Here is a 72,089-nt window from a genome sequence, read left to right as displayed (position 1 = left end):
TGGGCCTGCAAAGAATCATCCCCAAGAATCTCACCATGGACATGAGACCACTGTCCAAACACTTCTTGAACGCTGTCAGGTTTGGTGCTGTGAGCACTTCCCTGAGGAATCTGTTCCAGTGCCAAACTACCCGGTTGGTCAAAAACTTTTTCCTGATATCCAACATAAACCTCTCCTGACTTAACTTCAATGCCATTTACTAGAGTCCTGTCACTGGGCACCACAGAGAAGAGATCAGTGTCTGCCCTTCCTCTTCCCTCACAAGGCAGTTGTAGACTGCAATGAGGTCTCCCCTCAGTCTCCTCTTCTCCAGGCTGAACAGGGCAAGTGACCCCAGCCAGTGCTCATATATCTTCCCCTCGAGGCCCTTCACCATCTCCATAGGCAACCAAGGATGATGCTCTGTAATAACCTTAGTTCATACTTACATTGTGCTCCTGTAACAAATGAGTTAATTGTAGGATATCTCTTTGTATATCTACAATGAATCCTAACCAACATATACTTCTGCATCACTACAAACTTCAAATTCTTTGCTCGTTTCATCAGTAGTTTTTTTTTTTTAGATAGCATATGTTGTTTTTGCTGCTGTTATGGATAGTGTAATTTATTCCCTTTTGTACTGCATTGCTCAACATTTTTCTTTGAGAACTGAGCCATTTATTGCAGAGACACCTTGTTTTAGTTAGTGATTTACCCTTCTGTAGGTTATAATACCTACATTGAGTTATCTGCAGTTTCTTTCTTCTTTTGCTTCCTAATAAGAGCATTTGTGAAGCACAGTTTTCACTAGCCTTGGAGGTATTTGTCAAAATTTGCAAAGCAAGCCTCTTTCCTCACACTAACTTTGTATGTTGCCTTTTGTGTCATGCTAAATATGGTCACTGAATAAATTCTGCCTGGGATATTCAAATATGTATGACAGTTATATTGCAGGTTTTTAGAAAGATGTGTCTGCAGTTTCACAGGCCACCTTGCAATTCCCCCTCAAAACAACCTCTTATGCACAGATCAAAGAATTCTTTAAATTTTTAGTAACTTAATCTAGCAATTTTCCCCATTCCTGGTGAATACTTCATAGGTTCCTGAATTTTTAAACATGTAGGATTTCACACATGCAATTTCTTTACATTGCAATTTGCTTTAAATAGGAAAAAAACCCCAAACTTTTCAGAGAGTCAGACTGACAGATATAGGAGGGAATGTGGAAGTTTTATTTCACTTTTACTAAGTGTTTGTTTTATTTCTCAAACCATGTAATGGAAATATGGCACAGAGAAAAAAATAATTTAATTTTCTGGGCCTGGTCAAATGTTTCACACCATAAAGGGTCTCTGTTGCTGGAAACTGCTGAATTACACATCTGCTCCTACAGATCTCCTTAGTCACATGGTCCAGAAACCTGGTGAGAAAAGCATCCAAAAGATTGCGTTGTTTTGGCACTGAAGGAGATCACCAAGAATCAGAGAAGGTTAAAAGATCAAGGGAGCTAATTTTTCTTTCCCACCTTTCATTTCTTTCTAGAGGAATGAAGGAAAAGCCCAGGTATTCACTTTGGCTTTTGCTGAGAGACCTTCCCTTCTGTTTCAACCTCATTTGAACAGCTGAGAAGACCAAACTGCAAAAGTAGGTATTGTTTCAATCAGGACCTCTGGTTTTGAAGTGTTTAACTTCTCAGATAGAGAGACTCTAAGAAAGGATATCATTAACACAAAGACAAGTTACAGGGAGACTAGCAGAGTTCTTTCACTCACGCCTGAAAAAGGGCAGAGCAGCTATGGACTGACTACCCACAGAATAGCCTTCCCACAGGACACTTTCAAATGTGGTGGCTGGAAGGAAAGGACAGGCAAATGCTGCAGCAGAATTAAAATGCTGTAGTTATGAGGGGCTGACTGAAATGGTAGCTTCAGTTAATATTCACTTGAGACCTGAGACAGACACTGATGTTCTGCTTTACTTAATATGGAAAGGGAACATAATTGGTTTTCAACTGAAAAGCAAAAATTACTAAAATAACAAAGGAGTTAGTCTTGCAGTCTTAATTGATTTAAATAAATCCTCGAAAGCAATTATAGTAGTATGAATACAGAGCTGCCAACTAAAACAGAGAGATAGCTAAAACTTGCTAAAACTCAGTAAGCCAAGAATAAACTTGGAGATAAGAATTAACAGTACTTTGATGCAACAACTCTGAGTTCAAATTGGCTCAAAAAATAAAATTCTGGTCTTGAAATGTAAATATCAGTATCAAAGAGATTACGAGATACAGGCTGTGACAGCCAGGAAGCCAGGGTATTACATGATGCATGGAAACAAAGGTGCCAGCCATGTGTCAGAGTTTGCATGGGTTGGTCAGTACTACTGAGCATACACAGGGTGGGTTGAGAAAAGGGCCTGCAGAGCATGCTGAAATGTAGTGTTTCCAGTTCTACTTTCATCTCTGTGGTGGAATATAAGAATAACCTTTGCTTAAATACAGGACTCTGCTGTTAAGAAATATTATTCAGCATGGTTATAAAGTTTCATCTTATGAAAATGCTACTTTCACTTGATTGGTAAAGGATAAAATTAGTTTCGCCAATGTTTGGGTATATCTTCCAGCCTTTAGGAAGCAATTACAAAGCCAAATCTAAAGATGAAACTGAGCAAATGACACACAATTCAGTTAGTTTAAAAATGTCCTATGCTAGAGGAGACAGAGCAAAACCAATATGTAATGCCGTGGCTAATTGACTAGATATGGGTAGTCAAGATAAAAGAAAAAAACATGTTCACAAACCCAAAGAACTGGTAGCCTGCCAGAAAAGGCATTATCTATTGAGCATAAAAAGCAAGGAGCTTTTGTATGGTGTAGGATCTTACACTGGAGAAGGAGGTCTGTGAATACAAAACAAAGTTTCATCTGAAGAGGGTCCATGTCATCAAATTGCTTTCTGGGTTGCCCTGTGGAAAGAATTTCACAGGGGAAGAGCATAGAATGGCATGTAATAAGAGTTAAGCTAGCAAAGAACAAGGATTTTTTTGGTATCAAGCCTGAGCTCATTCATTAGCAAATTGCTTGCCTCCCCAGACTGAAAATGTACTAAGTTTCCTCCAAATAAGTAAGTTTTTCTTGCAAAAACATCAGCCTGCATTCTAAAACCTAACAATGCTGCTTTGCAGGATGCACAGCTCACATCTTGACAATCTGAGATGCTGACAGAAATGCTAGGAATAATGGATGTGAGACATGTCCAGGATTAATTTGTCCAGCTCAAGATTCAAGGAAAGATCTTGCTAAATCCCATTTGCAGTGGTGTGATTCAAGGCTAAAAGTATCACAGGTGCTTTTGAAATCTGAATGTCAATGCACCTGTAACTGCTAAGGGATACTCCTATACTATAAAATCTGAAAGCCATTGATTTGGAGGAAGCAAGTGTCACCTGGAACTCATCATAAATATTACACTGCTGTGAAAAAAAAGGCTTCCTAAGCTCTTATTCTGAGAGCATAGAATGTTGTTGTGCTCTGTGCCAGAGCCTGAGCTGGTAAGAGTTACCTCACTAAAAAGCAATTTCCAGTCACTGCCAGAGAGGATTGTCATTGTACACTACACTTCTGTCTGTTCCTCTGCTTTGCTTTTTTTATTTTGAGGAAAGGACATGGAAATGAGAACAGACCTAGATGTGGCACACCTGTGTTTTGCATTGTGGAAATTCTCCACTGAAAGCAAACAACAAGACTACAGCACTTTGCAACAGCTGACAAAAATATTTCTAAGTACCCATTTCTGGAAACAAACCTAGATTCATCATATCTTTCTTTAGCCTAAGACCAATACACATTTTCTCACTTTCCAATCAGAAAAAATAGGTATGTGAAAATATGGAAAATATCCCAAAATTCTGCCAAACTACATGGTGATTTCCTGTTCAAGCAGTTCAGATTCAGATTTTTCTCTTCCTCTGTAATTCTGTAATTAGAGAATATTTACATCTTGTGACTTACAGCACTTCACAAGTGTTTGTTTACATATATACTCTTTCTTCCTTTCACATATTACTTTCTTTCATTTAGGGATAAACTAAGGATTTCAAAATCAAATATTTCTTTTGCTCTAATGTTAAAAGTTCACAGTCTGTGATATTTACTTTCCATAGTATTCCTCTGAACTATAAAAATAACAGTGTACTTAGTTTCTATTAAAAATAGCTATTTTGGGGTTTTGTAACATAATTTTCTTTAAAGAGCACTAAAAAATAAAGTTGTCTAAGTCAAACTAAAAAGTCTTCTGCCTTTTGTTTAATGCAAATCATATTTATAGAAGTCAAAAAAGTAGGTCTGAAATTGATACAATGCTTATACTTCCTCAGAAGAAATAGTCTCAGCATTAAAAAGCTTCTAAAGGACTTCTATAGCTGTGTCTGGTTAAGAATTTGTATGCTTTTCCTGAGTCATCAAAATTACTGCCGCAGAAAAAAAAAACTGCCCTCAATACTCTCTTTGAGGAGACTACAAGTAATAGGATTAGATTATTACTTCAATTTTTTTTGTGATAAAGTTGCATTATTTATGATTTTTAAAACATTTTAGTCCAAGAGATTTAATGAAAAATACTAAGGAACACTAAGAAATATCTTTCTTGATATGTCATTTTAAAATTCAGTGGCTGCCCATCTTGACTATATAACTAGAAGTTAGGTGAGCTGAAGGGATAACCTTACACTGCTGAAGTCAATCAAAATTTAACACCAACATCAGCAGATCAGCAACACAATCTCAGATCTCCATCACATGTCTTCCAATTGACCTGGGTGACATATGGGAAATGTAATTTCCTTGTGGATTTATCATGCCTGGGTTGGTGCCAGTGTCTTCCCTGCGGACTGAAAATTTCTGGTGCAGGCTTTCCTGTGGGAATTTAAATACCTAGGACCCTAGTCATCTGTGAGTGGAACACCAAATCCTAGTTTGCAAAGAAACACAACATAGAGGGGGGAAAAAAATGGACATCATTGCATTTAAGAGCAATGAAAGCTGAAGAGGATACTACTTACTCTTGGAGTAGATGAAGTGGGGTTTTTTTTTTTTTTTGTGCCAGGTCATGTTGTAAACCAGTTTGCCTCACTTATACTGTAAAACTGTTATTGAAAGCAGTCATTAAAGACAAATTTCATCATAACAATGCAGGCTGAGAATTAGCTTCACAATTTACCACAGCAGAGGGTGTACTATAAACCTACAGCATCTCTTAATTATGCAGTAAAAATTCACACACATCCTTTTGTCTGCAGCAAATACAAGATTATGTAAAGGTAATTTAGCTGCCAATCAAAAGGGCTTGCTTGTTCACCTGCCCACAAAGGTCTATAAACTGTAAGGTCTATAAACTGCCGATGAAGACAGAGAAAAATCCCTTTTTTGACAGGCTTTGTATGCCAGGTCAGTGCAGAACAGATCAAATTAATGTTAGGTCTGACCTGTCCCAATGACCAGAAATTCAGTTTTGGATATGGAGAAGATGTTGAAGTACATTTTTCCATTTAGGAAAAATAAAGGAAAAAAGTCTCAACAAAATATAAAACTCAGTAAATGCCTTAAAGTATTACTTAAAGTGTCACTTAAAGTGTCAAAGAAATATGTAAGAAAACATAGTTGAAGGCATGGGAAACTCTTTTATATGACTTCATCCAGCACAAAGTAATAACAGCCAAGCAATTTTCTATTCTAGCTATATAATTTAACCAGCATTTAATTAAGCAAAATTTTAAATAGTAGTAATAAAAATGGGAAATAGTTCCCAAAGACTGGCTAGCTGTTGCTGTGGCTGGAATTCAGGAAAAAAAGTGTTCTTTCCCCATCTTCAAATCTATAGCCTAGGTGGGTATGTGGCTGTAAACTTTTATTAAAATGATGGTTCTCACTGGGAGGCCATTCAGTGTTTTTAAAATATATATAATAGAACCTCACAAATCCGCCATTTAGCTTCTCAGAAAATCTCTTCCCCATTCTCTGTCATGGAGAACTCATAAAGTAATCTCTCATAATTTCACAAAAATGTTCTTAGGAAATATTTTTTCACTTCATGCACTAATGTGTTACACAGAGATATAAATAAATGAAACTAAAGCATAGCCTTCTAAATGAAGGAAAAAGTCAGCTTTGCTTTTACAACCATGATTACTCACTCTGAAAAAGAAATCAACATGCAAACTCTACATTAATAGATGTAAAGTGAGTGTTATTTTATGACTTTATGAGATAATTCCTTAAACTTCATTTTTGCAGTAACAGCTGAAGAGAAGGCTGCTAGCAGGTATGTTGACAATATTTCTTAACTACAACTAATCACACTGTTGTGCAGTATTGATTGCACTGTGCTAGAGATGACTGCTGGGGATATTTCTCCTCAGAGACACCTTTAGCTCACAGGCAGTTGCAGCCAGGCACTCGGAATGGGCCCATGCGAAGTAGAAACTCAGTTTACCTCTAGTGGAAAAAGTTCAGGTGATGGTGAAGAGAAAGAGAGCGGGTTCTGCAGGAGGGTTAAATCCAGAGTTTATTCCAGGGTGATACAGTTCTGAATCTCAGTACAGCTCCGACAGACCCCGACCGCATGGTTCCAGCGCCTTTTAAACTCACAGGGAGGTGGGAGGGAGAGGATAGGTGAGCCACCAACCAGGTGGGATGGGGAGGGTTTCAGGGGACAATGACACCTGGACAGGCCAATGACTCCAGGTCTGAAAAGTATCCTTTGAACTTCTGCCAATCACACAATGTCCTTGCTGGAATGTACAACTTGACAGACAGAAATTAGGAAGAGGGCAGGGGGAAAGCAAGGACGAAGTAGAGCTTCACACCACAACAGTGCAGGGGTTTGAGATTGTGTGGAAACCTAAGTTCACCTTGCTGTGATTCTGGGCCTTTCAGCCCTAGAAGCTTGCCTAAATATTACAAGAAAAAAATCAACCTGGACATTTTGTGCCATGTTAAAAAGAGTTTGCAAAAGCAGAGATGACCTACCCACGTCTGATCTTACTTCTTAGCTCAGGTGGGCCATTGGAAACACCACAGGACCAATAGAGGGTGTTGTGCTTAAATCCCAGCCAGCAGCCCAGCCGCTCACTCACTGCCCCACTTAGAACTGGGGAAGAAAATCGGAAGGGTAAAAACCAGAGATCTCAGGAGCTGAGATGAAGATAGTTTAAAAAGGAAAGCGAAAGCCATGTACACAAGCAAACTAAGCAAGGAATTAATTCACTGCTTCCCGTGGACAGGTAGATGTTCAGCCATATCCTGGAGAACAGGGCTCCATAATGTGTAAGGGTAACTTGGGAAGATAAACGTCAAACACCAGCACTCCAAACACCCCCTCACATCACCTTTTCCCCTTCTTCATCCACTTTGTATACTGAGCATGATGTCACATTTACGTTTGGTAAATTATGGCCACATCTCCTCCCATCTTACCATGAATCTCTTACTTCCTTGTCAGTGTGTCAGTATGGAAAAGAGAAAAGGCCTCTAGTATGCAATAAAAAAAAACATTTTTATACTATCAACCCTGTATTCAGCACAAATGCAAAACACATTACCTTATCAGATACCATGAAAAAATTGTAACAGTCAAAACCAGTACACAGGGCAAACAGTACCTTCCTGTTTGTTTAATGGAATGAGGGACTCTGCAGGATTCACTGATCTCAGACCACCTAAAACCAGGATAGACTCAATGCAGCTGAGTTAAACCTCATCCAAATTATAACCCTTAATCCTCAACCTTAACCTGTAACCCCTAGGCCCTAACACCTAACACTACCCCCCTAACCATAACCCTAATTCTAGGCACTTTAAGCGCAAACCTAACCCTGACCTCTCACTCCAAACCTAAACCCTAACCTTAACATCTAAGAGGAAAAACTTTGGACAAGATTTCACTGCAGGCATGACCAAGGACAAACACAGTAGGATTAACCCAATGACAACATATAGCTGTGATTTTTCTTTTTCTCTCCTTCAGCAATATGTCCAGTTCAACTAATAGCATAAGGAGGGATACAGAGTCCTTTGAAACTCTCATGAATACCCCCTAACTCAAAAGGAATGCCTCAGCAGGGCTGGACAGTAGTGCAGGTTTTCTTAATTCCTTAAGTCTTACTTGGAAATACTTTAAATCATTTTTGCTAGTTTCAAAATTTGAAGGAAAAGCTACCCTGTTGCCCTAATGAAAAGACGATTGGAGGTTTGATGTAATCAGAAAGCAAATTGCTTTCTGGAGGTGTAAATGTTTATCTGTTGCCCGAACTGAGTAGAAAGACACAAAACAACAAAGTTGTTTTATGCGGTGCTTTATTGAGGGCCCTGGGGACCTGAGGACTATCGTCCAGAGTCAGAGCCCCGCCCTTGTAAGCAAATCACAGGGTTTAAATACCTTTTTGAAGTCTGATTAGCTCATCACAAATTTTACTTCACTAAGTCTCCATGCCTGCTCCCAACGCTTTCTTTGATTAATTAGTTTATTGTACCGTCAAAGACTACATTTTCTAAGGTGATTTATTTCTTCCACTCTACTGCTTTTAAACTATAGATCTAGTATACACACGAACACACTTCATAAATGACAGTTTGTTCTTAACTGCCCATTCTTTAGACAAACTAAGAATTTACCTCCTCAGCAAGCTTCACTGATTTCTTCTAACTTCTTGGTAACAGTTTCTGCAACACAGGTTACAATATTGACTACTGGGCCTACCAAAGCCTTAGCATAACTACCACTAATACAACTTAATATCTGAAATTCTGATTTTATGGCAACATATCCAGTTACATTCTTGATGTGTTTGCAATTTACAAGTTAAATGGCAAGCATGGAAATATGGACAGAGATTTACTTCACTTTCTTTCATTTGACCTAAAAGAAACACCTAAGTAAAAAGCAGTTTCCTGGCTAAGTCATATTTTACCTTCTAGAAAGAGAAATTCTTCATTCAGATTCCAAAACAGAATTGTATCTGATCAAATAAGTGAATTTAGGGCTTGACCAAAGGTGCAGGCACATTTAGGTAAGGGAGACAAGGGACATGTTCTTGCAAGAAGGACAGATCAAGACAAAAAACAGACACAGCCATATGCATTTCTTGCCTTGTTTACTCAGTAGGCCTGAATTAGTCATACTTCTTCATTTGCACTAATTTGAAGGAAAACCAGTGGGAGATTCCAAGTCAGAACTACAGTTTCATAGGAAAATTTAAATAAAGACAACAGTACGGAAACACTAGCTTAACCTGACAGAGTCAGAATACACCCTGTTGGTCAAGGTGGTGGGAGCAGTCTAATTATATAGTGGTTGTAGTCCTGTTGGAGTGATGGATGTGGTTTTGTCAAAGCAGTGATCCTGTAGTAAGGGCTAGTCTTTCTCTGGAGTTCCAGTGGTGGATGCTTTTTTCCTGTGGGAATCCAGTGGTGCTGCTCTGGTGTTCTAAATCTCAGATTATATACAGGTAGGACTGTTTGGTTCCTCCTCCTGGGCAGAGCATCTCACAATTGGATGGTGTAATTTTATGAGTCGTTCTGTGAGACCTTGATGGCCCATTAGCAGAGATTGCCCTCTGGAGGGAGTTAATTAGGGCTGTCTCATGGTGGAGATAAGAACACTGCCCCACTTGTTTTAACATCTTATGAAGACAGTAATAGAATACAAACTTTTGGTTACGTCTTACACTGTAACCTAAGACACCATTTAAGTAGGTTCTTGTACACTTTCTGGACTCTGAACTTTTCCTTTAATTTCTTTAACTGGATCAGATATAGCTGTTGCCCTCTCTCCCAGTTGCAAACCCCTTAATCCTTTCATCTTCACCTTTCTTCTATATCAACTTCTTCTATCTTTCTCTTCTGTTAGTTTCCCAGTGTTCTCTAACCCTTATCTCTGCTCCCTAATTTTTCTTTTCCTCCCAATTACAAAAAAAAAAAAAACAGGCTGTCTTGAGCCTTGCTCAAATACAATATGGGAAGTACTGCAGTTCATTATTATTAAATTTCACATATACAGTCCCTATGCATGTGATAGACATTTTGACTTAAAGTAGTGAGGTTTTAGCCTTCTTGAAAGGCATACTAGCTGAGAGCCATCTTGAATTAGCATAGAATTAGCATTTTTATAACTGATGTTTGTGGGACTTCTGCAATATCTTATGTCACAAAAGTAAGGAGGAGATCATGACAACTGACAATAGGAGGAGATCATGACAACTGACAATATCTTCTTTCTGAGTGGTCCCTATCTGCATGATCATTCTGCTTGGAATATGGACATGGTTTGTATTTTCCTACTATAAAAAAGCATGGACTGATCAGGGAAGTATGCAATGCAATAAACATAACAGCGCACGCCCCTAAATTAAACATCCTTCCTTGCTCTTGCACTGCAACTTTATCTGGGGACCTCTGCACTGGCTAAATACACAACTGCAGAAAAGAATGTAAAACAGAGAGTACAGCTTCATTGGGATTTAATTCTAACACTTCCTAAGGAATTACTGCAGAGTTTCTTCTAGAGAAAAGTATACTCTTTTCCTATCATCCACACAAAAGAAATTACTGAGAAATTTGGATACGTTTATTCTGTCTCCTCACTATTGATCCTGTGATTGTTCTGCAAAGCAATTGTAAAGAATAAGTCATTACTGCATGTTAGTCACAAAAGTGACAGGGAAAGTGAATGGGAATATGGATTCTGACCTGACTTTTGTGCCTCTGAACATCATGAGAAATTTAACATCCACCAACCCACACCTTGAATCCTATATGGTAGAATAACCATACAAAAATGCAGCTTAGTGCATTATCTTTTATTCTGCTGCCTATGGAAAAGCTGTTGCATTACAATTATGAAGTATTTGATGTGCTGCTATTTGTAATGCCAATAATGCTAAAAATGTAATACTGGACTTCTGCTACAAGAGGAAGAGATAATATTTCAAGAGGCGTACATTTTGGTGAAAGTTATGATAGATGGCGATAATCAGAAGCATAGAAAATATTCAAATTTAAGCTGTATGAGCAATTCTCTAAGTTTGAGTGTTCTGTGCACATTAGTCATAAGCAACTAGTGGGATGTCTGGTGCCTTTCCTTGAACCAGCAATGAAAATATTGAAGGATATTGAAGTCTGCAATGACAAAAGATTGAAGTAGCAGTAGTACTTATAAATTCACAAAGCACCATTCATTGTTTTAGCTGGGTTTTTTACAAAAAAAAATTTTGAATGGTTAATACTATTAAATACATTCCATAGGATTAAATCAGAGTTAATGTTGTTAAGCAAATGCAAGAATGTTGCAGTCCTGCCTGCTCCTGAAACAAAAGCATGTACACATGACCTTTACGCAATGTTGTGTATTTTGTTGAAAGTTACTGTATAGGAATAAGAAATCTGTATTCACTGTAATTTGATAGATTGACATTAAAATTATATGTTAAAAAAAATAGTTCAAGGGTACCTGACAAACACCTCATTCATCCTTCCACCTTGAGTTAAAAATCCAGATTTGTGTAACTTGGTCCTAAAGACAACTAGGGATTGAAATGCTACAGCTTCCCCAGGAAATCTCTTCTAGAGTTTCTTTATCCTCAGTGATAAAACTGAATTAATTCAGAAGGGATTTCTGGCCATCCACATTAAACATGAAATAGTCTTAATGAAAAAGGGACTTTATAGCCACCTTCTTCAGCATGAAAGGCAGTTCCTTAAGAACTCTTTGCCATAGAAACTAATTAGCACTTGAAATTTGAAAGGCCTAAATGCATGATTATTTGTCTTATTCACATTTTTGCTCCTCCAGTAGTCTTCATGAAAGAAATTCTACTGTTATCACCAGATGCCACAAAATAGGATTTATTGAACATGTTTCTGGCTCACAGAGATAAACCATGCCTCTAATTAATGTAAAATAAATCATACTATTTGATATAAATGCTATTCAAATATTTAAATTGATTAATGATTTAAATATCATTAGGATGTATGAGAAAGAAGAAATAATTTCAAGGCATAATTTAGATAGCTTGTTAGAGGTATGAACTGCTGTAAATGGCACATTAAAGATAAAGGAATTGGTGAAATACTAAACATGAATATTTAAACTCTGCACAGTAAACTCATTTCCTGTAAAAAATTAATTATATCATTTTAAATGAAATGTAACATCTGGCTGAATTATATTACATATGTGCTATACTTATTTGTATTATTTGCATCTTACTTGAGAATACAGTAGAGAATAAAACTATACCAGGAGGGAAACCTAAGGAATGGCAGAACAGCTGACAGGGGTCCTCCTCACTGTAGTCAGAGCTCTAAGTCTATTTCTGAATGAAAGCTCAGGAGTGATTTGAAAGAGGAATGAACAAATTGGGAACTTGCTCTTGCACTTCTAAGCAGCTTCTGAGACTCTGGGTCCCTGTTACATAGATAATATCAGAGCTTTGAATGGCATGGACAGAAGGTGAAGACAGTGAATCACTGTAGTGGATGAGCTGGTTTACGTCTCAGGATGCCATAGTCTTTTTCTGACCCAGAAGTATGTTTTCATTGTAGTAGAATGATAGGCATGGGAACAGCTGAAATTTTCAGAAAAATGCCACAGGTTGTTATGTGCATTGTGCTTTCGTTGAGAAGTGGTTTTCTCCATATTTTACCCAAGTATGAACTGACAGTTTTTCATTGTAGTAACTGGAAAAATCCTTTTGAGTCTTGATGGTTAGGATCTTGAACTTTTTTGGTCTGTTTCAGTCAGACTGGTTGCAACCAGACTGGGCAGGGAGAGAAAAGTGCACTGCTGGACATGGCAAGAACATCAATATCAGTTCTGAAGTGCCTTAGATGCAGGCAGGAATTTCTTGTGTGGGGTGAGGATTAGTTCTCATGAAACAGCAGAGGAGCTGGGTTTTAACCTTCAGGGAGGAAGAAGTGCAGCAGTAGGTACAGGAGAAGAAGATGACGGAGGCAACACTGGTTTCTTCTGAACCTACATGTGGCCTGGCATGAAACCAAGGAGTTGCTGTGACTAACTGTATCTTAAGCTGCCTCTTGCAGTTGAGGATGGAATCAAGTAAAACCACCTCTGAAGATGGGTGAATTTGCGATCCTCTATATACATTTTCAATGCCTATTTCAATTAGTCCATCTAAATACAAAAATAATCTCATATACAAAAATTATATAAGGTATAAAAAAATTATCACAGATATTCAATAGAATTGACATCCTGACTTTTAGGCTGAACATGTGATGTAGTTTTTACAAAGGTATTGAGTAGGGTTTTGCATTAAATCAACTTTTTTTTTTTTTTTTAAGAATGTCAGGTATTATACAATGGGAAATTTGAAATTCATTCTCACAGATAGAATGGGTTTTTCTCCTTTTGCTGCTGATGCAAGAGAGATCACTTACTGAGACTAAGTTATCAGAGCCACAGCAGAGAAGAGCACAGAAAATGCAGCTTGATCTGGCTAGTGTGGAAGGAAACTGCAATTCCCATTCCATTCCATTCCATTCCACTGAGACTGAATTAAAACTTTTTTACTCCGCACAACTGATTTTTCCAATGTGACTACTATTAGTAACCTTAAGATTTTCAACAACTTCTCTAACCTTTATTCACTCCTCATGCCTGTGAGGAAGTACTCTCCTGGAAAGGAAAAATCTGTTCTAACTTCCAAATTTCTTTGCAATATTTTCATTCTCCTGTGAAATGTCTGTTACAGATCAGTTTTCAGGACACAAGAAAGCAGACCAAACAGACCCAGGGAAGGTTCCGTCATCCCGTGAGCTCTTGCTTGTAATCTAAGTTAGGAAAGAAAAGTCACTCTAGATTTACCACCAAACCCTTCCTGGATCCCCGTGGGAGGTGTGTCATATTGGTCTTACTTGTTCCACAAGAGCAAACTTCAGGGCTGTGGGCAAATCCCTATCACACAGAATCAGCATAGTTCCAGGGCAGTTCCCTCACTTTGAAAAAGGCAAAACAATACTGAGAAAAGCGGATTTAGTAAATAATTTAATTTTCATATTGCATTGTCCATCTCAAAGGTTTGGTTTTTTTCTTTTTAATTTGGGGTTTCGTTGTGAGTCTTTTTTTTTTTTTTTTTTTTTTTTGGTACATCTCAGAGAAACTGCCACAGCAGAAATTAGGAAAATAACGGCCTTGTTGAGACGGTGTGGATGAAACAAGACCCTGGGGAGCGCGGCACGGGCGGCTTATTTGGCCGGACCCCAGGACTCCGGGCGGGTCTGTGCGGGGGCCACGTCGCTTCCCTTCTGCAGTCCCGCCTTCTGTTGCGGCTTTGGGACAGCAAGACCGGGAAAAACCTCCAGTGCCTTGTTCAAGCTACAATCAACCATAGCGGGAGCGAGGGGAAAAAAAATAACCAATGACCAAAACCCCTTATCCTTCTCTGAAGTGTTCTTTTTCTGCGGTACAGCATTGGCACGCCTTCGCTCTCACTTTCAGACGCCCAACCGGCGACACGGGCACAACGGACGTGACCCAATCAAAGCGTGCACGCCCCCCCAAGCCCGGCGGAGCTGCCGGCGGAGCTCTCCCACCGCCTCTCGCCCCGCCGCACCGCCCGCTTCCTCCGCCCTCCTCCCCACGCCAAGGCCCCACCCGCTCTGGCCGCATTGGCCACGCTTCGCCCGCCCCCACCCCCGCCCCGGCGAAGGCGGCACTGGCCGCACCTTCTGCCGAGCGGCGCTGCCGCGGATCTGGACGGAGAGGACGTCCGCGGAGCAGTCTGCGGCTCGGCCCTGCTCATCTGAGGTTCAGCGACGCCGCGGACCCGTCTCCCCGGCCGAGGCGAGCGAGTCACCGCCTGTCAGGGCGAGAGACAAACTAAACGCCGAAGAACCTCCAGCCTGGTTTTATTTTATCTTCTGCAATTATTTCGGGAAAAAACCCCCAACAATACATCGCCGTGTTTTTAACAATTCGTGTCGCGTGTGCAGCTGTTTCCAGCACACCCCTGATAAACAAAGGAATAGCGGGAGGGGCCCGCGTTTCGCAGAAGACATGCGTTCCGTCAGGAAGAGGTGGACTGTGTGCACCATAAGTCTCCTCCTCATCTTCTATAAGACGAAGGAAATAACACGGACCGAGGAGTGCCAGGAGACAGCTCTCGCCGGGTAACTGCGGGGCGCCGCGACGGGAGGGCGGTCCGAGGGGGCGGCTGGGCCGTGTGGGTTGTCAGGTGTTCCGGCGCTACTCGGGCTGTGGCCCGCAGCCTGCGATGCCCGCGCAGCTCGCCGCTCTGGCTGGCGGGCGCTGCCGGAGGATCCGGATGCCGCTGCGGGACGAGTGGCGAGCGGGGCTTGTTGCCGGGGCTCGGCGGCCGCAGGGTGCGAGTGCACGGGAGAGGACAGGAGCTGCTCTGCTTCGGAAGTTGCCTCTCAGCCGCCGTAACGGGGCGCTCCTGGGAAGTTTCACCTGTCTGCGGCTGCCCCGGAGGCCGGGACGGCCCGAGGTGGCGGCGGCGGCGGTCGCTGGAGCGCGTTGTGCCTTGGTTCCTTGCCTTTCGCAGTCAGGCGTGCTGGGATGCGGGTGAACGCCTGCTTCCGTCTTTGATGTTTGCCCGGAAACTTTGCTTAACTTGGCTTTTTCTTAAGGATTCTTGCTCTGGGAGAAGTGAAGGTAGCTCTCGAGCTTCCTCCACTGGAAAGTCTGGTCCCTCGCTGAGACCATCTGTTACATACTCTCCCTTTGCTGCCTGTGGTTGACTCAAAACGAAAGGCAAAGAGTTCCTTGCCATTTTTATCTTTGCACGTCAGCTTTCTCTTTATGTACGTGAATGCCTGCATTCCTCATTTTTCTCCCAGCTTGCAGCTGTTCTCTGGAGATGCTGGGTTTTCAGCCAAGCTGTTTTTTCCATGGAGATGTGTAAGATTTTGGTTTCCCTGGAGCAATGCATAAATTTATTGGTCGTTCAATGTACTCGATAAAAGCTAAGTAGGAGCTCACACTTTCTGTTTGTTTGTGCATGTCGACTGTGGGTAGAATTCTTTCACAGCAGATTTTTGTCCTTTTGTATAAGCCTTTGCCTTATTTTAAGGAGGAGGCATAAGGGGATTGTAAGTACCGATACAGTCTTGGAGGAGGCTGAGGCAATTAAACCTACTTGGCTCCCAGAGTTAAAGACAGAAAGCACATCCCTCTCTTCCTCAGGCAGTCTGGTGAGGGAGGAGGACCCAGGCAGCTGAGCACGGCTGTTCAGCTATGGCCCCGGCACATGTGTGTCCTTACCTGTGTGTGCAATATTTGCTTCCTTTTTTATTCAAGATTTTCACAGCTTTCTGGTATCTCTTCCTCTTGTTCAGCCTGGGTGTAACCCACTTTCTACCACAAAGCTATCTGTATTCTTAGGATATGTACAGAAGTTTAAAATTTGGTGTTACAGGTGTGTGAAAACAGACGTGAAAATGAACATGTGAGGTAGAATTGTCATTGATACCCATGTTTCTTAGAATGTGCTCCTTCTTCTCAGACTAGAAGGAGCTGATGAAATTATTCAGAAATTACTTTAAGTTTGTGACAAAAAAACTGCCTTCCACTCACTGCACATTGTTTGACACAATTTAAAACCTTACTAAAATGAACTGCTGTTTTAATATTAAATGGAAGGAAATAAGTGTGTTTAGTTATAAATACATATGTTCCTAACCTTTTAAAATATAGCTGTATTATACTTCTGACTAGTCATTCTGGTATCTCTATTTCTTTATCAGGGAGACTTCTTGTGCTGGATGGTACTACTTGCTTTCACTGTTGAAATATTTTTTCTCTTCACAGCCTGTCATCCCATTCATTACTGTATGAGGTAGAAAAAAATAGCCTAAAAATGTATTGCTCATAACTGCTGCCCCTATTGATGTTACACTTGCTTTTCTCCTGAATTGGGGGTTTGGGATGTTGGGTTATTTTTGACTGGTCATGTGGGCAAGCAAAGTCAGTTTTCCATGGGTTGTTGTACTTTCAGAAGTTATGGATGTACGAGGTGGTCCATTTTATGGTTATTAGTGGCACCAGACAATTCACAATGAGCTGGCTATATACGGTTCCAAATTACATGAGAAACTCTAAGCCAGCTGTGCACTTTCATAGAGAAGTGTGCTAGGACAATTACTGTGAAGTGCACCCTTTTTCAAATAGCAATAACCTTTAAAGGTTAAGCAAGTAATGAAACATGCATGGTATAGGCAGAGTAGTGTTGCTTAAGCAGTGTCATCCTCTAATGATACGGAATACACTTGAAGTCAGTTACTTTATTTAATGAACTATCTTCATGAGAAGAGAGTCTTGTTATATAGGTCTAATTGGTCACCAAGGCAAGGTAATGCAAAGTGAAGGCTGACACTGTCAGCTGTAAGTTGCTGCAGCAGTATGGTAGCTCTTTCAGTTATATCAGACAGGATTTTCAAAGATTCTAGAAGGTACAAAATAATCCACATTTCTTTTACTTATTTACACAATGAAGAATTACCGGGAGAAACTTTTAATTTTAATGTATTAGTTTATTTAATATTTCTTTAAGTGAAAATTAATCTAATAAAAGGGAGAGGAACATCTAAATGAGCACAATTGGTTCATAGTAATAACTTTAACGCAAAGAACTTAGGACCTTCTTTCATAAGAACATAATTTAACATTTTTTAAATGTACAATCTGTGTAAATCGCCACAATTGTAAATTGTGACTATGGAAATCAACCTCATTTCGAGTGCTATGGTTGAAGTTTTGGCAGTGCATTTTGTTACTAGGTTTTGTCACTTGTTTCACTGTTCAAGTGTGTGCTAAATTATATTTAATCTAGAATAAACTAGAGACATCTCTGAAGTATCCTTAGACTGAGAGCTTTACCTAGGTGTAATTTGGTAATTTTCCTTTAGATGCATGCACTCAATGCATGTAGAAAGTACATGCAGGAATATATATGTAATTAATATTATTACAGCGATTTTGGAAAAGTTTTAAAGAATAAGTTTTGTCCAGAATCACAATTTGGAGTTTATTGTAGTTCTTGTTATGTCTATTCCATTACAAATATAAACAAATTTAAGCTCTTAATTTGCATATTCATTACAGATATCTGTGTCATAAATTTTTTTTCTGTTACAGTTTATTTTCTTTAAAAAGCTAAGAGATTGTTGCTTATTTTTGTTGTGAATAAAAGGATATATTGCTGGTGCTTGGGATGTAAATTACTTAAAGTAATTACTGGAGTTAACCTTGACATAATTGTGTGTTTTCTATAATGCATTGCAGAGATGGTGTACTGAGTTTGAGTAGATCAATGATCAATAGCTCCGATAAGATAATTCGAAAGGGTGGCTCCTCAATTTTCCGACATCCTGCAGAAGATTGGAAAATCAATTCTTCTTTGGTAATGGAAATAAGGTGAGCTTCTTAAATAAAAAAGCAATTCATTTCACCTTGCCTATTATCATTTTCATTCATGTTGCTTTATAATTCCTTTGGTCTATAAAACAGTAATTTGATTTACATTTGCAGATGGATGTTTTTAAACAGTATCTATTTAGGTTTCAGTGTTTAATGCAACTGCATGACATTAGGCTTCAAAGTAAAGTCATCCTTCATAAGAATTAATAAAATGTTTTCTTCTGGCTGTGACTGTAAGACCTGTGCAATCTATCTCTATTATTCATGTCTATATTTAAGCTGGTTGTCTAGAACTCTTCCACAGTCAGTGGTGAGAAACTCGTTCTTTTAGGACGTGATTTTCTCTCATCCTAAAGGTTTTATATAGAACAGGTGAAAGTATTTTAAGCATACCAGTTTTCCTCCCTTGACTACAGAGGGAGCTTAGGCAAACAGCTGGGATGCAGGAGTCAATAGCTGGGCCATCAGGTGTTGTGAATCCACTTGTGGCTGTGCCTGGTCAGTGTCACAGGGTCAGACACTGACAGTAGCTGTGTCTTCAGCAGTTTCCTTTCTTGATATCAAAAAGAGCCTTAGACTTATGCTGAGGGGGCAACCCAGTATCAGAGTTGAACTGTGGAGTTGAACTCTGTGATAGTTCTGATGTGTCTTTAGAGTGGATCTATGCACCTTGGGGCCACTGAGAGTAGCAAGATGCCTCTGAGTGTGTTGTGTCATATCTTCCCCATCTTCTTCAGGGGGATGGCCCATGAGCGAAGCTTATGGAGCGTGGATTGGCAGTATGGAGGTCTAGGAGTGTTACTTTCCCTCATTTTTCATAGAATGCAATTATTTTTAACAACAATCACATAGCAGATTAGACCTGATTCCTGAATATTAAGATTTTGAATAGTAATGTGTTCTAATTAAAATGTAGTTTCTATGTGATTTCCCTTTCTACTTTTAATTTTTTTTATAATTTTTTTTAAATTAAAGGACAGTTTACAAACCCCTTAATTAGGCATTGTTTCCATGTATAAAAGCATGACTTCTCTGAATTAGAAATTTAGGGATTTTTTAAATGACTGCTATTTTATGTCCCTAATTCTAAAGCATGCAGAAGATAAAGGGAGCTCAGAAATGTCTCTCTCATAAGTTATGGGTCTAAAAGTTGGAAGAAAACAGCTTTTTCTACTTGTGAAGTAAGCTGATTTGGAAATGATTGAGTGGCTTTAAGTAGAGACAATTATTCTCAGTCATTTTACTGAAAATTTGAGTATCATATTTCAGAACCATTTAAAACCAATACACCTTGCTGCTCAAGCCAAACAACAAACAAGAAAAAATATTACAATAACCTTTTGGTTAAAATCAAGAGAGAAAATTAAGCTTGGGTTTTGCCAATTTTCTACCTGTTCCAAATGCAAAATATGTTATTCAGACAAAGAGGTAAAACAGTAGAGAATGCTTTAGTATTCATATTCATATTTAGTTTTCATCCTGTTAATACATGTGTATCATTTCATGTGTATCATTTCAATCTACAAGATTAATGAGATTCAAAATAACTTTTTTCTTTATTGTTTCCAGAGGGGGAAATTTCTCTTATTTATTAAATCACTATAGTGTACTTAAGAACCACTTTTATATATGCAGTTTTTTGAAATACCATGCAAGAAAGGGGGTCTTTTTTGTCTCATTAGTATAGGAAAGAAAACAGTATATCTTGTACACTGGCTTAAGTACTAGAAGTAGAGGTTCCACCATAATTCTTCCATTGTAAGATTTTCTGTACCACAGAGGGCATAAAGCTGAGATTATTTAGAAGTCTACATTGCCAATCTTGCTTTCAGAGGAAGTGGCTACCTTAATGAACTCTGGGGCAGAGAGTAGGTGTGAACCAGAAAATTATTTTAGATTAATGTGACTTAGGGCCAAAAGTTGACATGAACTCTACAAAAGGAGTCAGTGCTACCTGCCAGGCATAATCTTTCCAGCAATCCTCTTTGCTGACATGCATGATACAATCAGTTATGGTTCTCAGTGGTGAGGGGGGGATATCAGACATGCTTTTCCCTGAGGAAGCTGCATGCAACCCCTTATGATATCTTTCAGTCTGATGGTGACTAAATTATATACATTCTCTCACTTTTTCAGGTGGTTTGCTATGTGCCTTTCTTCCATGTTACAGCAGTAAGGAAGCATTTTAGCTGTAGTTTTACACACCTATCAGGACTAATTTAAAAGGGTCTAGCAAAGTAGTACAGTATTCTTGTGATTTAAGTAGCTACTTAGCCATCCATAATATGTTACATGCACTGTATAGACTTTGAAGATGATTCATTGTCTATAATTAACTTATGTTAACTTGAAGAGTGGTTGGTGGTCTTGTGATGTGACCACAGGAAGTAACAGCAAGAGAGAAACAAAAAAAAAGCTAGTGCCTGTTGAGTAATGTAAAAGATGTTAGCAGTTCTAAGTAGTGGAGAAACAATTTGTGAAGCCATTCGTGTGCATCATAAAGATATTTCATAAAACTTATAGTCACCCATAAATGACCGATATTTTTGTGTCTTACTTCAGCTTGCCACCCACATTAGCAGTTTTCAAATGCAGAAAGTATTTTTTTGCTTTGTGCGAGGACTATTGGTCAGTGATGTGTCAAATCTTGTTGACTGGCATCCAGAATATTATACTCTGCTATTGCTTTGTTGACCTTGTGGGCGTCATCTCTGGCCATTTTATTTTTGCTCAAGTTAGTGATGTGTCTGTCAGCCTCAAAGGCCTTAGGAATTCTCGGCAAAGCCAGGCTCAGATTGGAGTCAATGAGTGGTACATCTTCTTTATCAGGATCCCATGGAAGGATGGAAAGCTTCCAGTGGGTTTCTGGTGCTCTAGAACTTTACAGCCAGAGAAGGCAATCTATGGAGTGTAGCAGCCTTCTCGGGAAGGCAGCAGCCTTTTGGAGATACTAAGCAGGCTTAAGAAGAAGGAGCTAGACTTTCTGTGATTGAGGTGAAAATTATGGGTATTACTAATTATTTGGGACTGTGTGAAATGTGCTGCCTTTACAGCGACTGATTTAGTGGGAGACTGATTTTTGCAACTGATGTTACCTTCTCGTTGCTGGCAACTTCTTGAAGAAGAATTGATAATTCCTGTGACAAAGGGAAGAAAGGGAAGAAGACTGCTTTCTTGGCTCCCTGTTCTATCTGAGTTATTTCAGACATGAAGGAGTCCACCATCTGCCAAGGTTTTATGTCTAATGTCCTTTCTACTCTCTGTAGCAATGTGAAGGTTTTCCTTATGCTTATAGAAATAAGGAGACTTAATTTGTAATGAAGGCTATAGCTTCAGAAAGTAAGGATGTGGCTGAGATGGTACAAATCTGTTTGGGAAAGCCTTCCACACAGGGCTGATGACAGCACATCTGTGACCTGTGTGAAATGAACCACAATTCGATGTCTGTGGCTTTTTTCTACTTACTTTTAAATAAATATGGGAATTTATGCTGAAAGGAGCAAAGGAAGTTTATGAATTGCAGGAAGGCATATTTTTTAATAAGTACATTGGGAATGTATTTATCTTTGCAATGTAACACATACTATTTCCTGTCAGAAAAGTGTGAGAATTTGTAAGATGTCAGCAGCATTTAAGAAAAAAAAAAAGCATCTTCCTCTTTCAAAAGGTTCAGATTATTATCAATTTTTGTCTTACAAGTTAGTGTGAAACAGCTGTGACAAGTCCCTCAAGTGCAAGCAGTAAATACAGAACCAACAAAGGAGCACTACAATTGTTCTGAAGCTTTTGGAGCCATGTTCTGAAGCCATTTGCACTGTTTCTTTCTGATTGTTTTTGTGTCAAAGACATAGAATCCAGGGTTCTGTGGTCTGGCTTAGTCATAATAAACCTCAGGAGATTTCTGCTTGCCAATCTACCTTACTCTACTTGCTTATCTTCCTCAAAAGCTGGTATATGGACGACCTTCCTGTGATAAGCCTTCCTGAGTTATGGTCTGTTTAAAATCCATCTTCCTTTTGCATGCCCACTCTCTTGTATTACAGCATTTCTGTTTGTGAAGCCTCCATCAGCTGGGAACTCCTAGAAGCCCTGCCAGGGTTATTTGCAGCTCGGTACGTTTTTAACAAATCCAAATGAATGGTTGAACTAGATGATCTTTCAAGTCCTCTTCCAGCACAAACTATCTTATGATTCTAAAGGCTGCTTTCCTGGAAGAGCTTTTCTTGAAACTTCTTTTCAGACTAAAGTAAAACCTAGCACAGGTGCAAATAGCTGTGGTCCACTGCCTCCTCAGGAAACCAACAGGAGCTGGAACTCTTGTCATTTACAAGAGCAAGCTGTGGCCTTCTGTTTCTGTTACCACAGAGTTTGTTATTTCATGTTGTTTTTAATTAAAATAATTTAGCTGGCAAAAAATCATGTTTTACATAGGTTGTAATCCCTGGTGATTCTAAAGGCTGAGAGCTACCTTCTGCTTTCCAGCTGCAGAGTGCAAAGCAGAGTCAGGACTTGCTAGGGTTAGAAAGTTGAGTTGTTTATGAAGGCCTGTCAGAGACAGTCTGCAGATGATCAAGAGGAGGGATTAGAAATCTACAGCATAAAAGTTAAAAAAAAATTTTAGTGGTTTTTTTTTTTTTTATCCCCAGGTAAATGAAGGATATTGCTAAGAATAAGGTGTAGTCCTAAGCAAGGCATAAGGAGCAAGGGCAGCCTCAGCTGCTGTGGAAAAGATCTGAGGAATACTATGCTTCCAGTAAGGCCAGGGAAGCGCTTACAGAGCTGCATGGAGAGGTTGTCAAGTCCCCACCACACGGGATTATTAGGAACATATTAGATAAACATGGGCTGGAGGACATGTAGATAAAGGCACATCCTCAGTGGGCACAGAGAGGATCAAGTCCATCTCTGTTCCATAATGTGAGCCCTCCTGGGCACTTAGGATGCACTCCAGAGGCTTCTCCTCACATCGGAGGGTCTATTCAAGTCCAGCAGCAATGATTTATGGCACTGCCTTCCTCTACAAAAATGACATTTCCCAGAAAAAGCATTGACAGTCATATTTCAGTTTTCTTAAGAATGTCTAAAAATATACATTGTCTTGTAATCTTAAAATTCAAATAATCTAGTGGTCTGTTTTCTTTCGTTCATTCACACAGTTCTGAGGCAGATGAAGAACAGTTTGAGATTGTATAATAGTTTTGTGATACAAAGACCACTAGTACAAAATGAAACTAGAAAAATGCATCATGAGGAAAATCCCACCATGCTGTCCCAGACCAGTACATAGTCTTAACATTTGGAAGCTGTTCAGAGACATTACTGTTGCATGAATTCATCAGACAACCCAGAGTTTCAGTTGGTACTTATATATTATGGAGATCTGTTTCTGCTTATCAAAGAAAAACTGTAGGTCAGTCACAGATTATGACACTGTGGTTTTTTGAGTCGTGTAAACATGTTCCAAGCAGCTGCTTGGCTACAATTAAGGGTGAGTCACATCAGTCTCACCTGCCCACAAAACAGCTCGGGTCACATCCTGACACAGTTTTATTTGTCATAATAAAACTTGAAAACCACCTCAAATGAAACTGTTAATTTACTCAGTTTAACTTAAGGCTGCAGAACACTGTTTCTTCAAGGTTTGTTGAAAATAGTGCACTTTTTCCTCTTGCAGTTGAGCTTACTTTTGAATTTAATATGCAGCTTGAAGTGGGTTAACACTTACTTGTCATTATTTTTTCATGTCTATTTAATCAGAATAACCTTGCTGTGTTATTTTTGGTACTCTTTGTGGGACAGAACAGAGCTTTAAACAAGTTGTTATTACTAATCAGCCTCAAGACTGACTGAGACACTGAAGTATGTACACTCAGTATTTGTAATGTCCCTCAGTAATTTTTTTTCCCTTATCACTTATGTGAAAATCGGAAGTAGTGTTATCACCATGGTATTAGTGAGGAACTTAGAACAATAGCAGGGACTCTGCATTATTTATCATATTACTTTCAGTATTAGAAGATACCTGGATACAGTCAGATGAATCAATAAAAAATATTTTACAGTTAACTTTGTTGCATATCTCTTATATAAGGATTCTACTGTGTACTGCAATACCTGTGTTCACATTTAACTAAGTATGCTAATAACTTCAGATAAGAAAACATTTTTAAATATGTTAGAAGATACTAAGATTAGAGACTTCTGACCATCTCAGCATTTTATTGAAAAAAAATTCTGGAGACATTTTTAAATTTCAGCTGTGCTAAGTGAGTGATTGATTATCTAATTCTAATTCAGGTCCACATGAAATTCTTTGGAGGACTTTTATAAGCATATAGATAAATGAGTTTTGAATATAAGCAACCAAATGAATAATGGAAGCCAATGTGCTTTTACTTTTTTGACATAGTTTGCGTAAATTCACTGCCTTCCTCTTACTTTTAAAAATAATAAAGAAGATACTGCGTTCATACACAAATGTTGCTACTTTTTTGCTAATGTGGACAGTTTTAGGCCAAATTTTTCTAGATAACAGGGACTAACGCAAATCTTCTGGTGATCATGTGACTTTTTGTACTTGAAAATCTAGTTTCTGTGAATTGCACAAAATTTTTTGAGGTTTTGAGACTCATAAGTGGTTGTCCCTTCTCAAGTCAAAGTTGATGTGAAATGAGTTTCTTGATAGCTTGGCTGATGATGTTTGTAGCTTTTGATGGATTCATATTATCTTTTACAGCTCCAGCTATAGTAGCTCTCTTCCTGTGTAATGAATAATTGCAGTAATTCTTAGAATTGGCCAATCTAGAAGTATTTTCTTGCTTGCTTTTTTTTTGTTTTGTATCAGTTGATCTATCTTTTGCCACAAAGTTAAGCTGTCAAACCCGAGGAGATTTAAAGTCCATTCAATTTGAAGGTGAAATTTGAGTCTTCATCCTTTTACAGAAATACCTTGCCTGGCCTTACCAAAGGCTAAACTAAGGATTTTAAGATTGTCTGTCTTGCTTTTCTGAGTCTCTCATATGCCTCAGCATAAGTTGCCTTTTCTCTGAGGTTGCTTGCTTCATATATGACAGCTGTAACAGATAGCCCAACACATTCCAGATATTCTTTCCTTTTTTTTTTTTTTTTTTGGGCCAAGTATAGGAAATTAGAGGAATTACTTTAAAACCATCTATGTTATGTTTCACTTCTCCTATGGCTTTTAAGAACAGTTCCATGGTGAGTATTTTGTGTTGTTGGTTGCAAGATTCAGACATATGCTTCTTGAGGGAGCAACACAAAAGCTGGCTAGTGAGCATGGGAGTTTCTATAGTTCATCCCTTTTAATTTGTGGGGGATTGTTTCACCTGTATGGCTGTGACTAAGTGTTGCAACTGCTAGAATAACATTTCTAGTTGTCTTTTCCTGTTTGGTTGTGGTTTATGGAAGTTCTTCTTTAGAAGCTTAATATGTAAAAAACATTCTTTTAGTCAACAAAATACGCTTTTTTTTTTTTTTTTTTTTAATTCCATCTTACCTACTGACAAGAGTGAAAAATATTAAGTTTTTAGTTTTCTTCTTATCTTGGTAGACTTGCAGAAGCAAAAGTTTCTAGTAGATTTATTATATACTAAAAAGCTTGCCGCAGCTCAGCACTCCCTGTCTGTTCCTTAAGAGGGTTCAGATGTGATCTTTCTTCACAAACATACCTGCTTCACAGGTAGACACAAGCTTGTAAAGCTTTGCTCATGTCTTGGTTTGAAAAGACAGCTAAGGAAGGCAGGATCTTCTCTTGAAAAGCAAAATGTAAACCCCCTCCCTCTGAATTATTATAATTTTGAAATTAAGGAGCTGTTAGGCAAAGATATGGGAATAGAAAAAACAGTTATTTATTAGGAAAAATAAAAATGCAATAATATAAAACAACAGTGATTGAGTCAGAATAGTCATATGACACCCTGTGTGTTTGGGTGTTGGTAGCAGTCTGATTAAATGGTAGCTGCAGTCCTCCTGATGTATTTCTGTTGAAACAATGACTCTGTAGAAAGGGTGTAGGTTTTCCCTGAAGGTCCAGTGATGTTGTAGATGGGCCTAGTCTTTTCTGGGAATCTAGCAGGAAAAGGCTTATCTTCTGGGATAAGTGGGAAAAAGCTTAGTGGGGAAAAAGCTGCCTGTGGTCTTCTAAATTTCAGATTTCATATTCAGGTAGGAATGCTTGGTTCCTCCTCTTGGGTGGAATATCTCACAACAGGATGATGTAATTTTATCAGTCATGCTGTGAGATTCAATGGCCCATTAACAGAAGGTATTTCCCCAGAGGGAGGATGGGTTGTGGAAGAGATAAAGAAAACTGCCCCACCTGGTTTTAACAGATGGCAATCAAAAACACATCTCTGGCCACATCTTTCATTTGCAACCTAAGTCAGCTCACTTGCAATCCTGACCCATCAGTGGCTCCTCCATCTCTGGTCTAGGGATTTTTTTCAGTTTTTTATGTCAAGGGTGTATTGAAAACTGCTCTGCTCTACCAGTTTAGGTGTCAGTAATTGCATACACTAGTCATAACATTGCAGTCATTAAGTATCTCTTTTGAGTACATATTGAACATGTGCCAGTTTTTGGACCCTCATCTCCACCTGTTGTGAGCAGAACAGAAGCTTTGGACAGAGTTTATTAGAGAATCCCTCCCACTGAGTTACGAGGTACGGAACTTAATTTCTAAACCCCTTGCATGTTAAACCTCTTGTTAGAGAGGAATCAAGGTATGATTTGATCTAATCTTCGCCCCAGACTTGGTCAACAGTTTATGTTTAAAGGATTGTGCACATGTAATTGAACCTTTTTGCAACTTTGTCCACAAGATTAAGGATAGCAAACAAAATATGCTTAAGTTATCAAAGTAAATTTTTTATTGATGGTCTTAATGATAATAATTAGACTAAAAGATCATTTTTATTTACTTAATGGTACAGTTATAACTTCCAGTATAGTGCACTGTTTACTGAAGCCATATTGAAGCAACAATATTAAAGCTAGCAAAATAATTGAGAAAAAAATGGATGGTACTTGCCCATACAAGTGACCATGAGCAAGTCTCTTTTACTCAGCCTTACAGAGTAACCTGGAAGGGGATTCCCATTCAAGGAAGGATGCTACATACACACTCCATCCAAGAAGGAATGTGTCAGAATTCTCTGCCATAAAAAGGGGGCCTCACTTTTTTGTGCTATAAAGTAATTGACAGATGTATCAGCTCAGCAGCTTTACTTAAGTTACCAGTACTGTCTGTCACTTGTTGGTTCCATTATAAGGAGCTCTGTCTGCTGCATCCTCAGCAGTGTCAGTTTCTGTTAGGAAAGACTGTTCTTCACAGAGTAGAGTGCTTTGGGATTGATGAGTCAGGCTGGTCTCAGCACTCTTCAACAGCAAAAGGAGAGTGAACGTCTCTTCTCCGTCAGCACTGATAACTTTTGCAAATAAAGAGAGGCAAGTTTGAGCTGCTTTACCTCCACTTAGGCAGAGCATCCTGATGTTCCCATAAGCAGATACCATGACTTCACTTTTCAGCTGATGTAAAAGCAAACATTCTTCCTCAGTTATTTGCTCGGGGCTGGGAGTATACAACTGTTCATCTGCCATAGTTCACTCAATACATGGTAGTTTATTAAGACCTCATATTTGGTCATGTGTGTCTTCACCTGTGTAATAGTTTAAACAGTTATTTGATGAAAAGATGGTCAATATTTCAAAGTGTTGGTGAGTTTGTAAGAGATTTTGAGTTCGGCTAACAGCTTGACTGAGCTGCAGTAGTTTAACTTGCATTATGTTTTAAGCTGATTTTGTTCAAATTGGTACAAAAGACTGGGTGTATTCTCATATCAAGTCAATTAGGATAGCTTTAGTAAAATTTCGGTTAATTAGGAGGAATTTTATGCTAAACTGAATATATTACTCTTACGGCGAAATAAGAATCTATAAGGAAACATGGCCATTCCTCAGCCAAGCTGATTTGTAAGACAACATTTCCTGATCAGAAAGGTTTCATGTGTTTAAGTTTGTTTTTATGAAAACAAACTGCCACAGTTCTTTTTAAAAATGACTTAATACCAAAATTTGGTGAAAATAGTCAAGCACAGTATGCCTTCAAATTTTCAGTTATCACTTAATAGCAAAATTTGGTGAAGATAGTCAAGCACAGTATGCCTTCAAATTTTCAGTTATCTTTCCTTCCTCTCTCTGTGTCTTTGTAAGTACAAGTCATTAAGGTCTAGTTCTGTAGTAGTTGTGTGTTACATTGTAACCGTGGTGTTAACTCCATCCTAAAAGCTTTGCCCATGCCCATCCTAGAGCATGGGGAATTACCCTGGCAGGAATGATGCTGTCTGCCCTCTGCTTTATATTGTGTGGTTTGTGCAGTCTGTATTGCTGCTAGATAAAATTCCATTTGAGCACGGAGTGTTGGGTTTTGTCTCTGCATTTTTCTGTCAATGCAGGAAGAATATTCTTCAGTTCTTGGATGCTGAAAGAGATGTCTCAGTGGTCAAAAGCAGCTTCAAGCCCGGAGATGTAATTCATTATGTACTGGACAGACGTCGCACTCTAAATATTTCTCAGGATTTGCACAGCCTTCTCCCTGAAGTTTCCCCAATGAAAAATCGCCGATTTAAAACCTGTGCAGTTGTTGGGAATTCTGGCATCCTTCTGAAGAGTGGTTGTGGAAAAGAGATTGACAGCCATGACTTTGTAATAAGGTAAGTTTTTATCTGCTGTTGAAGATGCAGGGTACTGTATTTCTTGCAGAAAAGCTGGGAGAAATGTTTTAATCTGAGGTATGTATTACAAACATTATCTGAAATTAATCTGAAGCAGTATCCACCAGCATGTGATTCCCCAAATTTAAATTCATGCCTATATTATTGATAAGATTATTGTGAAAGTAAAACAAGGGAGAGAGGTTTGCATTACTTAATTTTGCTTTTTGCTGTGCTTATTCCAGACAAAATTATTCTTACAGAGGTCTTGGTAGTAGAAATGCAAATGCAATATGGTTTCTCTTTTAAGAATACTTATTTTTAGCTTTTGATCAGCACAGATGGCCTTTTATAAATTACTACATTACATTTGTGTAGCATGTAGTAAAATTTCAGTGTGGTATAGTGATGTTAAACCAGGATGCCACTGAGGTAGTTGGAAGTCACCCTAATATATTCCTTCACATTGGTTTAAAATATATTCTTGCAGTTTGGGGGAAAATGATATGTTTCACTTTTTATTCATTCTTCAAACACACACAATAGAGGGCCTTTGGATTTCATGTATCATGTCAAAGCTGACCTCATTTGACATCTTGGTATTATGTAGAAAATGCTGAGCAAGAGATGGGTACTTCAGCTTTTGAAGCCAAAGTTTCAATTGATTTGGTTTGAGAAGGGTGAAAGGACAGAAAACAGGAGGGTGGGGGCAGAATGCAATATAGAAATATTAGTCATTGTGAGTTATTTGCTTTTTCTTTTTTCACCTTAAAGAATGATGGGGACAATAAATAGTAAAAGGACATGGAAAAGAAAAATAATGGTTTTGCAGTACATAAATACAAGAAGAATATACATGAGTTCTATATTTCGTTTGATAGTTATTTTAACAAGTTTCAACAGAAGTAATAACATACTTCTCTTTCGTTTTCCTAATTAGTCTTATTTGTACCACTAGTTATTGAAATTAGCATCCTTACTTACTGCAGAGGAAATCTAAAAGTAATTGCCACAGTTTTAAGCTGCATGTAGCGTGTGGCATGCTTTTGTATTCTGAGATTAAATGTGATTCATTTAACAGCATGCATTGGTTTTGGACAAATTTGGGAGGAAATGTTCTGAAAGGGTGTATCCTTTAATGAAGAGTAGGTTTTAGCAACTTTTTTTTTACAGGTTCTTACAGGTTTGAAAGGATTTTCCTTGGAGAAAGGGAAAAAATTGTTTATTTAACAAGTAACTTGTTATAGGTATGAAAAGAAAGAATAATGGTAAATAATAAAACATTTTTCTGCTTTGAAGAGATTCAGGATTTTTTCTGTAGTATGGTTCAGTCTTTTTCTGAGTCTGGAGCTGGCCTCTGGACCACAGTGCAATGTTGGGGGGGCCCTGGACAATGTTTTGGTGTTTTGGATTGGAGACAAGATTGAAGACAAAGCTACAGTTCCAGGAAAAACTTCTGCTTCAATTAACAAATGAAAAGCTAGCTTAAAAAGCAAAGAAGCTACTCCTTTTGTTTTTCTCTAGAGAGAAAAAGCCATTAGTTGGGAGAAACCAAGGGTCTTATCTCTGTGTTTTTAAAAACAGGTGGCAAAAAATTGTTGTGACTTCTCTTTCCTCTCTCTCTCTCTCTGGGTTTAGCTTAAAGCTACAGGACCCATTTTTGGGCACAAAGCAGGTGAACAAATCACACCAGGACACAGGACCACATTAAAAATCAGATGCTAGATTTTCTAGATTTAAATTTTCATAGAGAAGGCAGGGTACTTACTTTATTTTAAATCATGTGCTGAATTTATTTGCAGTCATCCCCATGCCCTTCCACACATTTTTACTAGCCATGAAAGTAGGTGATGATATCTGACAGGAGGTTTTAACTAATTCAACTACACGGAGGAAAGATAATATTCTAAACACTTGGTGGAGCTTAATAGGATCAGAGGAAGTTATTGTTGCTAATCAGGTGTTTAGACTGGAGAGAGATGTGGGTGTTCTGTGAAGATGGTGAGGAAATGGAACAGGTTGCCCGGAGAAGCTGTGCATGTCCAATCCCTGGAAGTGTTCAGGGCCAGGTTGTATGGGGCTCTGAGCAACCTGGTCTAGTGAAAGGTCTCCCTGACCATGGTGGGGGATTTAGAACTAGATAATCTTTAAGGCTCCCTTTCAACCTAAACCATTTTATGATTCCATGAAACATCTCTCATATGGTATATGGCAATATACCATATATAAGTGATCTGTATAACAACTAGTGTGTCTGACAATATTCTGATTAATAATCTCTAAAGTTTTAAGAATAACATTCTTGACCCTCCTCCCTATAGGGAGCTTCAATACAGTGATTTTTTAATTTTTTAAAATTTACAAATGAAAGTTAAGATGTTTTAGAATTTACATATTATAATCTAAACTTTATTTATTTATTTATTTATTTATTTATGTCTCAATGCATGTATAGTTATATAGCATCTGTTTAAGTGGCAGGGAATTTGTAACTGAAGTAAAAGAAAAACGCAAATCAGTCATCAGAGTTAGTTTCCTACATTCCTCATCTTCCATTTAGAAAAATTGTACTTGATATGTAATCACATGTTGTAATTATGAACTTATGGAGTGCTTCATAAGCCCTTACCTGCATTGCTATTAGGATTCTGGTATTAAAATGTACCATGACACTCCATTAATCTTTTTACTGTTATCTGATCTCTCTAGAAGTAAAATGTCCTCACTTATGTGCTGCCTGTTGGTATTCTTGAAAGGAGTTTCTGAGTGTATCCAAATGTATAGGCTAGTGAAGGACAGTTTTGTAGAGTCGTCTGATACCAAGTGAATTATGCCCATGTGCTGTGGCAAGTATGTCATACTATTCTGGTTAAATATATTCCATTGATTTTGATTGTATTTTATTTGCGGGGTGGGCGGGGGAAGAGTGGAAGTGGGTGAAATCTGAAGGAAAATTTTGTCTCTGAGAGTTGTTTCTTAGAGGCGCAGTTCTTAGGTTAGAGTTAACACCAACAGTACCATTAATTTAATGGTCAAAATGACAGTAAAGGTCTGTGACAGTGAGGAGGACGCAACAGCTATCCAACAATATTTGCAGTATTGATTAACTCAAGATCCTTTAAAGGGTGTGAAGGTGTTAATAATAATGGACAAATACACAGAAATTTCACTAGTTCAGTGAAGTCATGTCTATTTTGGGAGTAGAAAATGTGGTCCATCTAATTAAAATGGGAAGCAAGGAGACTCTTTGTTTTTAAAAAAATCCCAAGCTCTGATGACTATGAACTATTTTCTGATTCCCATATACCTTTCCTTTTTATCTCTCAAGCTTTCATACCCCATTAGGAACTATTGATCTGTATGCCCCTGCTGCTCTCTTCTAGTGCCAAGCTTCAGTGTGCTGCATTTTGATCTATACCCAGACAGAGTCTCAAAGACTCCAAAATATCTGATTAGATGAATAAGTACATCTTGTTCCCATATTTATGCACTTTCTCATGCTGAAATTACCAAGCCAGGGCTGACTTAACTGTTGCATCTTACAGAGCAGATAAACTTCTTATAATAAGTGGTATATTTTAAGATGCAGTTTTTATGTAGGAGTTTCTGAGAAGTGCAGCTGTATTTTGGGCAAGCGTAAAATAACAGTGCTAAGCATTGCCACATAATAACTTGGAATTACTTCTGGAAACCAGTATGTACCAAACAGTTCAGCTCTGGCTTCAGAATTTGAACAATATCAAAAATCGGAGTAAGTAGTTATATTTTTTCTTTTTTAAAATAATTTAATTGGACGTTTGTGACGAGACCTATGCAAAAGCAGTGGCCAAGTTCAGTTTTGGAGTAATTTGGTTGAAACCAACCAGTCAAACAAACTCTAGTAAATATATTGTGTTTTTTTCTTGTGGTAACCCCACATCTAGAAAAGTCCCTTTCATTTCAGTTGGACAGTATGGAGAAGAGGCCTGTTGAGTGAAGCTTATTCAGTAGGTTAGGGCTGCTCTGACAAGGAACAGACAAGAGAAGATATTAGTTGCTTCTGTCTTTAGATTTACGTTCCTAGTTTATATGTTACAACTCTTCTTTTCCCACTGGAGTTTTCCTGGTGACTCTGCCAGCATTTAGGAACCAAATGGTTGTTTTTTCCATCAATGGTGATAAAATTTTGCTGGGCAAATGCAGCTCTATTTTTCCAGCATACTTTGACTTTTAACTTTACCACCCATGTGGTTAGTGAAGTTGACATGAAAAAGAAGCTTGTTGTCCTTTTTTTTTTTTTTTTTTTTTTAACTTTCGAGAGGAAAGGATACAAACTTTAAGAGATGTCTTGGTTTGCCCTGTACATAGCTGAGGATAATCTGATTTGACTTTCTCTCTAGCATATTGATTTTTGTGGGCAATAGGTGAATATTTCTGTGATATGCAGAAGCAAGCATCATATATGGTATGAGCAGAAGACAGCAGATATGGTTCAGAAGAAATGGACAGACCTAATAATTCTGAGGAGGTGTGGTATCTTATTTCAGAAGAGCAATTTAAATTAATAATAAGAAATTAGTAGTAGCTTCATTAATGTGTTTTTCCTTCAGGCACTAGGAAAAAAGCATCATAAATTTGTCAGAATAAAGGTATTTAGATTATTAATTTACCTATATCCTGGAACTTGGTTTTTGTAATTCATATCAGCTTTTATCTTCAATTTTTTTTTAGTATACCTTGCTTGGACCATGGCCATCATACCAAGTAGAGCTATATCCTTGGAGCCAGCAGATCTGGTGCAAGCAAAGTTGCCAATTTAACACACATATTTTAAAGCATGAGTCTTCCTGTAAAAATAACATCTGAATACATCATGACTAGATCATTAAGCCCTTTTCAGAACTCAAATGTGGCAGCTCTATTTTTACCTTCTGTTTTTTCCTTAAACTTTCCACACTAGGTTGAAAAATTAAATGAAAGCAGAGAAAAGCCATCATCTTCCAATGTTCTTGCTCAGGGATTTGTGTGTCTTATAGAAGGGGGAGCTCTGGTGGAGTTGTTCCAGTCAGCCAGGTGTGAGTGGTCTCCCCCTCAGAAAAGTCTTGGAGAAAGCTTGACTCATGTAACCACATTTTAGGGTTGTTTTTTTTTAAGAAAAAGAAGTTAGTCCTTAAGTAGGTGATTTAGGAGGATATTTAAGGACAGAAGTCTAGAATGCTCAGGGAATAGCAGTAGAAAGTGTCTTCTCTACACCTATATACAAATGCTCATGGGTTCTAAAGAGGCCACTGTTCAGGATACTGCTAATTTCCATTTCTTAGTTTTTCATGCAGTAAAATACAATTTTTAATATTTCAATGCTGTAGTTTTTGTAGGGGTTTTTAAAACATTTTTTTAATATATGCAAAAAACTTTCAGTAACAGAAATTCATTGCTTTATTTTCTTGTCAAAGGAAGAGTACAAAGGAACAGCAAATCTAATCCATGTGTAATTTTGCAGCAGGACACACAATAAAGATGTAAATAATGTATTTTGCAGCTCTTTGTAAAATGCCATTTAGACATTTTCTGACACTCCACTATGCTGTGTCAGTTGATAACTTGGATTTCAGTCACTGCTGTTCAGAGAGATGCTGGAAGGAAGAATTTGTTGATTACCAATAGAAATTCTTATCTGTGCAACAGTAATTGATGAAGTTTTTTAGCAGGTGGTGCTACAAAAACCATCTTCATACTGAAGTCATAGATTCAGTATTTTTGTGACTTCTGTTGTGAAAGGGTGTATCAAGTCAATATTTTACATGGCACATCCTAAAAGCCCCTCGTGATTGTTATATGTGAATAGAATCTGCAGAACTGTACCTGAGCCTCTAACTTTGCAGTTCTCATGAAACAACCTCTGTCATACCATAGGTAAGAACAGAGATGAAGTGGGTATGTTAGGGGATTCACAATTACTTCAGATTCCTATGATTAATTTGAAGCAACTTTAGTTTTTTTCTGTAGCCAAAGATGTATGCAGAACATGTGAGAATCCATACACTTTACTAATAATTGTATTTGTTGGGGGAAAGAGGAAGTTGGTGCATTTTTTTTTTATAAATTCCTCTTTTTTGGGCATGTGTGAAAGTTACCACAGCACTACTGCACACCTTTATTTGGAGAACAGTGTTAGCAGATGTGCTATATGCACACATTAGGGCAGTGTGCTTCTTGCATATAGATTGAGTATAGTCCAGCTGTGAGATTCTCTTCAGTCTTGAACTCTTTTTTCCTCTCCTGCTTGCTCAAGCCTTTAATTTTTCTTTCATGTCCAATTATTTCTTAAAAATGGCATGAGCCACTGAACTCAAGACTACTATTTTGATTCTTACAAGAATTTGGATATGAATCTGGATACAGAACCTCGCAGGCTACTCAGGAAGGAGTGTATGTTATTGACACTAATCAAGTGTAATGCCTTATGTTTCAGAAATGTTTAATATATCTGCCGGCAACAATCTGATTTTTGTTTTTTTGTCTACTCAGAATGTATGTGTTTATTACTGTGCAACAGATATTTTTGGCTTAGATCTACAAAGAGATTAATGAAACAAAGCGTCAGTATAAAGCACTTCTTTCCCCTGGCTTTATAGTGTTTTTTAGTACTTATTTCAAGTAATCCTCAAGTCCACCAATTGTTAGAGGATTAAGAAGTCTACAGATTCATGGCCAATTCTTGCATTATTCTGCTGTAGGTAAAGTATTCTTTTGGTTCTCAATGTCAGATAAAATGGAAATGATAGCCATTTTACTCAGTGAAATTTTAATGGCTTTTATTTAAAACTAACTTGAAATGTGGTCTATGAATACTGTGTGCTGGACCTCTGTATTCATATATATGATATGTATACTTATTAATGACAAAGCAAGTTGAACTGAATCTCTGAAGAATAACTGACTTCTCATTTGAGCATATCTTTTATGATTTTGATTGTATTATTCTCTTTGTTGAGCTCTGCTTTCTAAAAGACTATGATATTATGGATATTGGGCCATAAAGATGGCACAGCAAACCCAGGGATGATCACCCAGTTTGGTGAAAGTGTGGTATAGGAGCACCTACTCCATTCTTCAATTTTTTCTCATGGCATACAAGTCCAGCCATTAACAGTTTTTTCTCCACATTTTTTTCTTAACTTATCCTACCGTAACTGATACATGCTACAGGTGTGAAAGAAGCAGGTTTTCATTCACTGAGACTTTTTGGTCTGCATGTCTTAGTATCTCAGTTGTTTTATGTGTGCTCAAATACTACGTGATATTGCAAATATTATCCAGTGTTTCCCTTTTATCCCAGAGCTCTTTTTAGTGATAGCATTACAGTGCTTTTTTCAGTTGAAAATCTTCTGTCATCACACTGAAAGCTCATGTGTGGGAACTCTTGTATTTTTACTGGGAATATTTTATAGGTATGTTTGCCTTTTAGTATTATGGTTGTACATAATATTTGTGTAAGTTAGGTGCCTCTGTAAACTTAGAAATTTCCTAAATAATATAATTGATTCTTAATACTAAGTTTAGAGTAGCCACCTTGTTGAAATAGCTGTGCAGAGGTTTTGTCTGTGGTCTGGTCTGATGTCATGGGAAGAATAGGCACTGCAGCATTAATTTGAGGTACCATGGATATTAGTGCCTGTGATACTAGCAATCACATGAATTATGAATGTTTCCAATACACTTAAGTCTTTTTCTAACCCCCTCTCTAAAATGTATCAATCTTTGTCTCATTAGACCATTTTCTAAATACTTCAGCCATAGAAGTAAGGTGTCCTAGGGTGATGCTTAGAAGAAGTAAGGTGTCCTAGGGTGATCCTTTTACCCCCAATCATGTGTTCTGTTTATGCTGGATATCATGTTCTGTGCCTTCAAGACTGGCTCTGAAGAGCGAAGGTTTGTTTGGTTTTGTTGTCAGCCTGCTCACTCCCCCAGCAGTTGGCGGGACACAAGAGACAGGGGCAGTACATAGGCCAGCTTTTGCTTTTTTCTTTGATTTCACTTTGCTCTTGCTCCTGCTTTGCTCTTGCTTTTGCTTCTGCTTGTTAGTTAGTTTAGCTAGACAGTCCGAATTTTCCTTGGACTGTTTTTCTTTCCCTTTCTTGGAACCACTCAAGCTCCTCTGGACTGGGACCTGGGAAACATGGAGAGTCTGCACTTTGTGGCCTGCAGCAGCCATTCCCAGCACTGGAGGGACTGATAACAGAGCGACCGCTCCCAAGAGAGACTTTCTGAATTTGTCATCTTTTTCAGACTGTGAAAGAGTGTTGTCATTTGGTACCAAAAACTCATTTGAAGATGGGGTAAAGGTAGTTTATAAAAAATATATATATACTGTGTTGTAACTAAAGTAAAATAAAAATGCATGGACTAAATTGTATAAAATACACCTTATTTTGTTAACATGGCTTTCTTTGTGTGAGAGCTGTTGTCAACATGATGATAAACAAATAATGAAAGATAATAGCTTTAAGAAAGCATATTATTCACAAGTCTTGCTTTAGATGTTAATGCATTCTAGAGCATCATTATATGGTTTCCAAATGATTCCAAAAATGAGTATTTTCTGTCACAGCATTCTGTACACTTAGCATTTTTAAAAATTTGTCTGATCCTTGTCCAACTTGAGTAAAATACTAGGTATGATCACACCTTTTATAGTATTTTTTCCTCACATTAAATTGAATTGGACTTACATGTTTCTTTTTAGGTTTCCCTTCATGCACACATTTTTCTGAGTTAATGTTTCATATTTGTTTTCATTTTTCCATTAATTTCTTCCTCTTCAGGTGCAATCTAGCTCCTGTGATGGAGTATGCTGCCGATGTGGGAACTAAATCAGATTTTATTACCATGAACCCATCAGTTGTACAAAGAGCATTTGGAGGCTTTCGGAATGAGAGTGACAGAGAAAAATTTGTGCATAGACTATCCATGCTGAATGACAGTGTCCTTTGGATCCCAGCATTCATGGTCAAAGGTGGAGAGAAGCATGTGGAGTGGGTTAATGCATTAATCCTTAAGAATAAGTTGAAAGTGCGAACTGCCTATCCATCACTGAGACTTATTCATGCTGTCAGAGGGTAAGTGAATGGAAAAGACTGGTCTGTCCTCAGCACAATGAAATCATAACTAGAATTCCTAGCAGTCAGAAAAAAAGGTGAGTGTCAAAAGGAGCATGGTGTTTCCCATACTGATGTAGTGGATTGCATTTAGGGCAGTTTTGTTTGGTAATAAATGCTGGTCACTCATTTAGCCAGCTCTGCTGCAGATAACTGAAATGCGTTTGCACAATAACTTTTCCAGTGGCACTTTTATGTAAAAAAAAGTATCATCATTTTGTGATGAGCTAATCTTAAAAATAGTCTGAATTCAGTGTACAATGAAAGTGCTACATGTCTTCTTCAGGAAACAGTTGTGAAGATAAAAAATACAATCTAAACAGCATCAGGGGTAAGGAAGCAACCCTGTAAATAATGAAGCCTGGCAGATCTGAAAGTACTGTGCTCCTTCATAAAATATCTAGGTTTTAGAGCAATCTTTCTCCTTTTGAATTTGGCCAGATGCTTTGGCAATTCAAAAACATTGATCAGAATCACTGAAAATGTTAATGAAACCACTTATTAGAAAAAAGATGTATCCATGCTTCAAGCAGATATTTTTCTTTTTAACCCCATAATTAAACAAAACTATCAGATGAAGTCTCCAATGTCTTTGTAACTACTATATGTAGGTCTATGCCTGAAAGTATATAGGTCTATGCCTGAAAATCATTCAAAAGATAATGGTAATGCAATGTCTTTGTACATCAAATTATGACAGTATGATAATATTCAGCATGAGTTCCTTGAAATGTGCTGTTTGTGGGGTGCAGGAAGTTGCCTTAAAGTACTTGTAAATACTTGTATATGTAAGGTGAAGCGTATTGGCTTGTACACCAGTTACTGATTGTGTAGCTGTTCTGACTGTTACAGCAAGTTTAGAAGGGATGTGTGAACCGTTGTCCCAATGTAGTATGAGAGTAAAGCTTAGGCATAAATTATTCTTCAGGATATTTTGCTATGCCTTATGGATTAACTGCTACATTCCCTCTGTGATGCTACTGGAAAAAAAATCTCTTGCCTATGAAATTAAGGAATCCTTCAGAAAACCATTATTTATAACTAAGTTACTCCATTTCAGTAGACATTTAGACTTACAGCTATTTATGGGCCATGATTGTGTTGAATTTTCAAGTATTCAAAATGTCTGTCGTACATAGTTATGGTTGTTTGTATGTGTATATAAACCTCTGAGATTGCTTCCAGTTTACAAACAACATTTTTAATGGGTAAGATTATCAAATGTGAATGGTAATTCAGGATATGCAGTCTTTAACTGGCCAATATGAAGGTCCTTTAGGGGGCTTTGTCTTAAAAAAAGTATTAGTACCTACATTGTCTCTCTGAATGAGGCAACAAAAGCTCTGCCATCTGAATTGCTGAAAATTTAGATTAAGTGTATTTTAGATTATACCTAGCAGTGTCATCTGATATGACTGCATAGATTTGTGCAATTGTTGAATCTGCGGTTTAAACTCCACAGTAAATTTAAGTTGATATCAAGAGCTCTTTGATTAAGTGAACCTAAAATGATATTAAAATATGGAGATATGGTGAATTTTGGGTGAAATCGTTTCATATCTAATAGTCAATAAGGTTCATGATTCCAGCCTGACATGTTATATACAAATAGAGAACATCTCATGCTGAAGGGTGCAGGCTCAAGGTTTGAAAAGTGTTGTCTGAATTCCTTTTAATATTCATCAAACTGTAAAATTTTTCCTTCATTAACCTTTAAAGCATATGGTGTTAGGCAGTTTCTAAGGGCAGAACATAAATTTTCTTAGACTTTTGATCTAATGAGGCGAAATTCTTTATTTCTAATGTATTATAAAGTTATATAAGAATTTTATCTAGAAACAGGTCGGTTTGGCTACAATCACAGCACTGTACTGAAATTCTCATTCCTGTTCTTCCTTCCCTTTTAATGAAAGAAATGTTATGAGCTGTGCATAGTGTTCCAGAGTTGCTATTGATCAGATAGTCTCTATTGATCAGTTTACTGCATTCTGATATAATTTTTAAAACTTTTTTTTGTCCATTATGCAGTTTTTGGATTAAAAAGAAGGCAATGTATTATTGGAAAAAGAAACTACTCTTTTGCTGATTTCATGCTTTATAAAGCTGCTATGAGTGATGGGTGCTCCTCTAGAATCTCAGAAGGATTTTAGTTTTAAAACCAGATTATATACATACAGTGTCCAGCATGATAACTGTTTTTCAAATGAGTAGTGTGGTGGTGTTTGTAGGGGTCCCAAGGACGAGGGAAGAGATGAGAATCTTGACTCCATGTTTCAGAAGGCTGATTTATTATTTTATTATATATATTATATTAAAAGAAAATTATATACTAAAACTATACTAAAAGAATAGAAGAAAAAGGAGACATCAGAAGGCTAGCAAGGAAAGGAATAATAATAGAAACTTGTGACTGACCAGAGTCCTGACACAGCTGGACCTGTGATTGGTCATCAAGTAGAAACTATTCATATGAGACCAATGCAAGATGCACCTGCCACATTCCACAGCAGCAGATAATTATTGTTTACATTTAGTTTCTGAGGCCTCTCAGCTTCTCAGGAGAAAAATCCTGGCAAAAGGATTTTCCTGAAAATGTGTCTGTGACAGAGTAGTGTCATAAATGGCCATTGTATTCAGATTTTTTTTTTTCTCTTCAGTAGATTTAGTTCAAGTGGTTACCTGTGATCCTTTTTCTCTATTTTGCTTTTTCACTTCTTGATCAGTAAGTTTTGAATATGAGATTTCGAGAGTGATTTGGGAGCCATTGCATGATTTTTTCCCCAAAGTGTCTCTAAAAGCTAATTTATAGAACTTTTAATGTCACTGTGCACATATTGACAAAATAAATGAAGCAATCAATACGTGACAGAGTTCAAGATGGAACTAAGATCTTTAAGTTAACATCTTAACTGATTAAAAACATTTACTTGCTCTCTAATGTCACTTCCAAGAAGTTTAATTATTAAGTAATTATAATGAACAAACCATATAACTTCTTTTTGTTGACTTCAATGACTAATTTCAGAAACTTTATTAAGAAGGCTGAGATTTAATGCTGAACTGTTTCATTAGGATTATTTGTGGTAATACTTTCCAAATGAAATTATACTCTCTGAGGTGTGGAAAATGTCTGTTTAGAGGCTTGTCTCAGTAGCAGAGCTGTAATTGAATGCGGATTTAACTGTAGGCCAACCAAACTCAGAAGTAGGATCAGCAGGGCATTCTGCTATGGATCCAACCTCGTGGATCTGTGGAGGGATTAGAGAAGATTCCTGATACTGAACGTGTAGTTGGTACATTAAGCAGAGGTCAGTTAACTCCCAGAGCCTTGCACAGCTCTTTTGACTTTGTGCTTCTGCTGGTGAATATTTGAAGACGTTTGATGAAGAGGCTGAACACCACCACCCCCTTGCCCTGACAAGCAATACAGATTCAAAATATGCTAGTTTTCTGCCAAGTTTTTTTTTGTATTTCCTCTCCTCAATCCACAAAACAAAGTTCTCATGCTTATCTTGATGTGTGAGAATGTTTTCTTGGCTGCTCTTCCAAGTGGAGCCAGTAGGAAACTGGATATTTTGAGCTATTAGTCATTCAACTGCAATATCACTAAAACTGCTTCACATTAGATTCCTTCCCATCTTCTGGGTATGGAACAATTGTGTGGACATCCTGTGGGATTTGCCTGTGCTCTATTTATTTCCTCCTTGATCTTGCGTGTGAAAGAACAGTATTATCCTGCATTAAACATACCAGAACTCCCACTGAAATGTCTGAGTTTTGTCTGTGTAAGGACTATGCTGTACCTATTTATAGTCACTTTGCTGTGGTGTGGTCTCCTTTTCTTTATTAGTCAAAACTAACAGCTATTCTTTGGATGTAGTGCCCTTTTGAGAAACATTACTACATCTCCAGAGTTCTTTACTCCCGGAGCTACAAACGAAATACTTTCAGTTTCTGAAACATGCAGAAATCAAGTAGTTTTCCAGCAGCTCTGTACTGATAAACAACTACTGGGAGTAATCTATAAACACTTCTGTTTATTTTCTTCTTGCTAACAGAGTTCCCTTTTCAGTTAACTGCTAAAATGTACTTATTAAGAAAAGATGTTTTGGGATACATGGATGAATAAATCACCTGAGGAAAAAAAAAAGGCTATTACACTAAAAACAGAATTCTAAATATAAAATGACTGTGTCTTTTGCATCGTGTATATAAATATTCAAAATACTGGGAAAAAAATTAACACTAGCTACTTTTCATTGGAATACAATCCTGTTTTTTATCTATGGGGATGTTAAAAATAAGCGTTTTACATTGTAATTACCCTTGTGCCCTAGCCTAAGGTATCCTGGCTTTGTTTAAGTTATACAAACAAATGGGAAGCCACTTAGTTTGGATTTTAGGAACCTAATATATTGTGCAATGTTGTTAATTTAATCCCAATATGCTTTCCTATGCGGGGAGCAGGAAGTGATGTTCCTGTTCTTGAAGTGGCGACGCTCCAGGGTTGACTTTTCAGTCTAGCACTTGCTTTCCAGAGCAGCAACACCCCTGCATCTCTTAAGGATATGCCCTAATCTTGTCTTAAAGTTTCACAGGATGAGCTTTTATTTCCTTTGCACAAGTTCTTCTGGTTTATCACATTTCTGAAAGATTTAGCAAAGTCCGTCAATATCTTACTTTTTGAGAGTTTTTATTGGAGGCAAGTGCAGTTGAAGTAGAGGACATGAACGCAGAAAATAAAGTATATAAAAAACTGCTTTTTTATATTTTTCACTCTCTGGTCAATTCTGCCAGGTGAACCAAGAAAGTTTGTCATGATAATAGGGATATTTCTATCCAATTTTTAAAAAAAATTTATTTACCTTTTGACAATACACTTCTGTAAGTTTTTGTTTTGGGAGAACGGTTTTATCTCTTACTGAGGCAACTGCTTTGTTTCTTATCAGCAATGTTTATATACCTACCACTTATAAAACTTACTCTTCCCAGATTGAATTTCAGGTTTCAACTACTGGAGAGCAACAGAATTAGTCATAAGAAAGAATAGGAAGGAAATTTTCCATTTCCAAGTTTTGTTGTTTAGATTATTTACCATGAGCAATAGCACTCTAACTAATGCTAATGACTCCTAGGAGCTAAACAGGGAGTAACATTGTTTATTCATACAGTGAATCTGTAAATTTATATTTATAATAATAATAATAATAATAATAATAATATACTTACTCTGTTATTTTCAACTTGAGATTTTTTTTTTTTTACTTTCCCTTTCATAAAACCTGTGTTTCTGAAAACCATGAAAATGTGTTATAACTCCCATTTGATCATTTCATACTCCCGTAAAAAGCCTGTACCTGTGCAATGGAGAAACAAACTAGAAACATTTTTTGTAGTCTTATTTTTGATGAACCAGGACCGGAATCCACAGAGAGTGATGTTGGCCATATAGTATTAATAAAATTGAGAATAGCTTCTCTTGGGATTTTTTTTTTGACACATGAGATGAATTATCTGTTGATTCTGGCTAGAACATATATGCATTAGAAAATGGTTAGGTTTCCTTCCTTTTTTTTCAAAGTTGTGTTTCCAAGAACAGACAATAATAAAAATTCTGCTTTTTATTTTGGTTGTAACACCTTCCAAGAGTTTTTAAAGATGTGTGCATTTATTTTTAATCTTACTGATTTTCTATGATGAGGAGAGGTTGTATTAAGCATCCAGCTAATAACAGATTTCTTTAAATGCCTACTTAACTACTGAGGTGATATGGAAATAAGCGAACAAAGCTATAGCTATATGCACTATATGGTTTGGCCTTTTGCTTTTGTCAGTTCAAGTCATTGGGCTGTTAACATGAGTAGTACTCCAGTGAAACAATATACTGGCATAAATGTGAACAGTGGTGTCAGTGTAGGAAGGAGCAGTTTGGCTTAGTGTCTTCTGTAGTCTTGCTTTTTAATGCATATGAGTTCCTTCAAGAATGTTTAAATGGATTTGTTTGAAGTCTCTGAATTCCTGATGGTATACAGAGAGAGATTTAAGTGTTTCAGATCAGAAGCACTGAGAAGTACATGAGGATGTTTTGTCTGGAATTACCAAGTGCTAAGACTAATGGCTGCTATCTTCTTGCCGAACATTTGTACCAAAGTGTAGGTGCTGTGTGCTCTATTTGTTGGAAAAAAGTTGTTAATAACACACCACTGTTTTGGCTGCACCTGAATGGCACTTGCACAGCCTCAAAACTTCCTGTTACCAAAGGAAATGCCATGCAATCCAGCATCATGCTCAGCAAAGCAATACAACTGTGGTAGCAGAATAAGAAGGTGAGAGACAGTTCTTTTATTCAAGATAAGGCTGTCTTTATCTTGATTCCTGACTTTACTTCGTTTTCCTCTTCCTGTTCTCTTCCCACCCCAGTGAGCAACTGGTCAGTGTAAGGCCCCCATGTGAGGGAAGGAATTTGTTTATTTGATACACAAGTCGTGTATAGGCTTTTCAGTGGCTAAGGGAAGCCTGTTAGCCTGTTTCAGTTTACATCAAAAAATTAGAATGTGAGAAAAAGGGTGAGCGTTGCTCTATTTCAGACCCTTGTGAGAATTAGGTCTGTGCTGACATGCCTGGTGTGATGTTTTAAGAACAGAACATATTTTCAAAGCAAATAACTGATTCATTAGGTGATAAATCTGGATTGTGCTCCTTTGCTGTTGGAAGGCTCACCATAGTTCAGATAGATGCTAGCAATGCATGTGTTTTGGATGGAATGAGATTTGAAGTCTCTCACCAGTACTCATTTCCTTCCCATTCTAGACAGAAGTCTCTGTCCCTCTTCATTGTGTCTTGTGTGTCTTTTTCAGCAGAAGTTGCTCCTGTGAATCCTATTCTTAGGTATTATGCTTGTCCTTAGCCTTATCCTCATTTGTAGCCATGAGGACCTATCTATATATGTGTGGGAGGTTAGTGCTGTTTGGATTCACGTTAGGAATCCAATACTATAACGCTGCTGTATTGAAGTCCTTTTCTGAGCTCTGTCCTTCTGTCTTTAACGGGTGAATTAATCAGCCATAGGAAAAATTAGGAAAATAATAGCTACTTCTGTAATGTGTAAAAGAGAATTACTTTCATTTCTAACTTTTTAAAGCAATATTTCTGTATAGAAATATTATAGTTCCTATACTTCATAAGCACTGCAGAAACAGCCTATTAATGTTTTCTAGTCTGTATTTAGTGGAAGCAAGTGTCATAATTTGCATTTTTGTATCATGTCTTTAATGAAGGAGTCAAAGAAAATGGACTTAGCAAAAGTTTTTCCTAGAACTTGCTTATTCATTTCACATTTATTTGTACTTTATTGTCTACCTCTGAGATACAGGGGACTTTCCAAAGAAGATGAGTAATCATTTTCTTTTGCAAGAAAAGAAGACCTGTAAAAGAATCTGAGATAGGGCCATATCAAAAACGAGTACAGCCCCTGGTTTCTGAACACTTTGGAGGCTCACAAGATGGGGGGTTTTGTTTCCTTTTTTTTTTTTTTTTTAATTTGGGTATAAGTGTGGGCACACCCACTAGCAGAATTGGCAGAGGGGAAGTAAATGGGTGTTTCACAGTCATACTGAAATCAACAGGTGGCACAGCTTATGCTTGTATGAAATTATTTAGTCTCAGATGAAATGTAATATACAGAAGGGCAAACAAGGCCATAGAAAGATTCATGTGTGGCACAAACTTTACAGGTGAGGACTTGCCTTTTTCACCTTTTAGTTTATAATGGATAGAGCATTGAAACACAATAGGAAAAAGGTGGTTTAATTAGCTCTCAATGACAAGAAGGTTTCAGAAAATAATCTCAGTGTTATCTTCCTTTGGAAAGTAGCAGTCATTTAAAAATCACTAAAGAGAAATCCTGAGGTCTGGTAAAGATAATGTCAAGGAGAGAAGCCCTCCCTCCATGCTGCAGTGTGTTCTCCTCTCTAAAAGGCATCCCCTGGAAGCTGTGTTGGGTGTGTGAAGCCCTGGGAGCCCAGCTGTGTTGTCAAAAAAAGGAGTGTCAAGCAGATAGGACAGCTCAGCCTGCTGCAGGAGTATTGCTGCATGCTGGCACTGGAAACAAAATGCAGGCTTGACCTATAGATCACTGGTGGCAATTGGGATTTCTGCTGCTTGCAAGGGGTTTGTCATGAGTTTCCAAAGAGGAGTTTATTTGCTGCAGTTTGTGGGTTTCCCCCAGGGATGTTTCACAGTGGGAGTAGATCCAAAGGGATGATGCTTGCTGGCTCTGGAGTATATTTAAAAATGAGCTGGATGAATTCAGGAGAGAGAAAACAGATTTGAGAAGATATGGGTAGAGGAATATTTGGCTCATGCATGTGTTAATGTCAGCTCTCTGAAGATGTTAGTAGCAAGCATCTTTTCCAAATGAATCTGTTAAAAGAACAGTAGGCTTCTCAAAAGCAAGGATAATACATAAAGACTGATGAAGAGCACAAAATTATGCCTCAGATCTCCTTCTGTTAACTCATGAGATTGCTAAGCCATCATTGCTATTTTGGTATGATGATCATTTTCTGAAGCAGAGGTGAAAGAGAACAGGAAATCTGTCTTTCTGGTTTTGTTTTCAAATTGTATAAATTTGTTCATAATATGCAAAGCAACTTCTGGGAACAGAGTATGTGGAAAATGTGCCAATGTGTCAAATGTGCCAAATGTGCCAAATACACTATATATTTATATTTATATTTTTATTTTTATTTATAATGCTATATATCTATAGCATTAATGGCTTAAAGTTGAGTAGCTTGAATTCAGACTGGAGATCTCATTTCAAATGACTGTTGGTTACATGGTTGCCGGTAACTTAGTAAAGCCACTGACAATATGCAAAGATAGCGTTGTAAGTAGCAGTAAGACAGCTCAGATTTTGTTTAAAGGCTTTAACCCATAATGTGATAACTATTTCCTTTTAAAATCATTCTAAATGCATTTACACAACCTTTTTTTTTTTTCTTTTTCTAAATTTGCTTTGTTTTAATCTTTCAGTCTAGTCAAGTGGGTATATCGTTTGGTTCAGGATTCCTTTTTTTCTTTATTTGATATATAACAGCAGTAATAAAGTGAGAAATAATAGACACCTCCTTACTATATGCTTCTATTGATGCAATGCAGATTTAAAGTGCATGAAACCCACAGAAAGAAAATAAAGCAAGCTGTACAATACAGAGGACATGTTTCTATTTTTTTAATACTAGCCAATAAAGTCTGGCAAAGTCTTTTGTTATTTTTCTCTATACTCCTCTTGTATATAGTTAGAAGAGAAGATGATGCAGAAGTCTGTCAGATCAGAAAGCAAGCTAAAGACAGAAAATCTTTGTGGAGTAAAAACATCCATTAATCTTCTTCCTTTTGAAATTTCTCTTGGGAAGTTATTGCTTGTAAAATCAGTAATGGGATCTAAAGCCTTACACACAGGTGTCGTATTTGTTTCTGATGGATTGTAGAAGTGACTAAAAACAATTTTTTTCCTTTGTGTATTGCATGTCCTTATGAAACCAGTTGATGGGTTTGGCAGAATTCCAGTCACATCCCATTGCTATTTGACAGGCATTTTCATTGGTATTGTTTGCAATGAGCTAGAATTTAATAGGATGTGAACAGTGAGCATTCATTCATTCTTTTAAGACACAGGTCCTCTGGTGTGTGGATTCCTCTGTATTGTTCAAGTGCGCCTTTCATATTTAATGGATTTTGTAAGGCAGTCTGCCACTTTGAGTTCCACGTGAAGTTGTGATGCAGCAAACTTTTTCTGTTCAAACACATTCTTCAGCACACACTTGTACATGCTTCAGTGAATGTTTTTTACTCGGTCAAAGGTTTTGTCTAACCTTTGGAGGTAAAGGAGTAACTTCTGCCTCCTCCATTTACTGAAGTAGTATACTTCTATTTGTTCAAAGCCTGCCTCTATCAGTTGATTAATTCAATGGCAACCATGGGGTTTATGATGTCTCACTTCTGAGACAAATTTAAGAAAGGACACACTGTAATGAATCTCCTCTAAAGAGTTTCAACAATGCCCCTGCACCAGTATAAAATTAATACTAGAGGAAAGTGGAAAAAAAAACCCCAACAGTTTAATAATAACAAAATGCCTCCAATGCGAGGAAGAAAAACAACACTGAACCATCAGAACTCGTGTTCTGTCCCACACTCACAGAAGAATGAAAAACCAAAAATGCCAGAAAAATGGGAAAAATATTGGAGAAATACCTCTTCCCAGTACATGGTTCAAGGCAGCACCACCTTTCATTCTGAGGGAAGTGGAGCTTCCACAACGAGTTTCAGCAGGAGGCAAAAACCTGGTCGCTCTCTGGTATTGACCTCCTCTCCACAGCAGTCATTGCAGGCAAGGAAAACTGGTCTGGAGCCTCTTACTGTGCTTTCTCTCCCTTGGCTCCCTGAGGCTTGGGGCTGGAACAGGGCAGCCCTGCTCCCGCCAGTCCCACTCCCTTCTCAGACCTGCAGCTGTTGAGTTCACCTCAAGGCGGATGAAAGATTTCTCCTGCAGCTTCTTCAAGCTAGGGAAGGGAAAAGCTTTTGCCTGCACCGACAAAACTGAGCTAGCCAAGCAGAACCAAACCTCACAGAGCCATGGAACGTGTGTGCAGTGAGTCCTCAAAATTGCCTACCAAAACCCCCATAAGCTCCCCCCTCCCCAGCCCTGCACATACCCAGTCCCGGGCCTTAAAGATACAGCAGTCATTTTTGGGCATAACGCAGAGGATCGTGGAATAGACTATCATCATAAATCACTTGAAGATAGAAAGTAAAATCAGTAGCTTTTATATCTGAATAATCTGTTCTGGTTCATTTCACTGATCAAATTTAAGGTCCTGTAATGCATATTTTCTGTAATATACTCTAAATAGGAGACTTCAGTTAAATTAAACTAATATTATTATTATTCAATTAATAAATTGAAACAATAGATTAGATATATATCTATATAACTATATAACTATATCTATATATCTATATAACTGAAGTTATATAGATTGTTATTAGATATAACAATCTATATAACTTCAGTTATATAGATTTTCTTCTATATAACTGAAGTTATATAGAGCTCGAATATATTTCATATATATTTATATGGAGAGAACTTCAAGAACTTCAAAATGTCTAACAAATAGCATAGCAATGAACATATTGTTTTACTGTATCCAGACCTGGTCTTAGGCATTATTGACTTCATCTGTACAGGGCAGTTTGGCACAAGCTGAAAGCAATTTAAAACTGTTTATAGTCCAGTGAGCAAAAAGCATCCTGAACATATTCTCAAATTTATAGGCTGCACTTATCAACATTACTTTCAGTATCAGTGCCATTAATGAAATGCTTTCAGATGAGGGCAGAGTATTCATCCTGGGATCATCTTTCTTTTGTAGCCCAATTTAAAATAGTGTTGTTTTCTTTCGTCTACATTTATAACTGTTCTGTTCGGATTGGGCCCAGAATGGAAATTCAACACAACTTTTCTTACCAAACTTTTTCTTTTTTTAGGGTAGATTTAACAGGTGATGTAAGTGATGATTTTTTTTAGAAAATGGGCTTTCAATAATACAGACCTGTGGAATGGATGTTTTAGGCAACAGGTAAATTATTCTGAAGTGATCAAAGGCAGAATTTAACAATTTGAGTGGGTGTTTCCATTATTATCTTCCTGATTCCTACTATTCATAGTGGACACTGCATTTTATTTCTATTCTTCATATATTAGATTTTTCTTCTGAACCATGACTGTTTTGAAAAGAGAGAAAATTAGTTAGATAGGATTTTTTTCTGTCACAGAAATATATTAATTGGCCATTAGCAGAAGAGCAGATATTCACTCACTAGGAACGACTAGATCTAATAGTGAAAGCTAGAATTAAGGCAAGTTACTAATTTTACTTACAGCAGTCCAGTAATATTCTGTTCAAATTTATATAGGAAAAATGCTAATCAATTATAAGTTGTTGTAATGCCTTCATAAAATAGGAATAATTAATACTTTATATTATTAATTTTATGTCATAAAATATTTTAAATTAATGTAAGTTTTTGAAGTCCATATTTTCTTAATTTAATCCGAAGGTTAGCTGTGTGTTTCAAAGCACGTAACAATGTCCCCAACTTTGCACTATGGTTACATAGTTCTTTTTTAGTCCACCATCCTTTAACTGAATTTGTTTTTTGAGTATCTTTGCTCCAACTGAAGGTTTTTCCATGTTCTTAATTGACATGGCTTTCCCAGACAAGCTTTAACTTATACAGCTGAAGAATTATATCCCATCAGGTGCACTCTTTTTACAAACCAAATTCCTCTTTTGTTCCACTTTCCTGTCTTTGGCATGGAATATAGATTTTTTTGCTGGTAATTTTTAATGGAATATAATATAATTTTTGTTATGCCCTCACCAATTCCCAGAAAAATTCAGAACACCAGGACACATTTTGACAAAGTACAGAAGTTCAAGATTAGTATGAACATACCCAACAGCATTGGTTCTGTATAACCAAGTTACTCTGCAGAACATGGGTCAAATTCATTTCTTGGTACCTTTACTGACCTAAGCCATTATCAAGGTTTCCTGTCAAGGGACTGCTTCAATAGTCCTTTTGAGGCTTGAATAGCTGCTTTAAGTATAATAAGGGCACTTTCAGGAAGTGAATAAGTCTGATAGAAAATAGGCTGTTTATTTATAACCTGTCTCATCTCTGCCTATTAGAATTGCCCCTGTGGGTCAGGTGGGTTATACTTTTGGGTTCAGATTTCTCAGTTTAGCTCCAGAAGTAGAAGAGGTCAGAGAGTGGGCTTGTGTTGCTGTCATTCAGCTTGAGGATGGCTGCTGATAACAACATTCCTGATGCCACAGGCAAAATTCCTGCCACGGAAATGCACCAGCCACATCTGTCACAGCTGCTCTGTATCAACCTCTAGGTCCATAAATTTTTCCAGTATTAGGGAACAGCTGCCATGTGCCACACCTAGGTGAAAAAGGAGCCTTAGAAAATGAGTGGAGAGCAAAGGAATTCTTTCTAGCAACTGTTACCACTCACAGCCAAACTTTTTCTTCAGTGGAAGAGTCTACTTCTATAACAGACCCAGATCAAAAATGAGTTAAAATAAAATCTTAGGCTATAAATGTCCAAAAACCTGAAAATATCTCTTTCCTGTGACTGCCTTCTCATGTTGCTGTTAGGAAATGCTGGAGCTTTTCTGTACACTACACATTTAGAGGATTTTGCCTGACACTCTTTCCTTACTTTAAAGCTTATCTGTCCCACCTTTTCCTAAGTTTCTGTATGTGGAGTGGTGTTAGGTAATCCTATTTTACTGAGTAGAAAATTTGTTTTTTAAGACCAAAAAAATACTGTTGTGCTATCTTTAATCTGATTATGAATCATCCCTTTGCTTCATTGTTTCTGTTTAATCAAAACTAATGCCAGTACCCTTTCTAGAGAAGAAGTAATATTTGCAACCTATGCAAGAGGAAAAAAGCCACTGACACCCTCTGAAACCATTTGTAGCCCTATTTATTTAAATATATAGCTGTATTATTTTCTTAGATTCTATTCTTAGAATTGGGCCCAGTGTGCTTTCTAGAATGGCAATCCCACACAACTTTCCCGACAAGGTTTTTTCTTTTGTACCTGTGCTTTTTCATTACAGACATAGGTAAGTAGTTTATCTTCTGAGGTTTCATGCAGAAGGAATGAAACAGAGAAAGAAAGACTATAAAATTATGGTAAATAGCTGCTTAGATTCCATATTTAACCTGATGGTTCTATTTCTTACTAGTTTATCAGATACTCTCTAATTGTGTTTTATTGTTGCTACTGTATGTTGCTACGTTGCTGTCACTTAGATTTGACCGTTTATGTACCATCTAAAAACATCTCCTATCTGACATTTAAAATCCTTGTAAAGTCATGCATGCTTCTTGATCATCATTTTTACATCTACCAGTCACACTGTTCAAATGTTCTCCAACATTTTTAAAGTTTTATCTTAGTCGTTAATATTTCCATATTTTTAAATGGTTCCATGGAACAAGGTAAAAATGTACAAAATAATAAATAGTTGTTAGAACCATTAGAACTGTAAAGGGAATTTTAAAAAGCTCAGAAGTGCTAGCAGTTTTCAATAAATGTGGAACAAAAATTAGTTTACTTGCTGCAGGTTCAGTCTGTATTAATCAAAACCAGATTGATTTGAAATTACACACTTTCACATTGACTTTCATATTATAATTGTGAAGGTAGTTCATTAATTTATACTCTCTGTGTGGGGAGGTAAAGAAAAAATTGTTGCAACACTGCAGGTTTATCACTGGTGGATTCTAGTTTATGGCTACAAATTGATTTTAGAAATTGTTTTTCTAGTGATTAAGATATCTTAACCTGAAGGAAACATTAACATGTCTTCATATGTATATGAGCTGGAAATATACACTCACTGCCCAGAAAGTCAATTGTATCCTGGGCTGCATCAAAAGGAACTTGGCTAGCAAGTCGAGGGAGTTCATTCTGCCCAATTTTGCTCTGCTGAAACCCTACCTGGAGTCTTGCATCTGGCTCTGGAGTCTTCAACAGAGAGAAGACAGGGACCTGCTGCAGCCGGTACAGAGCAGGGACACAGAAATGATCATAGGGCTGGAGCATCCCTCCTCTGAGGAAGGGCAGAAAGAGATGGGCTTCCTGAGCCTGGAGAACACTCCAGGGACAACTTACTGTGGCCCTCCAGTACTTGAAAGGAGCCTACAAGAAAGTTGGAGAGGCAGAGACTTTTTACCAATCTCTCCAAGACAGGACGAAGGACAGTGATTTTGAGCTGAAAGAAGGTAGGTTTGGATTAGACAGAAGGCAAAAATATTTTATCATGAGGGTGTTAAGACACTGGAACAAGTTGTTCAGGGAGGTTGGGGATGTTCCATCACTGGAATTGCTCAAGGCCAGGTGTTGGATGGAGCTTTGAGCAAGCTGGTCTAGTGAAGTATGTCCATGCCCAGAACACAGGGAGAGGACTTGACTGATCTTTAAAGGTCCCGCCCAACTGAATCAATTCTGTGGTTCTCTAATTCATAGAATTCTGTATTTTGCTCCATTATCTGCACAGTAGGCATATGTTATTGTCCAAGTACGTCAGATAAATAAGATAGCCATTGAACACCTCACTGTAACATCTATCTCTTTCCAACATATTCCAGTAAGGAGCTGGTCTGTCAGAAAGGAAAATCTTTTCTACACAAGTTTCTCTCTTGACTTTTTGAACCTGTGAAATGTACTCTAGGTCTGTTTTCCTGCACCTTTACTATGTGTCTTTGTGCACATCTAGTGCAATTGTAATCTCAAATTATTTATAGATGAGATCTTCTAAAATTAAGCTGTATTTCTCTCTTGAAAATGGTTTTGTGTGTGAGTTGAGTGAGCAACACTTTTTAGCAGAGGCATGTACTGCGCTAGAATGTCAGTTGATGACTTTCATGACTCTGAAGCAAGGGTAGACGTTTCAGTCTCTATGCTGTAGAAAACTAACCATATTTACTGGCAAAGGTTCAGGTCTCTTTCTCATGTAAATGGATTCCTGAGGGCTTAAATAATTTTTGAAATATATTGGTGGATAGTCATGGCCAGTTTCATAGAAATATTAGTAAGTAGCCTTTACTTTCTCTTGTCCTGTAGTGTGATATATTCAGCTCCAAACAGAGAACATTTCTAACTACTAAAGAGGCAGATGAGGACAGAATCTTGACTTTTTGAGTAGAGCTTTGATGGAGTTTGAGCTCTTCATGAAGTGCATTATTCCTTTTCATGAAAGAGGTTTTCTATGTATGCTCTTTGAAAATATTGTACACTGAAAACATTCAAGTAGGTCTTGTGCACTCAGCAATGCTTTTGTGCCAGCTGTCACATTTTCTGTGTTGTTGTTCACACTTTAATTCTTTCATACTTTAGATTCCTTGTGCAGCATTCTGCACAAAGCATATCTCAGTAAGAAAAAGAAAAATAGTGCATTTTTAATTAAAACATTCACATAAATTGAGAGGGTAAATTGAAGAGTTGTTCCTGTCATTGGTGTGATTAATCCCACTGAAGACAAGAAAGCACAAGGAAAGTATTTGTTCTTTGAATTTTAGGAAGATGCATGCCCTAACACTTTCTTTAGAAAACAAATGTTGGGTACAAAAACATAAAAGTGGCTATTTAAGAGATCCCTTTCTAGTCTGTAGTCTTACCAGTGCTGATTGTCAACACAGAAAAGTAGAAGAAAAGTTAGAAACAGAGGAAAGATTACCCTGTGATACATGCATCACCAGCAGATTAGTAAACTTTTGAGAAGGAGTTTCATCCACACCACTGGGTTTATGAACATTAACAAGTTGTGGGTTTTTTAGTCAATTGGTCAGTGGCATCCAAGCATCCTATTGCCTTGAATTCCCAGTTTAGTGTTGTATTGTGTAAAAAGGACTTTAATCTGTTTATTTCAGACCTACTAATAAATGACTTTACTGAGTCAGTTACTTTTTATGTCACAGTGCCTATTTTAAAGTGGTAATTAAATTCCTATTTGCCACCTTCACCACTTCATAATTTTGTAGTGTTTTGCCATCTTCCCATCCAATTGTCTCTTTTTCAAGCTATTCTCTCCTTATACAGAAGGTACTTTATTCTTCTAATAGCATATGTTGCTTTACTCTGTGTCGTGTCCTGTTCTGAAGTATTTTTTGAGGAAGTGAAATCAAGACAATATACATGCTCTAGCTTCTCACACTGACACTCTTAAGTAACATTGAAATGTTTTGTCGTCTTTCAAAATCTTTTTTCCCCTGATGTCCTATTAATGTTAATATTTTAACTTCTCAAATACCATATAGGATTTCTCAGAAAGCTCTTTTTAAAAATATTCTGTCTGTAACAGGAACAGAATTTCAGTGACAGCCACGTATGTTAAGTATGTTTGCTTGGAGATCAGCTTGGATATCTCAAGAAACAGAGCTCGATATGGTCTTTTGAGCTATTCAGAGTTTAAGCATATATGTTTCCTCAGATTCACCCCTGTTCAGAACAAAGAATTCAAAATCCATTGAAATGTATGCAACCAGATTCTGAATCTCTTTATCCTGTGACATCTTACGGAATTTGTAAATAAGACAAATAAAGATGCTAAGTACACTAAATTACCTGATATTTGAATGTAACCCATCATATCTAATTTTCTTAGTCTGAGACAACACTTCACTCTGAGTACAGCCATGAGAAAGCACATCTCATATTTTAATTTAGTCAGAAGTTACCTATTCCACAATAACAGGATAAACAATTGTAATTTTAATTCTCCATATATATTTCCATTCATATAATGTAATGATGACTGGCATCAATTGTTGCATGTATTAGTCATTGTAATAGAGTCTCCTCAGAAGATCATTTTAACATTAACTATTTTTAAAACAGATGTCTATGGGTTTATGTGTTTATTTTAATTTAATTTTTTGCCAATAGCTGCAAGGAGACATTGTCAGGTAGCAACATGCTATTCAATTGCCGTTCCTCCAGCGGTCATGCTGATAGTAGAACATTCCATTTTCATAAATATGAGGATATCTTGCTAGATATAGGTGAAGGTCTGGTGGATTTGACTGTATATTTAACTATAGGTGTTATTTTGATCTGGTAGAAATAGTTTTAGTATTTTTAAAGACCAAAATACTGAAGTTCCATAAACGCAAAGACAAATGTGTCAAAGTGATCTTTGACACAAATAGTGCTTATGGTTGTAAATAATTTATTTATCTCATATTCACCAGGGCAGACTTTCATTCATTACCTTTTTTAAATGTAGACAGAATTTCCCACTCAAGCACCTTTGAACCCCCTTAAAGCACAAAAAGTATTTGCCAACTGAAGCAAGCTAAACAGTGAGCTGCAGAGGTGGCTGGGCTGGTGTCATGATCCGCTAGTACAAGCAAGGTGTCATGATAGTTTGTTAACTGATCTCAGAGTGCAGAAACAACACGGAGGGGATTTCAGTATTAATCAAGACAAATACACCTTTTATTGAATGACCGCAGCAAATGAGATAGAGTGATTTAGAAAGGAGATAAAGGAGGGAGAGAGAGAGATGGGGGAAAGGGTATAGCTACCAACACAGGGATGGAATCCTTGATAGTCCAGACACAGGGAGAATCATCATGTCGGGGAGAAACTCAAAGTCCAGGTTAACTCAGGGATCTATTATAGTCCTTTGCCGAGGGGGGAGGCAGATCTTGAAATCACTGAGGGGAAACAGATACAATAAAGAATAAGTCTATTGAAATTTCTGAGGGAGAACAGGTATTGAGAAAGGGTGCAGACAGTCCATGTTCTCAGCAGTGAGCGAGACCCATTGCTTTCTTGGTCCAGAGAACACGCCTGGCCTCGCTTCGATCAGGCCAGCCTCCCCACCCCCACCCTGTGTTAGGATTACAGGGGCTTCAGTCTCTGTCCATCACGGTGTAGTGAAGCAGATAAAGGGTTTTCTCTAAGAGACCACCAGAGTTACCCCTGTAAGTTCATTTGGCCGAGAGATGGGGAATTCATGGGCCATTGCCATGAAGCAGGCCCGAGCTCCTTGGCAGGCCCTGCTAGAAGCAGTAAACTGTGGCGGCCCTGTAGACACAGCTGCGAGCAGTCACTTCGCGGGGCATCCACCTCAGCCAGGCCAGAACCCTGATTAGGGTCTTCAGTGCTCCCAGTCTCTGTTCTTGTGGAAGTCATGAGGCGAAAATGAGGGAAACTTTGGACCGTCTCTTTCAGCTGGAGCACAGGCCCAGCCAGCAATGGCTGAGGAGCCCTCCTTGGAGAAAGACATTGGACTGAGATCTGTCACAGGTCTGCTGACATTCCTTCCAATACAAATAATGTCATGATACTTCTAAAAGTCATTATTACTGAGAAGTTTAGGTTTTGTACCAATGCCTCAATTAAAAAAATCAATTTTTTACATAATTTTTATGGCTTTGTGTAGTATCTTAGTGGAGACAAATAAGGATCTTTTGACAAAAAGTACATTTTTACACAAAGAATTGTAAAACGTGTATTTTATTTATGGTGTGGAACTGCATATAGGAGCTATGTTTCATTAAGGTAATAATAAAAAAGGAAGGAAAAAACATGCACGTTTAAAGCATCAGAAAGTTTTTTTTTTCATCTAAAGTATAATGCTGGCAGAAATCCATTATTGACAGTATTTCTTTCTAGTACTAACAGAAATACCAAAAGTGTCTTTGATTATTTTCATTTTTTAATGTAAGATACAGTGAAACATGCAAGAGATCATTGTTCAGATTTTAAAATCATGTGAAATCTATTTGAAATGTGTATGCTCTGTAAAAAGAAAGGATTGTAGAAGAGAGATCCATATTGGACTGTGTGAAAATTCTTGGACGTGTGGCTGTGACTCACTACCTAATATGTCTGAAGTGGGTAGAAAAGTTTCAAAGGCAAAGATATGCTTGGATTTGGGATGAGGAACTGAGGTGAAAATAGACAGAATGATAGTAGGAGCACAAGGACATTGTTACAGGAACCAATACCTGCTCAAATACCCCTTCTTTTCATGGAAGAGGCATTTTTAGCAGTCCCCTGCTATCAGCTGGGTGACCCTTACTCTTACAGTGTATTATGGGGCTTTTTAGTTACCTGTTGCAAACATGGTATTTATTAACAGCAATTTTATAAAATGCAAATACATGGACCGAAGTACAGACCTGACCTTCCTTTCACTGCAGACGGTTCAAAATACTCTCTTTTTGTGCTGTTTTTCACTTACCTTAGAGATTACTTTTAACTTTTGAGCATAAATTTAAAGTCGTGGTATCTTGCCAGTGTCTTTACAACATTACCATCAGCCATATATTTTAAAGTAATTTGAAGTGAGATCTCTTTAAATTCAAGCTACTCAACTTCAAGTCACAGGAATTATAGGATTAAAGAGTGTTTATGCATTGGCACATTCACTAAATTCAGCCTTCAGGCCCCACAAAAGAGTTGTTTTAGCATGAGGCATCAAGAAAATGAGTGGTGGTGCACTGCATGGCCAGTTACAGACTTCATAGTGATGACTATTTTCTTACATGGTGAGATCCACCCAGTCCTGTCAGTTAAGCTGATGCTGTATCCAGCTGGAAAGTCAGGAATTGGTCATGGTTGAAAATCTAGAGATATGAGAAACAAGAGAGATTCTCATTCAGTTCTATAGTTAGTTGCTTCCTTCATGATGTAGTCGCAGTTAAACAGAAAATGAGTGCATCCCAGACAAGTATATCAGGAGAATATCTTTATGCTTTAAAATAAAGCTATGATAAAACTACAGAAACTAAAAACAGGTACAAAGATGCTTATTGCTTAAAGCATCTATAACATCAATCATCCCTAATCAGCCTTAGCTCGGAGATTAGAACAGGTACCTGAGTAACTGAAAAGTTGGCAGATATCTTTCAGATCCAAAATCACAAAGACTACTTGAGATTTGTGTCACCACTTGACAATTCTATTCATTCAAGCAGATGTTGGCAGCCAGGAATTTGGAGAGATAAATGATCTTTAGGAAGCATCAGCCTAGAGCACTGAGTGCCTCCAACTGTTTCATTTGTTGCATTTCTTTTTTTCTTGTTCTTTTTTTTTTTAACCCAAGTATAATTGATTCCAAGTTACAAAATTTTTATAGTAATTACATCAAGTACTATATTTTCAATATATATAGAGAGAGAGATTTTAGGTATCTTTTTGATTTTAAGAAATACCAAATAGGTAAACTTCTGGTTTGTATAATACCTGAATATAACAAACAGAAAAGAATATATGTTTTTGCACTCTGAAATTGTAAGAGGGTCTTCATTGCGTCTTATCCTGTCATTACATACTTATTTCTGAACAGAAATGCTTAAGTAAGATGTAGTGTCCTTTTCATATTTGCCTGTTTACTAAGTTAATTTTCTGCCATGAGCATCCTATTCCTGGAAGGTTGAAATTCAGCTGGTTGGAATGATAGCGGTACCCTGTAGTACCAGATGCATCAGTTTTGACTGCTCTTTGGCTAGAAACACTTATGTTAGATGGATGACTGCATGAGATTAAAGTACCAACTTCTCAAGAGATAGCAACCAGTTTCTACAAAAATTAATTAGCTTTTAATCTGTTCTGCTGTATCTGTGATATGAAGTGCTAAAAGTGTTCTGATTTCTTTCTCCAGCAACTTTTCCATAAATAAACATTTATTTTCTAGAATGGAGTTTCTCCTTCGATTTATCTTGTCTTAAAGTTGCAGTTTATCAGAGTGAAAACTGCTTAGCATGTTATGTCTAAAAAATGGTGTTTATGAAGACAATAAAAAACTATATATGCATGTGTAGATATACCCATTCCCAGCTGCATTCACCCCTTAAATATGCTTTTTACTATCCTGTTTTTACACCCAAGTGAAATTCTCCCTATGCTGGCTTTGGAGAAGCAGTTACTCAGAACTGTTTTCTGCTTGCAGATCCTTCAGCTTTCAAAAAATAAATTTCAGTATAATGCACACAAACAAAGAAAATCAAAGAACCCACCAAAAATACCTAACTAGCTTTCACATGCATACCTATCTATGATTCAAAGCTATGGTTTTGGCAATGAATGAAACTGAAAAGGCCAGTTTCAATGGGATGGTTATTTTAACAGTTGCATATTATCTGTTGCTTTTAACATACTTTAAGCTTTGATTAAAGGCATGGTTTTTCTTTCCTGTCTCGTGCTGGGGGTGGGACATTCCTTCTGCTACATCATTAATGCCTTTATAGCACTCTGGATGTATAATTTTAAGTTTCAGCCTTATTGAAATCCTATTTAAAACAAGGCTAACTCTGGTCTGGTGAGGCTTATCTAACTTGACCTTTTTCCTAGACTGTGGTAGAAGCAATTCACAGCCTACAACTAAGAGTGCGGTGGCACTCTGCAGTGGTTTTACGTCAGTGTGGTAATGCTAAGTCACACTTATTTCCCTTACTTCCAGTCATGCATTTCCACAGTCCAATCAGTACAGCTGTGTGCATGGCTGTTGTTTGTCTGAGTGAAAAGAATGACCAGTTTTAAAAATCTAAGTGACCTTTTTCATTTCCATCAAGTACTAGTGTACTTTCTATTGAATCAGACCTGGGAGAAGTGTTTTACCAGCAATAGCAGGCACTATTTTAATGACGTTCTGATTTTAAAGGTTAGAGGTGTAGAACAATGTTGGTGACAGACTTTGAGGGTACTAACATGAGCTATGTGCTGGAATCCAGTTAAGTTTCCATTCGTGTCTGAAAACTTTCTGCTGTTTTTAAAGCCATAAGCAGACTTCTTGGTACTGGCTCAGGAAAACAATCCTGTAGCCTCAGTCAGACCAGTGAATGTTTGAGTACAAAACAAAACCTTTTAAAAATCAGTAGTGTTAAGGTTTTGCTTATCTGGAGACTGCCTTTAACAACGGGTAGTTTTATGTGTTTAATCACAAGGAAGTAAATTGAGCTTCTCTTTTAATGACTTTTGAAATTTACATTCTTAAGTTATGTTTATCATTTCCATTTGCTTTCTATTAAGGCAGGCAATCTGTGAAGTAGCCACCAGACTAATCAAATAATCAGCATAGGGCTCACTTGATCACATGAACTGGATACTGCAACAGGTCAGATTTTTTATGGCAAGAGACTATTCCCTGATCTGTCTGAGGAGGTTAACTACAGTCTTCTAGCTTCTGCAGACATGATGTTGTGTTGGAATTAAAGCCTGAACCAAGTCTCTTAGTTGGACAGGTTTTTTCCAGCACTGTGCTAAGGTCTTCCTTTACCTCTTCTAGGAGGAATAAAGAGCCAGAACAGTGTCATTATGATCTCAGCTTAGAGAAAAGGAGACTTTCACCTTTTCATAGTGTAAAATGAATGCATAGTAGATAAAATAAGTTCACAGGATTTATTCACATGAAGTTATGTGAGTTTCTTAATGCCATTTTTCTTTCTTTGCAGCTATTGGCTGACAAACAAGGTGCACATTAAACGACCCAGCACTGGTCTTCTCATGTATACACTTGCCACCAGATTTTGTGATGAAATTCACCTGTACGGATTTTGGCCATTCCCAAAGGATTTACATGGAAAACCAGCCAAGTATCACTATTATGATGATCTGAAGTATCGGTACTTTTCTAATGCCAGTCCTCATAGGATGCCATTAGAGTTTAAAACATTGTATGTGTTACATAATAGAGGAGCACTTAAATTAACAACAGGGAAATGCATACAGCAATAATGCACAATTATTGTACAATAAATACAGAATTCACACCTCATCATAAAGATGTTGTGAAATGGCAATGGGACCACAGTGGGGATTTGTTTCAATACCCACTAAGTCATTGGAAGAATGTGTTATATCAGAAGTACATAACCAGCTATTATACCTGTAAAGTGCTATATAACTAAGCTATCTGGACTGCAAGTGTTCAAGTGCCACTTTCATTAAGAAAGCTTGAATGTATGCTCAGTAGTGTTTACAGGATGCAGTGACACATTCATCATGAATTAAAGAAGAAAAAAAGCCTGCCAATTTGCAGCTGTGGTCAGACAGGCCACACAAGAATACCCAGTTGATGGAATATTTACTTGAGTAAATAAATCAGGCTTTGGCACAAAATATCTCAATGGGTTTGAGTAGAGAAAGTGAAATGTGTAAGATCAAAAGGATCAGTAAATGCCTTCAGTCAGAGGACTGTTTCTGATATTTTATTATAATCTCAGCTCTTGTTGCTGTTTTTATTGCTGTTGGTTGGGTTTTGTTGCTTTTAAGTTTTGGAGTTCTTGCAAGATTTCATGGATGTTATGAGTAATTACATTTTTTATCTTATGGAATTGTCTTAAGGAAAAAAGATTTGTAAGCACAGGAGGGTGGAGTAGAACATCAAATATTTTTTCAAGTGTTATTGTGTTGCATCCTGTTGTCACACAGTCCTTAACATCCCAATTGTTTTTCTAGATACTGTTGTCAGTACCCATTACATGAAACTACACAAATACCATTTTGATCTGACTTACAAGTTTTTCTCTCCTGTACAGATTTGAAGACATTCGAGAGGGTGCCCTTATTTTCAATGCCAAAGATTACTTTTATACACATTTTTCCCTTCTCTTAGAGAAATGGTGTGGATTTATGTTTCTTTGCTGCTTAAAGGAACATATTCTTTGTTATTTATATTTTTTAAGCATATGTATAGACTTCATATATAGAATTCTTCAGAAAAATCTGCAGGAATAAAGAAATTACTTCATGCATTCAAATATATAGATATGTGTGTGTGTGTGTGTGTGTGTGTATGTGTGTGTGTGTATATATATATGTGTGTGTGTGTGTGTGTGTGTGTGTGTGTGTAGCTTTATTCTTGGTGGAAAGAAAAAGTCTAAAGAAACTCAGGTGACAGTGGAACTAAAGGGAAAAAAAACACCTAGCCCGTTAATGGGAAAAGATGTAGATCATACATCTTTTAAACTTCTAATTTTGTTAAGTGATCTCTTTATTTAATACACCTTTTGTATAATCTAGACATTCTGATGTGTAACTGTAACACTTTAGCTCACAGTTGGTTTTTTCATCATCAGAGTTCTTTCACTTCCTTATTTCCAAAAAACGAAAACAAGAAATTACAGGAGCGTAGGAGAGGGTGGAGTGTCAGTACAGCATACATTAGGAAACAAAACTTGTCATCTGATGATGTTTTTTAGTGCTAAAGGAGCACATAAATAGGTAACATCATGGTTTCATATCTTTCCTGTTATGCTTGGCTAAGGAGTAGGCATGCAGTTATAATGTATGGATATTTTCTTGTTATATTTTCAGAGCTACATTAGGTCCTGATCTCCAGATCTGATATTCAGTGTATTTACTGAATTTTTAATTATTTTGAGCAATTTCATATGTTTTACTACTCTCACAAACATTTGCTAGCTGAAAATGCTCTTTATTACCCATTTTCTTCTCTTAAGTTCATGTATTTCATCATGCATGATTGGAGATCTGGGATTGGTAGCAAAATCAGTGCCTTGCAGTCAAATATTACAGGAAGTAGAAAGTCAGTTCTGTTATATGTAAGATACAGTAACATCTGTCCTTATTTACCAGACTCTTGTACTTAGGACAGTTTACTTCGGCCACATGCTAATGTGCAATAAGTGGTCCTAACATGAAACTCACTGAAACCAAGGCATAATGAGGAAGTAAACAGCCATGCAGAATGGAATGTGTTTAATTTGATGTTTAGAAACCAGAGGGTGCTATTTGTTCACTATGTACGCCTTCATTTTAATACAAGGTTATTTCTTCAATTAAGGGTAAGCATATTCCTGTTCTTGCTGTTAGGGTTTTGCTACTATTGATCTTCTAAAGCATATTTCTTATGCATTGACAAAATTGCTGTTGGAATAAAGAATTCATAGATTGTGAGTCTCTCAGAAGCTCACAGAAACATCTGCTCAACTTTATCTTCTGGGAGTGTCTTTTCTTCTCTCTAGTGTCAGGCCATTGACAAACCTCATGCTCAAGTAGTCTAAAATATTAACTGACAGGTGATTTTGTTCACCTGTGGAAGGTTTGAGTATGCCAACTTATTATGTATCTGACAGCAAAGTCAATGGGTACTCCCGCATTCCTTGGCAGTAAAAAAAATATTTGTGCAAATGAATACATGAAAAGAGTATCACGTAAATAGAAAGGTAAGGGAATTTGCCTTTAAAAGTCAGCAGAGAAATTAAACCTTGGCCTAAGCCTTGGTTTTGCATGCTTCACATTTGATTTTCTGCAAGTGAAGTTAACTTCAGTACAAAAACCATGGAGTACAGTTTTTTACCCTGTCACTAAATTTCTCTGACTTGGTTTGGCACAAGACATGACTAACACCTGCTTCAAAGACAGCAGAATTTTCCCATACCTCCTCAAAACTGGGCCTTAACCTCATCTTCTGCAGGCTTTCTACCTTCAGTACTGCACTCTTGGACACTGTGAGCCATAGGCTCAGGGCACTCAGCCGTCATCCACACTCATCCTTCTCTCAGAACTCTCCCCTGAAACCAGTGCCTAGGTGTGTCTCCTTACCAAAACCATGGGTCTCCACACCAGTACACCTCTTCTCTCACTTGCCTCACTTCATCCTAAGCTGAGGTGTGATGTAGTGAGGGGTGGGTCTCAGACTATTCTCTGAGGCAAGTGTCAGTTGTAGTCTGACTCTGCTGGTTTTTACAAGGACTAGGGGTCGTTTTACACTATTGTTCTTGTGTAAGAGCTGTGTCCATGTGGAGCCCAAAGATTCTTTGGTGTGTGGTTTGATGTTTCAAAAACAATTTGTTTTGAGATGGTTTGTGACCACCATTTACTGTTTGGTCTAAGGTGACCTGAGGTGAGACATGCCCAGGACTTTCCTTGTTTGCATTCTACAGCTGGGAAGCTGTAGCAATGGGTTCATTGCAGACACCCTTCTCATCTTTCCCTTATACTTTCTGGGGCTCCTGGCGCATTTCTGTTAAGGCACCCCAGAACCTAAATGGAAAAACAGATTACTTCCACTGTGTGACTTTTTCCCCAAGGGTGACCCAGGACATGGCAGCAAAATCTTAACTGCTGTTTAGAGACTTTGAGGTGGAATGGATTTCACTTTGCAGTTCTTTACTGGTTAGCAGTCAACAGCTTAAGCCTTTATAGCTGCCTTGGGTGATTTATGTTGTTTTATATATATTCACACCTCTGCTGCCAACAGCACAGAGCAGATAATCAATTTATATTATAATTACCACTTTTATAATCCAACACTATCAACAACTAAGAAAGCAGTAGGATAAAAAGAATGATCCCTAATGCTATCTGCCCTAGTGAGAAACAACTGAAATGCCAATCAATTGTGTTCAGAGTGTTCCTCAAGTTTATCCTCTCATCAGCTATATCAATTGCCTGCTGTAGTTCCTAAATGTACATTAAAAATAAGAACTGGAGACTAAATCAAGACAGCAGACTGCATCTATTTTTCCAAAGGTTATGGCAGCTTTGCAATAAACAACTTGATTTCATTCAGATAAATTGATTGTAAATTGCTTATTAAGATACATGTTAATGTTTCTGTGATAGTCCTTCATATTTCATACAAATAATAGATGAATGTTTGATTGTTAACTTTCCAGCTTTGGGACAGTTCTCTTCCACAGCTCTGAGCCACTCTCCAGATATAAGATCTACTGAACCCAGAATCTGAGTCTGATGTGTAGTAACGACTGTATCATTCTTTTGTTAGACAATATAAGCAACATGTTTGAGGTCAGTACTTTTTCTCTAATTGCGATTTGAAGAAAAACAGGTGCAGGTTCAGTACCTTTTTTAGTGGTTGATCTAGCAAAGTGCTAAGCACTCTTTGCAGTGACTTTCCTGGGAGAGACATGTCCAGGATTTAGATGGGGATCTAGATTAGCATATTTTGGGATAGAACTCTGAAATTGCACATTATTTATTTTTAAGAGCACTGTTACTTTGTGCAAGGAAAAGCACAATTGTTATAAATGTAGATAAAGGAGAGTACTATTGCTACTGAGTGTATGTCATACAATTTCTCTGGTTTAAAGTACTGACACATGTTCTTTCAGAATTGCAATGTTTGACACTGTTAGTCTTATTTCAAGTACAGCTATGGGGATTGATTTTTATTTGTATAACTGAAAAATAAACATTTCCTTTCATGTTTTCTGCTATATTGTGTTCCATATTTCTTTGTAACACAGTTATGGTAATTTAATCAATCTTGTAATAATTGTAAGAATCTTTGTAAGAAGAATGTCTACTCCTTTAAGGTGTCTGATAAGGGACTTTCTCAACACAGAAGGGGATATTAAGAAAAAGAGGAAGTCATAAACAGGAACAGAGAGACACAAACCTGTCTGACCAATAACAAGGGAGGCAGACATGAGAACCAAAACTGATGAGTCACACAAAACAGTAAGGGTCAAGTGTAGGATTTTTTATTCCAGTATGATTTTCTGATCAAGGACTTTGTCAAATGGGATACTAAGGGGAAGGGGGAAATAAAGTATGTGGACACCCAAACCTGACAGGCAAATCATAATGGAGACAACAAGAAGAAACCAACCTCATCACTAAACAGTTTAGTTTTGTCACACTAAACAGCTATCAATAAACTGTGGGCTAATGATACTTTGCAACTGGTAAGAATGCAATCCTGGGTGTCCAGAGTGTTGGAGGGGAGTTGGTGGGTCTTTACAAATGGGGCAATGTTCAGGGGAGGAAGAAAAAAAGAATAGACAGAAAAGGGGCCATTCACTTGTAAACCATGGCAGGTCAGTGTGCTTGTCTGGCAGATTCCTAGGGCTGATTGGCCCAGTCTATCTTAAGTCCATTAAAACTTCTCTTACCTCCTCTCACTGTAATCTCACTGTCTGTCCTATGTGTGTGCATGCTGGAAGGACTCAGTGCCAGATAGTGGAGGACTCTTGTAAGAGAACTGGGTGCCAGCTGCTGGAGTGCTCATGAGGGATGTGGATGCCCCTGGCCTGTGGTGTTAGCTGCTGGAGCGAGTGGTGGGTGTCTCAGTCATTCTCTACAACTACTGGAATGAAGGGCTTTATGCCAGGGGTGTTTGCATTGGATATTAGGGAAAATTTCTTCACTGAAATGGTAGTTAGGCATTTAAACAGCCTGCCCAGGGAAATGGTGGAGTCAGACCAGAGGGACATGATGTAGTGGTGGATTTGGCAGTGCTGGGTTAACAGTTGTACTCAATGATTTTAGAGATCTTTTCCAACCTTAATAATTCTGTGATTCAGTGTCAGCACTGTAGGAAGTAGTGTTGACTAACCTCATTTTGGGGAAGGGAATGCTGGATGTTAACAAAACCAGCTGCTGGGCAGGCTTTGCATGAGTGAGGCAAATGAGGGGATCAGCACTGGTTTCTGCAGTAGAACCACAGGTCACGGTCTATCTGTGCAGTGCCAGCTGCTGAGATGAAGTGTCTGTGTTCTCCCTAAAGCTGGTGTAGATGGGCTGCATATGGCCATCACCAGCCAACTTCCATCTGGACCAGCCAGCAGGTTGAGGACACATGGGTGTGGTGAGGGGTCTAGGATTGGGGCAAGGGTGCCAGGCAGATAAAGGGGGCTCCATGAACATGCATATGCTCATGAACCTGGAGAGTGTTCCCAGAGTGTTGCACATGGGACCTTCTGCCTGCCAGCCCAGGAGGAAGAGCAGGGAGCCGTGGGGTACTTTGCAGTGCCAGTGCAAGTGACCAGCCATGTCAGTGTCCTCTGTGTATCACAAGATTATGTGCTCAGCTGCGCTTCTGTGTGTGCTTGACAATGGAAAAAACACTGCCTTCAGTCTGGCTCCCAGTCTTCGGGCTCACAGGCACTGGATATCAGCCAGGCAGGAGAGGTCCTGGCCCAAATGCTCCACTTAAAGACTCTGTTATAAAATGTTGGAAGCAATTCACAGGAGAGCAAAACTGGATCAGTGAGATCTCGATTTAAAGTCCATATGCACTTTAGATTTTTAGATAAAGTGGAAAAAATGGAAAAGATTTTGCTCAGTGATTGTATGAAGGAACATAGAAATCATAGATAATACTGCAAGTACAATACAGTGCATTTAAAGCCTGTTAAATCCATCCCTACAAATAATAGATTGAAACAATAACAGATTTCTAAACCTTTACCAGACAAGTTGCAAAAAGGAAATACACACTTCCATTCTGGTTATAGAAACTAGAAAATACCCCCAACTTTTTCTGTAATGAGTTGGATATTTCTATGCTGTAACTGCAGTTTCCATCTTCACACACTGTTGGAGTTTATGTGTCTTTGAAAATTCTATGACTGTGTTCTTTTTCATTACACAGGCATAAAGAGGCCAAATTTTGCTGAATTCTGCTTATGGCTCTGTAATATTAATTAGATTATTTTAAACTGCTATCCATTCTTATTGGTCTTTTGATTGCTTACTATAGCAAAAATACAAGCATATAATTGTCACAGCGGGTGGTTGTCCAGAGTGCCACAATGTTCCCAAAGAAGTGTCTTGAAAAAGACACCTTAGGGGCTCAGGCAGGTCTGTGCTTAGATCAAGTAATTTCAGCTCTTCTGTGATCTGAGCGACACAGGAGAGATGGAGTCTTCGTGTGGGGTTCCAAGGAGAGCCTTTATTGATCTTCCTCGAAGGGTCCAGTGACAAAAGAGCCACTCAGGCAGGGAAAGCAAGGGTTTATATAGGGATCTCAAGGAGCAGGACAGAATACCAGGGCCAGTGGGATGAGGGCACAAGATGGAGTGAGGGGGAAGGGCCAGTGGGGTAGAAGAAATCAACATATAGTTCCAAAGGGCTCTGGGGGCAATTTTCTTGCTCTCCCTAACCAAAAGGGTTGTAGCTCAGGTGTTGGCCCTCCAGTGGAATGCAGCAGGCTTTCCCTTTGCCGGTTCTTCGACCCCCACAAATAATTGATAGTAAGTAATTGCATTCATGAAAAATTACTGTACTGTAATGAAGACCTGCTCACACTGGCACTGTTCAGCCCTACTTTCTCCTGCCACTTTTGCAAGTGGCTTCATGAACCTCTCCCTTCTGTATTCAGTTAATGCCTTATCTCCTGCAGATCCCCAAATAAATGCACAAATCAATAAGATATTTTCACCTTTTTCTTTACTGCAAAACTTTAAAGATTTTTTAATGAGATTCAAGTTGCTGCCTTAAGAAACCTGATTGACAAGATGAAAAAGTGCTTTTCAAAGGAGTCTTCCCAAAAGGAATAATGCAAGAAGCATTTCTGAATAATGCAAAAACCACTTCTGGTTAAGTTGTCCCTTTATGGTGCTCAGGTGGTAACAGAGCTAGCCAGCTGCACTCGTAGCTGGTCACCAGAGTAGCAGTGAACAACTGGTTGGAAGAGACCTCTGAAGATCCTTTAGTTGAACCCCATTGCCAGAACAGGTTCACCCAGCGACCAGGTGACTTCAGAGTATCTCCAGAGATGGATCCTCTGCAGTCTCTCTGTGCAGCCCATTCCAATGCTCTGTCAACCTCAAAGTTAAAGCTTTTCCTCATACTGAGATGGAACTTTTGTGTTTCAGTTTGTTCTGTTGCCCCTTACAGAGGGTGTGGTCCCAAACAAACAAACAAAAAAAATTATTTCCTGGAAATTAAAATGTATTCCAAGGGAAGTGCAATGAGAAACATAAAATGACAAAAAGGAACAAGAAGGATCCACTCTACAAAGGAGATGTTGAGTCTCAGTGCTCTTTTATTGTTTTCAAGCAAACAGCTGCTAGATCAGAAGCCAACATAGATATTTCAGGCCGTGGTTCTTCTTTTGGTGCTTCTGACTTGATTTTCCTCTGTATGTTTCCTCTATGTAGTAAGCTTGCCATCCAACTCTCTTTTCTGCCTCTTTACATCAAATCTGCTTTTGCTAATAAGTCTCATGGTGATTCTTTAAGCAACCTAAACCACTCATTGACAACATGCTGTGACAATTATGTTAATGTGTGAATAACATACAGTGAATAATCATGAGTATACTGAGTAAAAATTCAACTCCTGCCTTTAAGCACAGTCTCAATCTAAGGAACAATAAAAGACATTCCTGGAATGCTCCTGCCAAAAAAAGAACCCTGTTGACTCGCAAGGGTGCTATCAATGAATGAAGACCCAGACCTATGTAAAGCAGGAAAAGTTATTAGTTCCAGTGGCAGAATGGGCATAGACAGCCAAAGCTGCCTGATAATATGTTCTGTACATTAAATAAACCCTTCCAAATAGTCACCATCCTTATGTGACATGTATCTCCAAAAATACTTTTAAGAGATGAAGGTTTTATGTAGCAGGTCTTCTTGCCTCAAATTAGTAAGCAATCAGTCAGCTTCTGAAGTCATGATAAAGTGGATTCACACTCACAAAGTGACGAAATGGACTGCTTCCCTGGATGGCAGGAGATAGTCAAGCACAAGCATCTTCTCTCAAAAAGTGCATCCTAAAAAAAAACTTTTTGATTAATTAGCTGTGCTGTTCAGATAGTATTTCTACTATTTTGTTTCCTTATTAGCTCATTAATATTATTCTCAGTAGCTTCTTTTCCTTTCAGATATTGACAGCTGCTATTAAATAAAGTAATTAGGCAACTTACCTGCCTCCATTCACTATCACATTTCTCAGGCTTACTTTCATGACTAAACAGCTGTTCTGGGTCATTTAAATCTTTTTTTCCCAGCCGCTTCCATGTTGCACTAAGAAGAAAATACTTCAGGTCTTATATGTTCAAGAACAGTGTCTGAGCAGCCCATTCACGTTTTGCCATATAATCCTCTGACTGCAGAAAAGCAAGAATCAAAGTGATGGTTAATGACATTATAAGAACATGAAAATAGCAAGAAAAAGAAAAAAAAGTAACAAAATAAAAACAGATGCTTTCAAATATCTCTTCTGAATCTCCAGCTGCGTGGCATTCACCCTTTCCTCTCCAGGGCTGTCCACTTGCTCTCCAAACTCTCTGTTCTTCCTTCTGCTGAAACACTGGCAAGTGTAAGCTGAGTCCAAAATCTGTGTGTGGAGAGAGACTTTGAAGCCTGAGGCAGTTATGTAGCAATGCACCAACCTGGAGGAAGAACAGATATTGTGGTAAGGTGCTCCACATGCACCAATTGCTTCTTTAAGAAGAGTGAAGGAGTTGTCTGGGAAATGGATTATGGTAATGCTTTTTGCTCTGCTTCTACAGCACATAGAAAATGTAGTGTGATGCAAGCAGCATTCAGTGCTGTAATGGCTCTAATGGCTTATCAAGCAAGTCAATGTGTAAAGCCTGATTTTACAGTTATGTTCTGAGGTAATCTCAGCTCCTCTCATGCCAGCTGTATCACTGCTTTTCCACCTTTCATCTTTACATTTCCAGCGTCTTATAGAGCTGTCTCACTGACTTGCTTCCTCTTCCAATGATCCCATATCCCTGCTGTATCCACTATGGTAGAATGGGAAAAAACAGACCTGTTCCACAAAGACAGGAGAAGCTCATAAGCCAGGCAGCCATGCAAGCACTAATATGCCCATGCTAATAAATCTGTATCCCATTTATGGGACTGTTGCTGCTGAGGGAGTGCAGAGTGCTAATTGTCTGTTCTGCAGAAGTAGAAATGGAGTTCCCTCTTCCTCTCCTCCTTTAATTTATTTCCAAAAATTCCTAAGAATTTAAAATGTCTAAGTCAGCTACTTCTCTAGGAAATGTGGCTGAATTTGATCAAGGGATATGGAATCAGACAATAATTTAACTTGGAAGGTTTCTCTTGACATCATCAAGTCCATCTCCTGCTGCTTGAGCTGGTTCAGATAGAGCAATTTACCCAGGACTGTTTTATGTTTTGAAAGCCTCCAATGATGAAAACTCCACAATCTCCCTGGGCAGCCTGGTCCTTTATTTCACCACTCTCACAGTAAAAAAAAAACAACAAAAAAAACCCCAACCAAACAAAACCCCCCAAAAACAAAAACAACAACAAAAAACCCCACTTAAATTCCAAAACAAAACAAAATGAAAACAAAACAAAACAAAAAAAAACACACCAAAAGAACCACAAAACTAAAAAAAAAGCGCCAAAACATTTTCTTCTGCTTATATGGTATTTCCAGTTTTTAATTTGCACCTTTTCCCTCTTGTGTTGTCAAAGTGCACTATT

The 72,089-nt window shown here is 37.9% G+C and overlaps 1 protein-coding gene across 1 annotated transcript; it reads left to right on the top strand.

The window, feature by feature from the left end:
* The first annotated feature begins 14,710 nt into the window (after window positions 1-14,710).
* On the top strand, window positions 14,711-66,113 carry ST8SIA4 (ST8 alpha-N-acetyl-neuraminide alpha-2,8-sialyltransferase 4). Its single transcript, XM_059873135.1, has 5 exons — window positions 14,711-15,166; window positions 18,300-18,431; window positions 28,907-29,164; window positions 37,969-38,262; window positions 61,362-66,113. Exons 1-5 carry the CDS (start codon window positions 15,054-15,056, stop codon window positions 61,642-61,644), a joined length of 1,080 nt encoding a protein of 359 aa, XP_059729118.1. The 5' UTR covers window positions 14,711-15,053; the 3' UTR covers window positions 61,645-66,113.
* Window positions 66,114-72,089: the final 5,976 nt, after the last annotated feature.

This window comes from Haemorhous mexicanus, chromosome Z (assembly GCF_027477595.1).
Source record: "Haemorhous mexicanus isolate bHaeMex1 chromosome Z, bHaeMex1.pri, whole genome shotgun sequence".
NCBI lineage: Eukaryota > Metazoa > Chordata > Aves > Passeriformes > Fringillidae > Haemorhous > Haemorhous mexicanus.
This window is presented reverse-complemented; position numbering and strand designations above follow the sequence as displayed.

Excerpts from the sequence above, each read along its gene's own strand:
- ST8SIA4 (XM_059873135.1), top strand. The coding sequence starts at position 15,054 with ATGCGTTCCGTCAGGAAGAGGTGGACTGTGTGCACCATAAGTCTCCTC. Across the intron at positions 18,432-28,906 it reads TCTTTGGTAATGGAAATAAG|GAAGAATATTCTTCAGTTCT; the intron begins GTGAGCTTCTTA and ends CTGTCAATGCAG. Across the intron at positions 29,165-37,968 it reads AGCCATGACTTTGTAATAAG|GTGCAATCTAGCTCCTGTGA; the intron begins GTAAGTTTTTAT and ends CTTCCTCTTCAG.